The sequence below is a fragment of the Trachemys scripta genome, unplaced genomic scaffold (genome assembly GCF_013100865.1).
Source record: "Trachemys scripta elegans isolate TJP31775 unplaced genomic scaffold, CAS_Tse_1.0 scaffold_26, whole genome shotgun sequence".
Taxonomy (NCBI): Eukaryota; Metazoa; Chordata; order Testudines; family Emydidae; genus Trachemys; species Trachemys scripta.
In genome coordinates this window covers 3,378,814-3,445,094 of record NW_023260511.1, presented here as the reverse complement: position 1 = coordinate 3,445,094, position 66,281 = coordinate 3,378,814, and the positions used below count along the sequence as shown (strand labels likewise).

The following is a 66,281-nucleotide window of genomic DNA, read 5'->3' as shown; positions in this document are numbered from 1 at the left end:
CCGGACCCCAGCCGCCGGAGCAGAGCAGCTGGAGCCCGGGAAGGGAAGTGCCTGGCCGGCGGCTTGGGGTCCGGAGACACGGGGGCTGCCCGAAGCCGGTAGCGCTGGCTCGGGCAGCTTGGCTCTTAAACAGAGCCAAAGAGTCAGGGGAGGATCAGAGCAGCTGGAGCCCGGGAGGGGAAGTGCCCGGCCGGGGGCGCAGGGTCCGGGGGCATAGGGGCTGCCCAAAGCCCGAGCGCTACCGGCTTCACGGGTTTGCCGGGCAGCCTCCAGACCCTGCGCCCCCGGCTGGGTTCTTCCCCTCCCGGGCTCCAGCTGTGCTGGGGAAGCGCCGGCCGGGGGCGCAGGGTCTGGCGGCTGCCCAGCAAACCGTGAAGCCGGTAGCGCTTGGGCAGCCCTTTTCGTGTGGCTGGGAGGGAGGAGGGGGAGTTAGGGCGGGGACTTGGGGGGAATGGGCGGAGTAGGGGCGGGACCGGGGGTGGGAAAGGGGCGGGGCCAGGGCCCGTGGAGTGTCCTCTTTTTTTATTTTTTAAATATGGTAACCCTAGACATGTCAGAAAAAACTATTGTTGATGAACAACAGACGAGGTCTCAGATCAGCCCCTAAACAGAGCCCACAAATTGCCCCCTGCTACCATCATTGCAGGGAATGAGGGGAGGGAGCGTCACATCAGAACATTTGTCACATAGAGAGAGGCCTGCACTGCTGCAGCCTGTCACCCAGCCTCAGACCTCCTATTTCTGCACCAAGCAATCCCTTTGTGGTGCTGATTTGCAAAAGTGTGTAACTCTAGGGTTAGTGGTTGGCAGGAGATTAGCTGGGGAAGGACTGTGGAACTGTGTGGCTTTGGTTTTACTGTCCACCCCTAGAGATGTGGGGTCAGGTCCTGTCTCAACTCCTAGTGGAGCAATGTGGGTGGTGTCAGAGGGTACCTCACAAAGCCCGTGCAGAGCATTGTAGGGTTCAGAGGCTCTGTTCACTTGAGGCCCAGGTCTAGACAAGGAGAGGGGGAAACAGGACAGGACTGAGGAGCTGAGGGCTGGGATAGCAGGGAAGCTGTGGGTGGGGACTGAGGGATGCCAACAGAGCTGGGGCTGGGGGAGGAAGCCCAGGGCTGGGATAGCAGGGGGCTGCAGGCAGCGGAGGTGTTTGTCCAATGTGGACCCCCTGCACAGCTCTGTTCCAGGTCCCTACCAGGGACCTGGAATGTGTGGTATGTGTGAGGTTACCCTGTGCAGAGTCCTAGGCAGCACTGAGCAAGACGGAGCAGCTGACTCTTGTTGGGCCAGATCTGGCTTTCAGGGGGCACTTTGCAGCCTTCTATGCAATTCTATGGCTTGCAGGTGCTTAATGCCATGACTAGCTGCAGGTCAGGATTGAGGGTCACTGGCAGAGCTGCATGTGTGGGAGTCTAAGGCTGGGATTTTGGGGGGCTGCAGGTGGGCACAAAGGGATCCAGCCAAGCTGGGTGCAGGCAGGGAGCCCAGCATTGGGGAGCAGGGATTTTGCAAGTCTGAACTGAGCTGTCTCCACAGAACTGCATGGAGCAAGTTTGCCCAGCACCTAACTAAGGGCCAGTATACACTAGAAACATTAAATTGGCGCTGCTGCACTGATGCTGCTGTAGTGCGTCTGGTGAAGTTGCTTTTTGCTGATGGGAGAGAGCTCTGCGTAATTACGCCACTTCCTTGCACGGTGGTGGCTATGTCAGCAGGAGAGCATCTCCTGTCAACGCAGTGCTGTGCACGCTGGCACTTATATCAGTGTAACTTGCGTCACTCAGCAGGGCGGCTTTTAGACACCCCTGAGTGATGTCAATTATATCATCATAAGCCCTAGTGTAGACCTGCCCTGTGTCCCACCATTCCCTAGAGTCACTTTCTGTCATTAAGGATGGTACTGAAACCTGAGCTGCTAACTTTGCAGTGTTTGTTTATTTCCCGGGGATGGGGAGATGATCATGAACTCCATACAGCACATGTGGTGATTTTCCTATCCCATGACAGTGTGAAAGCCCAGACACATGTTTACTAGAGATTATCCAAGTATCTGATTGGAAGAAGAAATGGTCACTCACCCTGCTCTGTAACTGTGGTTCTTCGAGACGTGTCCCTATGGGTGCTCCACTCCATGCCCTTCGTCCCCTCAGCTTCAGAGTTCTCTGCTGGGAGCTTTGCGGCAGAGAAGAACTGAGGGTGGTTCGCCTGTGCAGTGCTATATAATAGGGGTGGCCAAACTTACTGAGCCTCCGAGCTACATATGACAATCTTCAGAAGTTTGAAAGCCGGGGCATGCTGCTGGGGCTTGGACTTTCTGCCCTGTGGGTGGCACCTGCCGGGGCTCAGGGCTTCGGCCCCCTGCTGAAGCCCCAAACCCCGGCAAGCATTCCCCATGGTGCTGAAGCCCCAAGACACCCCTCCCTGCTGGGCAGAAGACCCCACACCATGACCCTCCTGCAAGGCCCCGAGCGCCCCCACCAAGTCTGGTAGGTGGAGAATTGGGGGCGGGGGGGGGATCCGCAAGTTGCATTTTAACTGTAAAAGAGCCACATGCAGATTGTGATTCGCACTTTGGCCACCCTCGCTATATACAATGGCACAGGCCATGGGGCTTACATGCCTGGGCTGAATGGACACTGCCACGAGAAATGTCTGATCAAAGGCGCAAGGGGCAATAGTGCACCTAGATTAGAGCACCCGCAGGGACAGTAACTGAAGAACCACTACTTCTGCTGAGACCCTGGAATGGGGGAGAGAAAAAGAGTTAGACACAGAAGTTTTGTGCCCCATAACAACCTGGGTTACTCACAGACACCCCACAGCCACACTTCCAGCCCGAGCAGCCAGCAGCTTTGATAGGAGCGGGGGTGGCGGTTAGTGATTTACACCAATATGCAGGAGCCCTGGGATTTGCAAAGCATCTAACCCTGATGGAAGACGTGGGTCTGGATCCCGATACAGCTCTGACCTTCACAACCCTTCCTTCTCAGAGGAATTCCTTTTCTGCGTCTGACAAAGTGGGTATTCACCCACAAAAGCTTATGCTCCAACACATCTGTTAGTCTTAAAGGTACCACAGGACTCTCTGTTGCTTTTTACAGATCCAGACTAACACGGCTACCCCTCCTTTTCTGTGTTACTAACAGCCCTTTGGAGCATCAAAGCTACGCACTCCAGGTGTAAATAGGGGATGGACGTGCAGATAATTGGAGCTCAGATTTGGGATCTGGCCTTAGCAAGAAAGCATGGAAATGGGAGCCTGAATATGGTCTTTTGCTCATCTCCACGTTCTGGGACCTGGCCCAGAAGAGCCTGCACTGCAGCAGTCATCTATAGAAAACGGCTGGTCCCCTTATCTTGCATCAGAACAATGTGATTAGTATTGGATTGTCACAGGCAAGGTGACACCTGTCTCTCTATCCAGACATGAGAGCAGGTAACCCCGTGTCTGCTGCAGAGAGCTCACAGTGCTGCGGTGGGACTGGGGTGACTCTAATGTGACTCTGATTCTGGCCCAAACTGTTCGCTCAGCCCTGCCCTGCGGTGTTGGTGCTTCTGGATCTGCTCGGCACCGTGTGTGGCTGGGAGCTGCTGCCCAGGGGCTCTAATGGGAAGCTGGATGAACTTACCAAGCCTCTGACGCTGCACCTGGCACTCTGGGGAGAGAAAGGAAGGAGACCATCGTGGGTTCAGCGTGTGTCATTTTGAGCAGGGTGACACGGGGTTATTCCAAACTTTGGATACGTCTACACTGCAGCTGACAGTGAGTTTCGCAGTCTGGGCAGGCTCAAGCCAGTGCGCTAATAGTAGCAGGGTCGTGGGGGTAGCACATGCAATGGTTTGGACTAGCTGTTCAAATACAAACCTTCTCACATCCCCTGGGTAAGTACACAGATGGCTACCCTGAGCCACACTGCTGTTGTTAGCAGGCTAATTCAAACAGAGCTAGCGTGTGTCTGGCTCCCCGAGCTGGGAACCTTCCTCCCAGCTGCAGTATAGACGTACCCAATGAGCCAAGGGTCTCAGAACCAACAGCACAGGTCAGAAGAAACTGTTGGTAAATAAACAACAGACAAAGTCCCAAATCAACCCCTAAACAAAACCCACAAATTGCCCCCAGCTACCATCATTGAAGGGAATGAGGGGAGGGAGCATCACACCAGAGCATGTATCATGTAGACAGAGGCCTGCACTGCTGCAGCCTGTCACCCAGCCTCAGACCTTCTATTTCTGTGCTGTGCAATCCCTTTGTGGTGCTGATCTGCACAAGTGTGTAACTCTAGGGTTAGTGGATGGCTGGGGAAGGGTCCGTGGGGCTGTGTGAGACTGGATTTACTGCCCACCCCTACAGATGTAGTCAGATCCTGTCTCGGCTCCTAGTGGAACGAGGTGAGCGGTGGTTCCCATCAGAGTGCACTTCACAGAGATCATAGAAGAGTTTGGAGGCTCTGTTCATTCGAGGTCCAGGCTTAGACTAGGAGGGAGGAAAACAGGACTGAGGAGCTGAGGGCTGGGATAGCAGGGAAGTTGTGGGTGGGGATTGAGGGATGCCATCAGAGCTGGGGCTGGCAGAGGAAGCCCAGGGCTGGTATAGCAGGGGGCTGTAGGCAGTGGTGGTATTTGTCTTATGGGAACCCCCTGCACAGCTCAGTTTCAGGACCTCTACCAGTGACCTGCCATGTATGGCGTGTGGGCAAAAGACACCATTCAGAGGCCTGTGTAGCACTGAGTAAGACGGTGCAGCTGACGCTTGGTGGGTCAGATCTGGCTTTAAGGGGACCCCTCGCTATCTTGGGGTTTCTTGCAATTGCCTGGCTTGGAGGTGCCTAATGCCATCAGGATTGATGGTCACCTGCAAAGTCAGGATTGAGGGTCACCGGCCGAGCTGTGGGACTGGAAAGTTGAGGGCTGAGACAGCAGGGCACTGCTGGTGGTGATTGAGGGGCCCTGGCAAAGCTGAGTGTGTGGGAGATCAGGGCTTCATAGCAGGGGCCTGAAGGTTGGGATTGAGGGGCAGGGCTGTGTGCACATGGGAAGCCCAGTATTGATATAACAGGATTTTGAAGATAGAAATTGAGATATATGCACAGAATTGCATGAAGGAAGTTTTCCCAGACTCTCGGTAAGTCCCACTGGTCCATATGCACTACATTCACTCCATCATTTAGGATGATACTGAAATGTGACCTACAAACACTGGGCAGCGGGAGATGATCATGAAGGTGACTGAAGACCATACATTGCAATTCCTTTCTCGAGTAGATTTGCAAAAGTGTGTAACTCTAGGGTCAGTGGTTGAAAGGAGATTAGCTGGGGAAGGGCTCTGTGGGGTTGGGTGGCCCTGGAGTTACTGTCCATCTCTAGATATGTGGGTCAGGTTCTCTCTCAACTTCTAGTGGAACAATGTGGGTGACGGGACCCATCAGAGTGCACCTTACAGAGCCCATACAAAGTGTAGTTGGGTTCGGAGGCTCTGTTGTTTCCAGGCCGAGACCTAGATTGGGAAGGGGGAAAACAGGACTGAGGAGTTGAGGGCTGGAATAGGCGGGAGTCAGTGGGTGGGATCTCTGTTCATTGGAGGCTCAGAGCTAGAGTATAAGGGCGAAGGTGCAGGGGGGAAAAGCAGTGTACAGGATTGAGGAGCTCAGGACATGGCGGGGAGGTAGGTGGTGGGGAATGAGGGGCACCTGCAGAGCTGTGCGCATGTGGGGAGCTCAGAGTTGGGATGGCAGAGATTTTGCAGGTCAGAATTGAGATATCTCCACAGACCTGCGTGGAGGAAGTTTGCCCAGCCCCTCACTAAGGGCTTGTCTACACAGCCCCATAGTTTGGCCTATGTTGGTGTGATTTGCAGGTTATACTAAAGTGATGCTTTGGGACTGATCTGTGTGGTTGCTACTGGTGTGCACTAAATGACACCTAGTTCATACTAACAAAGTCCTCTTCAAATAGTACTACTGTATATACATGCAAACGAGGGACCTTTTAGTTCACACCCACAGCATCCACATGGGGTGGTTACAGAGCAGCACTTTGGTGCGCATTCCTATTCACACCCTTGTACTGGGAACTGTTGGGCAGTGGAGACCTAGCCAGAATCCTGCTGGTCCATAGGCATTAAATTCACTCTCAGTTGTTAGGGATGGTACTGAAATGTGAGCTGCCAACTCTGCAGTTCACATTTCTATCCTGGGCAGGGGGAGATGATCATGATGGTGACTAAAGTCCACACATTGTATGTGGTGATATTCCTAATGATCAGAGTGGGAAAGCACAGACACGGGTTTACCAGGGGTTGACCCAAGTACCTGATTCCAGCTCCTTGTTCTTTCTCTCCTCAGACACTGAAATGGGGAGGAGAAAAGTGTTAGACAGAGAGACAGGAGCTCTGTGATGCTGTGTGCCCCATAATGACTGGGGTTAGTTACAGACACCCCACACCCACAATTCTAGCCCCAGGATTCTGCCCTGCAGCAGTCATCTATAGAGAGCGGGTGGCTCCTTCTCCTGCATCAGAACAATGTGATTGGCATTGGATTGTCAAAGACAAGGTGACACCTGTCTGTCTATCCAGACATGAGAGCAGGTAACCCTGTGTCTGCTGCACAGAGCTCACAGTGCTGCTGTGGGACTGGGGTGACTAATGTGATTCTGATTTTGGCCCGAACTGTTCACTCAGCCCTGCCCTGACCTGTCGGTGCTTCTGGATCTGCTCAGCACCATGTGTGGCTGGGAGCTGCTGCCTAGGGGCTCTACTGGGGAGGTGGGTGAACTTACCAATCTTCTCATTCTGCACCTTGAGTTCTGGGGAGGGAAGAAAAGGAGAACATCATGAGTTCAGTGTGGATCATTCAATGAACAGTGACATAGGGTTATTCCAATGTCTAATGCATCTTCACTGCAGCTGGAGTGAGCTTCCCAGATTGGGCAGGCAGACAAATACCAAATGTGCCAAGGTTCTCAGAACTGATAGGACATGTAAGACAAAACTGTTGTTAATGAACAGTCAAGGTCCCAGATCAGTCCCTAAACACAGCCCACAAATTGCCCCAAAGGCCAACACCCCCACACTTGCTGATGGTTCTGTAGAGAATGAGGTAAGGGAGTGTTACACCTAGAATATGTATCACACAGCCTGTTACCTGGCCTCAGACCGCCTATTTCTGTGCCGAGCAATCCCTTTGTGGTGCTGATTTGCAAAAATGTGTGACTCTAGGATCAGTGGCTGGCAGGAGCGTAGCTGAGGAAGGGCTCCATGGAGCTGTGTGGCACTGAAGTTACTGTCCACCTCTAACGACGTGGGTTCAGGTCCTGTCTTGAATTCTAGTGGAACAATGTGGGTGTTGGGGTCCATCGCAGTGCACCTCACAGAGGCCGTACAGAGCGTAGTAGGGAGGAAGTTTGCCCAGACCGTCAGTAAGTCCCACTGGTCTATATGTACAACATTCACTCCATCATTCCGGATGAAACGTGAGCTACAGACACTGCAGTGTTTGAATATTTTCAGGGCAGGGGGAGATGATCGTGAAGGTGAGTGAAGACTGTACATTTTATGTGGTGATTGTCCTATCTAATTATAGTGTGAAAGCACAAACACACGTTTACTAGGGATTATCCAAGTACCTGATTCCAGTCGCCTTTTCTTTTCCTTCTCATTCTCTGAAATGGGAAAGAGAAAAGAGTTAGACACAGAGACGTGCTGCGTGATGCTGTGTGCCCCATAATGACTGAGGATAGTTACGGACACCCACAGACATACTCCCAGCCCCAGGGCAGGAGACAACAGTGTTGATAGTGGTTAGTGATGCACACCTGGAATTTGCAAAGCATCTAACTTTGATGGAAGACGTGGGTCTGGATCCTGATACAGCTCTGATATTCCCAACCCTTCCGTCTAAGGGGAATTCCTGTTCTGTGTTACTAAGAGGTCTTTGGGGCATCAAAGCTACTCACTCCAGGTGTAACTAGGGGATGGATGTGCAGATGATTGGGGCTCACATTTGGGATCTAGCCTTGGCAACAAAGCAAGGAAACATGAACCACGTTCTGGGAACTGGTCCAGAAGCGCTGCACTCAAACAGTCATCTATAGACAGCAGCTAGCCACTCCCACTGCATCAGAACAATTGTCACAATCCAATGGACCCCTCCCCTTAGGGAGTCTGGGTAATAGCAATCCCTGATCGCTGAACGCAATATTGTTGCTGTAACCTCCTAAACCAGGCAAAAAAAACATCCATAACAAAAGCCAGGAAGGGCTGTAATAAGACAACTAATGATGTAAAGAATTTATCCTTTGTGCCTCAGTTTCCCCAATAGATGCATTTGCAATGTCCTTTTCACCTCCCTTTTGCTTTGTTAACAGGGCAAGGCAGTAATAGCGAGAGCCCAGGGACACCCCGAACAGGAGTGGTGGGAACGCTCTTGCTGCTTCAGGCCTGCAGAATTCATTGGTGTAATACAATGTATATATGGTGGCACATATCTATGGGAATCCTCGGGTGTCCTCCTTTGTTAATTTTACCACTGTCCAAAATTGGCCCTGATGGAAGAAACGATCAATTATCCACTGGGGCGGGGGGAGGTGGGGGGGAGGCAATTGTGGCATGTCATCCTGGAAATGTAACACCATGTATTACTTGGGTATCTTCCCCAGGACAGCCCCCTGCCGAGAACCCCAGGTCCCCTGGCCCTGCGTATCCCTCCCCAATTGGATCCCAAACCCTGACACACTTTCAGATCCCCACCTTCCTCCCCAATTGTACAAGGGGGGCACCCTCCAACTTCCCCTCCTTACACAGATGTCCGCCCCAGAAAAAAAGCGGACCCTAGTAAGTTCCCTGTGGGATGGGGCTAATTCAGCAGTCAGTATTTGGAATATTCAGTAAGGGGTCATGAGAGACGAGTGGTTAGGACAATTGGAAAAGGCCATGGGACTGGTCACAAGGGCAGATCTCACCCACCCGACAGTGGCCACTGCCGCCCTCAAACATACTGCCAAATTGGCCCTCCACACGCGGGATACCTTGCAGGGATTGATTGAGACCGAAATTGAGACCAGGGACTAACTAGCATGGGATTCTGTGTGCTCCCAGCTCCAATAATATTTGACCCAACAAATCCATAGCATCCAGGAGGATGTGCTCCATGGAGCCCGAATCATTCCCCATGAAATCCATTTCCACTCAGGGATTCCCCGGGACCAATGGCCTTTTCGCCATTTCTGGAGGCTCACTAATTGGAAGTGCACAGGCATAGCCTGCTCCTTCATGGCCTTCAGTGCCATGAAAGGAGTGTGGGCCCCTACTATAAAAAGCCAACGAGGCCTTTGGGAAGGCTGCCTCTGGGATTGGGTGGTCCATCATGACGTGTGGAAGGTGGTGGCTCCCCCAAATGACAGAGCTAAGACTGCGTCCCCAGACTATCAGCACATATGGATTGCAGAAGGCAACACCTGGCAACTCTGGCCTATGGAGCCCCCTCAAATGGTGTGTAAAGAGAGGGCAGTGCCAGGCCGCTTTTATGAGGTAGCTCAACACATCTGTTGGGAAGGGGAGGCATCGGGATATGCCACCACCACAACACATCTGTTTACAAATACCTCAGCGTGTGTTTGGAGAGCCACCAACCCCAGAGTGCCTTTCAATTTGCTGTTAAGGTCACAAACACAAAAAATTTTGGTGCATTGGCCTGCTGTTCTGCAATAAACTGTTAATGTTCCTAACTATATTGTGTTTAATTTTTCATGGATAACACCCAATGTGTTTCTTCCGTTGGCACACACCCAAGAGCAGCTTTCAGTATTCCAGACAGAAGCCTCCTCCTTCATGGTGTTACAACACACGTTTAACCAGGAAAAAGCTGCATTTGCCACTGCCATTTGAGTGGGGCATCTATGCCAACGGGGGGATGTGTTATGCTATGTAACTAATGAAGCCAGAAGTCATTATTGGCTAGTGTATGCAATTGTTGCTGTTCTAATAATTTTATGTATACTATATTGCTGTTTATGTAGAAGGCCAATAGTAACCCTCACCACCATACCAGGGGGAAGATGGAAACCTAAATGGTGACCCCTCCCAACAAAATGTTGATTTGGGGTCAAGGGGGGGAATGTCACAATCCAATGGACCTCTCCCCTTAGGGAGTCCCCTGGGAAGGCAGATCAGCACTGTATATTGTTAACACTGTTGCAAGCATCACAAAGCATTTTGGGGAAGGTCAAAGGTGTGTGAGTGGAGAGTGGAAGTTTCCTTACAGAGTCCGAGAGGCCGAGGGGGGGAGGGAAAGAAGAAGAACTGGTTAACTCAACACTGTAGCTAGCAAGCTCAGTCTGAAGATAAGAAGCTAACTCCCACCCAAGGCCAGTTGCTACCTGCCAAGTCAGAGAGGGGGAAGTCCAACCCCCCCGACCAGCTGTGAGAAGAGAATGAAACACAGAGTTGCAGAGATAACGAGAACAGTGAGAGCAACAGCAAAGGCCAACAGAAAGGAAAACAGTCTCCGGAGCCAAGATGTTTTGGGAAACAGGGAAGGCCCCAGCAAGTCTGTTTGGGCTGGTACAAAGAGCACCAGGCAAAGAGGGCCCTGGATGACGACACCCCAAAGGAACCCAGGATTTAAAACCCTCCCGAGAGCTGGAGCAATTTGGAGATTACAGCAGATTCCCTGGACTACCTGGGCCCAGGGCAAGAACTCCCATCCACTCCTCCTCCTCTTCTTCTTACGTTACACCCAGGCCTGGCCAGTTTTGGGTAGTGCATGAGTGAGTATGAAAGTGGGTTAGGGCTTGGGGGCTCTAATGTTTTCTTTCTTCCCCTGAGTGACATGGGAGCATTCCCAGCACTCTCTGCTGTATTTTATTATTTTGTTAATAAAGCTTTAAAACTTAGACCCTTGGTGTGCTTTGTCATCTCCTCCCTGAAAAGATCCTGTGACCCAGCCTGATCAACTCTGGCCCAGGCAGATTGGTAACGAAAATCTGTCACACAATGTGATGTCATTGCATGGTCAAAGGCAAGGTGACACCTGTCTGTCTGTCCAGGCATAAGAGCAGGTAACCCTGTATCTGCTGCAGAGAGCTCACAGTGCTGCCGTGCGACTGGGGTAACTAATGTGACTCTAATTTCAACTCAAAATGTTCACTCAGCCCTGCCCTGTGGTGTCAGTGCTTCTTGATTTGCTCAGCACCATGTGTAGCTGGGAACCGCAGCCCAGGGGCTCTACTGGGGACATGGATGAACTTACCAATTGTCCTATGCAGCTTGCTGCACTCTGTGGAGAGAAGAAAAGAAGATCACCTTGGATTCAGCATGGGGCTGTTCAAATTTTGGGTACATCTACTCTGCAGCTGAGAAGGTGCTTCCCACTTTGGGCAGGCAGACACATGCAAGATCTGCTTGAGCTAATGCGCTAAAAGTAGCAGGGCAGCACGTGCAGGAGTTTGGGCCAGTCAGTAAGGAACAAACTTGTTCGGACCTCCTGGCGCATAGTCAGGTGAATACCCTTAGCTCCTTCCCATATTGCTCCCAGATACACTGCTAGAATGGGCATGCTAAATCAACAGCAGGGCCCTAGAGTTTCACACTCTAATTTCCACAGACTTCCAAAACGCATCACTTCTGATCAGGGGTCTCAGTTCATGAGCTGGTTCTGGTCTGAGGCCCTATGCCTGATGGGGATCCACACATGTCTTTTCTCTGCTTATCCTCCCAATTCCGGTGGCCAAAAGGAAAGGACCAACCATATTCTCAAACAGTAGCTGTGATGTTATGTCAGCCACCACCAGGATGATTGGTCCTCGCCTCTCCCTTCTGCAGAGTTTCCACATGACAACATAGACCATTAATCCATGGATCAAAAAAGATTCTTTTGTACTTAGTATGGGTAACACCCCCGACTCCATCCACAATTTCCTATGTCTTCTCCCAGCCCAGCCACCTTAGTCCTAGTACAGCGGATTAAGTGTTCATGAGTGAGGAAACATCTTGAATAGGAAAGACAAGAACACAAACATTATGCGGACCATCAACAGCAAGGCCCCACCTACTCAGTGGGGCAAAAAGTATGGCTCTCGATGGAGCATCCCCACACAGACAGACCCACTCGCAAGCTAGACTTTCAGTTCCTTGGCTCCTTTAGGATATAGAAACAGGTTTCAAATCTCACTTTTGAAACCCTACATGGAAAACCTCTTTGACAGGCTTTGGTACCTTATCTGAGAGGGATATGGCCCCCAGCACACCTGAGCAGTGGCAGAAAATATACCCAACCCTGAACTAATATGAGCATTCCATTAAAATCACCTCAAAAAGCCTGGTCCAATGTTGCCTGGGGTTCTCACTTGGCAAGGAACTTATGCCAGGAAGATGTCTTGAAGCCTGGTCCACAGGGCTCTTCTTAGCCAGTAAATTGCAACCCTCCACCCACAAACCTGCTGACAGCTACCAGAACTACAATCTCAAATTTGATAGAGGACTCCAGTCCAGGGATCTGATTAGTGCACATTAGCCACATGCGGCTCTTCAGAATTTAATATGTGACTCCTTGTATAGGCACCAACTCTGGGGCTGGAGCTACAGGCGCCAACTTTCCAAGTCAGGATGTGCCAGGGGGTGCTCACTGCTCAACCCCTGGCTCTGCCACAGGCTCTGCCCCCACTGCACCCCTTCCTGCCCCTTCCCCTGAGCCTGCCATGCCCTCGCTCCTCCCCCCCCCAGAGCCTCCTGCACACCACAAAACAACTGATCAGGAGGTGTGGGGAGAGAGGAGGAGGCGCAGATTGGCGGGGCTGTCAGTGGGTGGAAAGTGCTGGGAGCAGGGAGTTGGGAGGGAGCTGATGGAGGGCTGCTGATGTATTACTGTGGCTCTTTGGCAATGTACATTGGTAAATTCTGGCTCCTTCTCAGACTCAAGTTGGCCACCCCTGGATTACTGGAACAGGGTGGGTCCTGACTGGTTCTCTGGTCTATTTAAACCAATCAAGGGACCAGTAATTTGTCCTTGCAAATGGGATTTTCACTGCTGAGCGCTGCTTCCATTGTGCTACCTGATCCTACTCCCTGACTCTGATCTCCTGGTAACCTGACCCTGCCTGTCTCCTCACACCTGACTCCTGTTCCAACCACTAGGCCTGACCGCCCACATCCTGTTCATGACACTCGAGCAGAGCTAGCATGTGTCTGGCTGCCTGAACTGGGAAGGTTGCTTCCAGCTGCAGTATAGACGTACCCAATGAGCCAAGGGTCTCAGATCTGACAGCACATCAGACAAAACTGTTGTTAATGAACAAAAGAGATGGTTCCAAATCAGTAGTAAAACAGAGCTCACAAATTGTCCCTTAGGGCAGTGCCCCCAGCTGATGGCAGCACCCACAGCTGATGACATTGCAGGGAATGAGGTAAGGGAGCGTTACATCAGAACATGTATTGGGTAGAGTGGAGGCCTGCTGCAACCTGTCACCCAGCTACAAACCTCCTATTTCTGTGCTGTGCAATCCCTTTGTGGTGTTGATTTGCAAAAGTGTGTAATTCTAGGATCAGTGGTTGGAAGGAGCTTAGCTGGGGAAGGGCTCTGTGGGGCTGGGTGGCCCTGGAGTTACTGTCCATCCCTAGATACGTGGGGTCAGGTCCTGTCTTGAATGCTAGAGGAACAATGTGGGTGGTAGCTGCAATTAGAGTGCACCTCAGAGAGCCCACAGAAAACGCAGTAGGGTTTGGAGGCTTTGTACATTCAAGGCTAGACTGGGAGAGAGAAAAACAGGACTGAGGAGCTGAGGGCTGGGATAGCAGGGAAGCCCTGGGTGGGATCTCTGTTTATTTGAGGCCCAGACCTAGAGTATAAGATGAAGGTGCAGGGGGGAAAAGGATTGTACAGGATTGACGAGCTCAGGGTATGGCAGGGAGGTAGGTGGTGGGGAATGAGGGGCACCAGCAGAGCTGTATGCATGTGGGGAGCTCAGAGTTGGGATGGCAGAGATTTTGCAAGTCAGAATTGAGATATCTCCACATACCTGCATGGAGGAAGTTTGCCCAGCCCCTCACTAAGGGCTTGTCTACACAGCCCCATAGTTTGGCCTATGTTGGTGTGATTTGCAGGTTGCACCAAAGTGAGCTTTGGGACTGCCCCGTGTGGATGCTGCTGGTGGGCACTAAACGACACCTAGTTCATACTAACAAAGTCCTCTTCAAATAGGAGTATATACATGCAAACTAGGGACCTTTTAGTTCACACCCACAGCATCCACATGGGATGGTTACAGAGCAGCACTTTGGTGCACATTCCTATTCACACCCTTGTACTGGAAACTGTTGGGCAGTGGAGACCTAGCCAGAATCCTGCTGGTCCATAGGCATTAAATTCACTCTCAGTTGTTAGGGATGGTACTGAAATGTGAGCTGCCATCTCTGCAGTTCACATTTCTATCCTGGGCAGGGGGAGATGATCATGATGGTGACTAAAGTCCACACATTGTATGAGGTGATATTCCTAATTATCAGAGTGGGAAAGCACAGATACACGTTTACCAGGGGTTGACCCAAGTACCTGATTCCAGCTCCTTGTTCTTTCTCTCCTCAGACACTGAAATGGGGAGGAGAAAAGTGTTAGACAGAGAGACAGGAGCTCTGTGATGCTGTGTGCCCCATAATGACTAGGGTTAGTTACAGACACCCCACACCCACAATTCTAGCCCCAGGATTCTGCCCTGCAGCAGTCATCTATAGAGAGCGGATGGCTCCTTCTCCTGCATCAGAACAATGTGATTGGCATTGGATTGTCAAAGACAAGGTGACACCTGTCTGTCTATCCAGACATGAGAGCAGGTGACCCTGTGTCTGCTGCACAGAGCTCACAGTGCTGCCGTGGGACTGGGGTGACTCTAATGTGATTCTGATTTTGGCCCGAACTGTTCACTCAGCTCTGTCCTGCCCTGTCGGTGCTTTTGGATCTGCTCAGCACCATGTGTGGCTATGAGCCTTTCTCCAGTGGCTCTAATGGGGAGGTGGATGAACTTACCAATCATCTCACACAGCTTGCCGCACTCTGCGGAGAGAAAAGAAGGAGACCATCATGGGTTCAGTGAGTGTTGTTTTGAGCAGGGTGAAACTCTTGGTACATCTACACTGCAGCTGGCAGTGACCTTCCAGTCGGGGCAGGCAGACACACACTAGCTCTGCTCGAGCTAGTGCTCTGAAAGTAGCAGGGTCGCGGGGGTAGTACAGGCAATGGTTTGGGCTTGCTGCTCAAATACAAACCTTCTTGCACCCCCTGGGTATGTACACAGGTGGCTCCCCTGAACACAGCCCCTGTCATCCCAGCCACACTGCTGTTGTTAGCGCGCTAATTCAAACAGAGCTAGTGTGTGTCTGGCTCCCCGAACTGGGAACCTTGCTCCCGGCTGCAGTGTAGACATACCGAATGAGCCAAGGGTCTCAGAACCAACTGCACATGTCAGAAAAAACTGTTGTTAATGAATAACAGACAAAGTCCCAGATCAACCCCTAAACAAAGCCCACAAATTGCCCCCAGCTACTGCAATTGCAGGGAATGAGGAGAGGGAGCATCAGTCGCGTAGAGAGAGACCTGCACTGCTGCAGCCTGTCACCCGGCCTCAGACCTCCTGTTTCTGTGCCGTGCCCAATCCCTTTGTGGTGCTGATCTGCAAAAGTGTGTAACTCTACAGTTAGTGGTTGGCTGGGAAAGGGCTCCGTGGGTCCGTGTGGCACTGGATTTACTGTCCACCCTAGAGTCGTGGAGTCAGGTCCTGTTGTGGTTCCTAGTGGAACAAGGTGGGTGGTGGGGCCCATCAGAGTGACCTCACAGAGACCATATAGAGCATAGTAGGGTTTGGAGGTTCATTCGAGGCTCAGGCCTAGACGAGGAGGGGGTAAAACATGGCTGAGGAGCTGAGGGCTGGGATAGCAGGGAAACTGGGTGAGGACTGAGGGATGCCATCAGAGCTGGGGCTGGGGAAGGAAGCCCAGGGCTGGGATAGCAGGGGGCTGCAGGCAGTGGTGGTGTTTGTCTCATGGGGACTCAGCTCAGTTTCAGGGCCCCTACCAGTGACTTGCCAAGTACACCTCTACCCCGATATAACACCATCCTCAGGAGCCAAAAAATCTTACCGTGTTATAGGTGAAATCGCGTTATATCAAACTTGCTTTGATCCACCACAGCGTGCAGCCCTGCCCCCCTGGAGCGCTGCTTTACCGAGTTATATCCAAATTCATGTTATATCGGGTCACGCTATATCGGGGTAGAGGTGTATAGCGTGTAGGAAGAAGACTGGGTAGCACTGAGCAAGATGGAGCAGCTGACACCTGGTGGGTGAGATCTGGCTTTGAGGGGACCCATCGCTATCTTGGGGTTCCCTACAATTGCCCGGCTTGGAGGTGCCTAATGCCATCAGGATTGATGATCCCCTGCAAAGTCAGGATTGAGGGTCACCGGCAGAGCTGTGGGACTGGAGAGTTGAGGGCTGAGACAGCAGGGCACTGCTGGTGGTGATTGAGGGGCCCTGGCAAAGCTGAGTGTGTGGGAGACTGGGGCTGTATAGCAGGGGGCTGAAGGCTGGGATTGAGGGGCAGGGCTGTGTGCACGTGGGAAGACCAGTATTGATATAGCAGTGATTTTGCAGATGGAAATTGCTATATATCCACAGAATTGCATGGAGGAAGTTTGCCCAGACCCTCAGTAAGTCTCCCTGGTCCATATCCACGACATTCACTCCATCATTTAGGATGATACTGAAATGTGAGCTATAAACACTGCAGTGTTTGAATATTTTCACGGCAGGGGGAGATGATCATGAAGGTGACTGAAGTCCAAACATTGTGTGTAGTGATTTTCCTATCTCGTTATAGTGTGAAAGCACAAACACACGTTTACTAGGGATTATCCAAGTACCTGATTCCAGTCGCCTGTTCTTTTCCTTCTCAGTCTCTGAAATGGAAAAGAGAAAAGAGTTAGACACAGAGATGCGCTGCATGATTCTGTGTGCCCCAAAATGACTCGGGATAGTTATGGACACCCACAGACATACTCCCAGCCCCAGGGCAGGAGGCAGCAGCATTGATAGCAGTGGGGCTGGTGGTTAGTGATACACACCTGGAATTTGCAAAGCATCTAACTTTGATGGAAGACATGGGTCTGGATCCCAATACAGCTCTGATATTCCCAACCCTTCAGTCTAAGGGGAATTCCTGTTCTGTGTTACTAACAGGTGTTTGGGGCATCAAAGCTACACACTCCAGGTATAACTAGGGCATGGCCATGCAGATGATCAGGCTCACATCTGGGATCTGGCCTTGGCAACAATGCATTGAAATAATGAGCCACGTTCTGGGAACTGGCCCAGAAGAGCCTGCACTCAGCGCTAGCCCCTCCTACTGCATAAGAACAATTTGATTGGCATTGGATTGTCAAAGGTAAGGTGACACCTGTATGTCTATCCAGGCATGACAGCAGGTAACCCTATATCTGCTGCAGAGACAAAGTGCTGCAGTGGGACTGGGGTGACTAATGTGACTCTAATTTCAGCTCAAAATGTGCCCTCAGCCCTGCCTTGCAGGATCAGTGCTTCTTGATCTCTCAGCATCATGTGTGGCTGGGAATCACTGCCCAGGGGCTCTACTGGGGACATGGATGAACTTACCAATCGTCCTACACAGGTTGCCACATTCTGGGGAGAGAAGAAAAGAAGATCATCTTGGATTCAGCATGGGGCTGTTCCAAATTTTGGGTACCTCTACTCTGTAGCTGGGAGGGTGCTTCCGAGTTTGGGCAGGCAGACATGTGCTAGATCTGCTTGATTCAGTGTGCTAAAAGTAGCAGGGTAGCATGTGCAGGAGCTTGGGCTAGTCACTAAAGAACAAACTTATTCCGACCTCCTGGTGCATAGTCAAGTGTATACTCTTAGCTGCTGCCTATGCTGCTCCCAGAAACACTGCTACTATGGGCATACTAAATCCATAGCAGGGCCCTTGAGTATCAAACTCTCATCTGCACGGCCTTCCAGAATGCATCAACTCTGATCAGGGGTCTCAGTTCATGAGCTGGTTCTGGTGTGAGGCCCTATGCCTGATGGGGGTCCACACATGTCTTTTCTCTGCTTATCCTCCCAATTTCAGCAGCCAAAAGGAAAGGACCAACCAGATCCTTGAACAGTATCTGTGATATTATGTCAGCCACGACGAGGATGATTGGTCTTCGCCTCTCCCTTACACAGAGTTTGCATATAACAACAGAGACCATTCATCCATGGATCAAAGACCTTTTTGTATCAACTATGGGTACTACCTCCAATTCCATCTGCAATTACCTATGTCCTCTCCCAACCCAGCCACCCCGGACCTAGTACAGCAGGTTCATCAGGACCATGAGTGAGGAAAAACATTGAAGAGGCAAAAGCAGACTATAAACGGTATGCGGACCATCATTGACAGCAAGGGCCCACCTACTCAGTGGGACAATAAGTATGGCTCTCCACAGAGCATCTCCGTACAGACAGACTCTCTTGCAAGATGGACTTTAAGTTCCTTGGCTCCTTTAGGATCCAGAAACAAGTTAACTCAGGAATATGGCATGAGCACATCTGAGAGCCTGCAGAAAATATACCCACCCCTGAACTAGTATGAGCATTCCATAAGAATCATCCCAAAAAAACTTGTTCAGCATTACCCATAGGACACCACTTGGCAAGGGACTGATGCCAGGAAGATGTCTTGAGGCCTGGTCCACAGGGCTTTTCTCAGCCAGTAAATTCCAACCCACCTCCCACTGACCTGCTGACAGCTACTAGGACTACAATCTCAATTTTCTATTTAAACCAAGCACAGGACCAAGAAGTTGTCCATGAAAATGGGATTTTCACTGCTGAGCTCTGCTTCCCTTGTGCTACCTTCTCCTACTTCCTTACTCCGATCCCCTGGGAACCTGATGCTGCTGCCTCCTCACACCTGACTCCTGTTCCGACCACTAGGCCTGACGGCCCACATTCTTGTCATGAAACTCAAACAGAGATCGCATGAGTCAATTACCCAAGCTAGGAAGCTCACTCCCAGCTGCAGTGTAGCTGTACCCAATGAGCCAAGGGTCTCAGAACTCACAGGACACATAAGTCAAAACTGTTGTTAATGAACAGACAAGTTACCAGATTAGTCCCTAAACAGAGCCCACAAATTGTTCCTGGGGGCAGCACCCTGAGCTACTGGCATTGCAGGGAATGAGGGGAGGGAGCGTCACATCAGAACATGTATCAAGTAGAGAGAGGCCTGTATTGCTGCAACCTGTCACCCGGATACAAACCTCCTATTTCTGTGCCGGGCAATGCCTTTGTGGTGCTGATTTGCAAAAGTGTGTAACTCTAGGGTCAGTGGTTGGAAGGAGCTTAGCTGGGGAAGGGTTCATGGGGCTGTGTGGCACTGGAATTACCGCCCACTTCTAGAGCCATAGGTCAGGTTCTCTCTCAGCTTCTAGTGGAACAATGTGGGTGGTGGGGCCCATCAGAGAGCACCTCATAGAGCCCACACAGAGCACAGCAGGGTTTGGGGTCTCTGTTCATTGGAGGCCCAGGCCAAGAGTATAAGGGTGAAGGTGCAGGGGTGGAAAGGAGTGTACAGGACTGAGGAGCTCATGGCATGGCAGGGAGGTAGATGGTGGGGAATGAGGGGCACCAGCAGAGCTGTGTGCATGTGGGGAGCTCAGAGTTGGGATGGTAGAGATTTTGCAGGTCAAAGTTTGCCCAGCATCTCACTAAGGGCTTGTCTACACAGCCCCATAGTGTGGACTATGTGGTTGTGTCATAAATATACAGCTAAGGGTAGCATAAAATCCCTCCTTTATCTGTAAGGGGTTAAGAAGCTCAAATAACCTGGTTGGCACCTGACCAAAAGGACCAATAAGAGAAGATACTTTCAAATCTGTGTGGGGAGGTTTTGGTTGTGTTCTCTCAGGACAGAGAGAGGGACCAGGCAGGAAAAAAACCTAAAACCCTACCTGAAATAAGCATCTAAGATTACAAACATTGTAAGTAAAGCAAGAAAATGCATCAGATTAACTTTTGTTTTAGCTTGTGAATTTTTCCTATGCTAAGAGGAAGGTTTATTCCTGTTTTTCCTCTAGGAGCGAAGGACCTGCCGCTGAACTGCCGCCGCCGCCGATCATGGCTTTTTTTTTCCAATTGCCGCCGCCGGTCAGTTTTTTTTTTTTTGCTTAGGGCGGCAGAAATGCTGGAGCCGGCCCTGCCACCAACTGATGGCACTGTAGGGATGAGGTAAGGGAACATTACACCAGAATATGTATCACACAGCCTGTCACCTGGCCTCAGACCTCCTATTTCTATGCCAGGTAATCCCTTTGTGGTGCTGATTTGCAAAAATGTGTGACTCTAGGGTCAGTGGTTGGCAGGAGCTTAGCTGGGGAAGGGCTCCGTGGGGCTGTGTGGCACTGGTTATACTGCCCACCTCTAGACCAAGGGGTCAGGACCTCTCCTGGGCTTCATGGGAACACTGTGGGTTGTGGGTCCTATCAGAATGTACCTCATTGAGAACGTACAGAGTGTAGAAGGATTTGGAGTCTGTTTATTTGAGGCCCAAGCCTAGAGTACGAGGGTGGCTGGAGGGTGAGGAAGAGAACAGGACTGTTCAGCTCTGGGGAGTTCAGGGCTAGGATACCAGGGGGGTAGTTGGTAGGGACTGAGGGACACCAGCTGTGCCAGGGGAGCCCAGGGCTTGAATAGTGGAGCTTACAGTTGGGGACTGAGGGGCACCAGCAGAGCTGTGTGCATGTAGTGAGCTCAGAATTGGGATAGCAGATATTTTGCAGGTTAGAACTGAGATGTATCCCCTAAGGTCGCCAACTGTGGTTGGATGTATTCCTGAAGGTTTCATTATATGACATAATCTTTAATTAAAGATTAATCTTGAATTCCTGGAGACTCCAGGCCAATCCTGGAGGGTTGGCAACCCTAGTATCCACAGACCTCTGTGGAGGAAATTTGCTCAGCCCCTGGCTCAGGGCTTGTCTACACAGCCCCATAGTTCAGCCTACAGGGTTGTGATTTGCAGCATGCACCAAAGTGCTGCTCTGTAACTGTCCTGTGTGGATGCTGCTGGTGTGCAGTGAACAATACCTAGTTTGCACTAATACAGACCTCTTCAGATAGGACGATATTAATGTGAACTAGGAACCTTTTAATTCACACCCAGAGCATCCACATAGGTTGTCACAGTGCAGCACTTTGGTGTGCATTGCTATTTACATCCCCATAATCTGAACATTTTTGGGCCGTGTGGAGATAGCCTAAGTCCCACCATCCCAGATGCAATAAATTCACTCTCCGTTGTTAATTATGATATTGAAATGTGAGCTGCAAACACCGCAGTGTTTGTTTATTTCCATGGTGGGGGCGGGGAGGGGGGATGATCAGGAAGGTAACTCAAGTCCATACAACGTGTATGGGGATTTCTCTCTTTAGTTACCATGTGAAAGCACAGACACACATTTATTAGAGGATTAGCCAAGTACCTGATTCAAAGGCCTCCTTCTGAGCTTCTGAAATAGGGAGGAGAAAAGAGTTAGACACAGAGACTGGAGCTCTGTGATGCTCTGTGCCCCAAAATGACTGGGGTTAGTTGCAGACACCCCACAGTCACACTCCCATCCCCAGTGCAGGAACGAGTAGCTTAGATAGGATTGGGGCTGGTAGTTCGTGATACGCACCAACACACAGGAGCCCTGGGATTTACAAAGCATCTAACCTTGACAGAAGAGTTGGGTCTGGATCCCGATACAGCTCTGACATTCTCAACCCTTCTGTCTATGGGGAATTCCTTTTCTGTGTTACTAACAGCCCTATAGAGCATCAAAGCTACACACTCCGGGTGTAACTAGGAGATGGACATGCCTATGGCTGCTTGGAGCTCAAATCTGGGATCTGTCCTTGGCAACAAAGCATGGAAACGTGAGTCTGAATCTGGCTTCTTACTCATGTGTTGGTGAGTATCTGAGTGTCTGCTGCTGGGACAGTTGGTCAGTTTGACCGTGTGCTTGATTGCTTGCTTGTTTGTTTGAAAAGTGTGAATTGGGAGTGCTTTGTTCCAGCTGGGCCTTGAGTGGGCCTGACTGGTATATAAGGGCAGTCAGCAGCGAACCAGCTGAGCGGCGAACAGCAGAGGCTAACAGCGGGAGTTTGCCTGGGAGTTCGCCTAGGGAGAGCGCACTGAGGCTTTCATCTGCAGGTTTCTCCGAGTAGTTCCTGCAACAGCTGAGGAAGCTCTTAAGAGGACAGTGATATGGAAGGTGAGCGATCAGCTGTTGTAACCTGCACAGGTTGTGCCATGTTTGTCTTTCTTCCACAGGACAGAAGCGACTTTGTCTGTACAAAGTGCAAGCTGGTCTCCATACTGGAGGAGAAGGTTCGAGGGCTGGAGAAACAAGTATCGACTCTGCGTTGCATAAGGGAAAATGAAGATTTCCTGGACAGACGTCAGGAGATGCTTCTACGGCCACAATGTTCTGAAGATTCAGAGCAGGCGCAGCAGGGACAGAAGGATTGTGAGGAGGTTTGGCAGCATGTGACCTCCAGAAGAAGAAAGAGGAGCGTCCATGCACCAGCAATGGAGATACAGGTGAGCAATCGTTTCCATGTTCTCTCTACAGGTGCTAATGCGGAGAGTGGACTAGATGGCCCATCTGAGGGAAGGGAGCAGAAGGAGACTCCACCGATTGGAAGGCAAAAGATGCACTGTCCTAGGGATGGGGGTTCCACGACCACCACTCCCAAGAGGAGGAGGAGGGTGGTGGTGGTCGGGGACTCCCTCCTCAGGGGGACTGAGTCATCTATCTGCCGCCCTGACCGGGAAAACCGAGAGGTCTGCTGCTTGCCAGGAGCTAGGATACACGATGTGACGGAGAGACTGCCGAGACTCATCAAGCCCTCGGATCGCTACCCCTTCCTGCTTCTCCACGTGGGCACCAATGATACTGCCAAGAATGACCTTGAGCGGATCACTGCAGACTACGTGGCTCTGGGAAGAAGGATAAAGGAGTTTGAGGCGCAAGTGGTGTTCTCGTCCATCCTCCCTGTGCAAGGAAAAGGCCGGGGTAGAGACCGTCGAATCGTGGAAGTCAACGAATGGCTACGCAGGTGGTGTCGGAGAGAAGGCTTTGGATTCTTCGACCATGGGATGGTGTTCCAAGAAGAAGGAGTGCTAGGCAGAGACGGGCTCCACCTAACGAAGAGAGGGAAGAGCATCTTCGCCAGCAGGCTGGCTAACCTAGTGAGGAGGGCTTTAAACTAGGTTCACCGGGGGAAGGAGACCAAAGCCCTGAGGTAAGTGGGGAAATGGGATCCTGGGAGGAAGCACAAGCAGGAGAGCGCAAGAGGGGAGGACTCCTGTCTCATGCTGAGAAAGAGGGACGATCATTGAGTTATCTTAAGTGCCTATACACAAATGCAAGAAGCCTGGGAAACAAGCAGGGAGAACTGGAAGTCCTGGCACAGTCAGGGAACTATGATGTGATTGGAATAACAGAGACTTGGTGGGATAACTCACATGACTGGAGTACTGTCATGGATGGATATAAACTGTTCAGGAAGGACAGGCAGGGCAGAAAAGGTGGGGGAGTTGCGTTGTATGTAAGAGAGGAGTATGACTGCTCAGAGCTCCGGTATGATACTGCAGAAAAACCTGAGAGTCTCTGGATAAAGTTGAGAAGTGGGAGCAACAAGGGTGATGTCGTGGTTGGAGTCTGCTATAGACCACCAGACCAGGGGGATGAGGTGGACGAGGCTTTCTTCTGGCAACTAGCAGAAATTGCTAGATCACAGGCCCTGGTTCTCATGGGAGACTTTAATCACCCTGATATCTGCTGGGAGAGCAATACAGCGGTGCACAGGCAATCCAGGAAATTTTTGGAAAGTGTAGGGGACAATTTCCTGGTGCAAGTGCTGGAGGAACCAACTAGGGGCAAAGCTTTTCTTGACCTGCTGCTCACAAACAGGGAAGAACTAGTAGGGGAAGCAAAAGTGGATGGGAACCTGGGAGGCAGTGACCATGAGATGGTCGAGTTCAGGATCCTGACACAAGGAAGAAAGGAGAGCAGCAGAATACGGACCCTGGACTTCAGAAAAGCAGACTTTGACTCCCTCAGGGAACAGATGGGCAGGATCCCCTGGGAGAATAACATGAAGGGCAAAGGGGTCCAGGAGAGCTGGCTGTATTTTAAAGAATCCTTATTGAGGTTGCAGGAACAAACCATCCCGATGTGTAGAAAGAATAGTAAATATGGCAGGCGACCAGCTTGGCTAAACAGTGAAATCCTTGCTGATCTTAAATGCAAAAAAGAGGCTTATAAGAAGTGGAAGATTGGACAAATGACCAGGGAGGAGTATAAAAATATTGCTCAGGCGTGCAGGAGTGAAATCAGGAAGGCCAAATCACACTTGGAGTTGCAGTTAGCAAGAGATGTTAAGAGTAACAAGAAGGGTTTCTTCAGGTATGTTAGCAACAAGAAGAAAATCAAGGAAAGTGTGGGCCCCTTACTGAATGAGGGAGGCAACCTAGTGACCGAGGATGTGGAAAAAGCTAATGTACTCAATGATTTTTTTGCCTCTGTCTTCACGCACAAGGTCAGCTCCCAGATTGCTGCACTGGGCAGTACAGCATGGGGAGAAGGTGACCAGCCCTCTGTGGAGAAAGAAGTGGTTCGGGACTATTTAGAAAAACTGGACGTGCACAAGTCCATGGGGCCGGATGCGCTGCATCCGAGGGTGCTAAAGGAGTTGGCGGGTGAGATTGCAGAGCCATTAGCCATTATTTTTGAAAACTCATGGCGATCGGGGGAGGTCCCAGATGACTGGAAAAAGGCTAATGTAGTGCCCATCTTTAAAAAAGGGAAGAAGGAGGATCCGGGGAACTACAGGCCAGTCAGCCTCACCTCAGTCCCTGGAAAAATCATGGAGCAGGTCCTCAAGGAATCAATTATGAAACATTTAGAGGAGAGGAAAGTGATCAGGAACAGTCAGCATGGATTCACGAAGGGGAAGTCGTGCCTGACTAACCTAATTGCCTTCTATGATGAGATAACTGGCTCTGTGGATGAGGGGAAAGCAGTGGATGTGTTATTTCTTGACTTTAGCAAAGCTTTTGATACGGTCTCCCACAGTATTCTTGCCACCAAGTTAAAGAAGTATGGGCTGGATGAATGGACTGTAAGGTGGATAGAAAGCTGGCTAGATCGTCGGGCTCAACGGGTAGTGATCAATGGCTCCATGTCTAGTTGGCAGCCGGTTTCAAGTGGAGTGCCCCAAGGGTCGGTCCTGGGGCCGGTTTTGTTTAATATCTTTATTAATGATCTGGAGGATGGTGTGGACTGCACTCTCAGCAAGTTTGCAGATGACACTAAACTAGGAGGCGTGGTAGATACACTAGAGGGTAGGGATCGGATACAGAGGGACCTAGACAAATTAGAGGATTGGGCAGAAAAAAACCTGATGAGGTTCAACAAGGACAAGTGCAGAGTCCTGCACTTAGGACGGAAGAATCCCATGCACTGCTACAGACTAGGGACCGAATGGCTAGGTAGCAGTTCTGCAGAAAAGGACCTAGGGGTCACAGTGGACGAGAAGCTGGATATGAGTCAACAGTGTGCTCTTGTTGCCAAGAAGGCTAACGGCATTTTGGGCTGTATAAGTAGGGGCATTGCCAGCAGATCGAGGAACGTGATCGTTCCCCTTTATTCGACATTGATGAGGCCTCATCTGGAATACTGTGTCCAGTTTTGGGCCCCACACTACAAGAAGGATGTGGAAAAATTGGAAAGAGTCCAGCGGAGGGCAACAAAAATGATTAGGGGTCTGGAGCACATGACTTATGAGGAGAGGCTGAGAGAACTGGGATTGTTTAGTCTCCAGAAGAGAAGAATGAGGGGGGATTTGATAGCAGCCTTCAACTACCTGAAGGGGGGTTCCAAAGAGGATGGAGCTCGGCTGTTCTCAGTGGTGGCAGATGACAGAACAAGGAGCAATGGTCTCAAGTTGCAGTGGGGGAGGTCCAGGTTGGATATCAGGAAAAACTATTTCACTAGGAGGGTGGTGAAACACTGGAATGCGTTACCTAGGGAGGTGGTGGAGTCTCCTTCCTTGGAGGTTTTTAAGGCCCGGCTTGACAAAGCCTTGGCTGGGATGATTTAGCTGGGAATTGGTCCTGCTTTGAGCAGGGGGTTGGACTAGATGACCTCTTGAGGTCCCTTCCAACTCTGATATTCTATGATTCTATGATTCATCTCCACCTTCTGGGAAATGGCCCAAAAGAGCCTGTCCTGCTGCAGTCAGCAATAGAAAGTGGCTGGCCCCCTTCTGCTGCATCAAAGCAATGTGATTGCCATTGGTTTGTCCAAGCCAAGGTGACACCTGTCTGTCTATCCACACTTGAGAGCAGGTAACCCTATGTATGCTGCAGAGAGCTCACAGCGCTGCCGTGGGACTGGGGTAACTAATGTGACTCAAATTTTGGCCTGAACCGTTCACTCAGCCCTGCTCTGCAGTGTCGGTGCTTCTGTGTCTGCTCAGCACCAAGCGTGGCTGGGAGCCTCTGCCCCTGGGCTCTAAGGGGAGGTGGATGAACTTACCAAGCTTCTCACGCAGCTCCTGACATGCTGGGGAGAGAAGAAAAGGAGAGCATGATGGATTCAGCGAGCATTGTTCCAAGCACAGTGGCATGGGGCTATTGCAGACTCTGGTTACATCTACACTGCAGCTGGAAGTGAGCTTCCCAGTCTGGGCAGGCAGATGCGTGCTAGCTCTGCTCGAGCTAGTGTGCCAAAAGCAGCAGGATAGCCGGGGTTAGGACATGCAGCGGCTTGGGCCAGCTGCTCAAGTACAAACCCACTCAGAACCTCGGATTACGTACTTGGACGGCTACCCTGAGCTGCTGCCCGTGGTACCCCAGCCACACTGCTGTTGTTAGCGCACTTGCTGAAGCAGAGCTAGCATGAACCTGGGTATCTGCACTGGGATGGTTGCTCCCAGTTGTAGTGGAGATGTACTCAATGAGTAGGGCCCTACCAAATTCACGGTCCATTTTGGTCAATTTCATGGTCATAGGATTTTTAAAAATGTAAATGTCATGATTTCAGCCATTTTAATCTGAAATTTCACAGTGTTGTAATTGAAGGGGTCGTGACTCAAAAGGGAGTTATGGGGGGTCACAAGGTTATTGTAGGGGGGTTGTGGTACTGCTACCCTTACTTCTGTGCTCCTGCTGGCAGCGGTGCTGCCTTCAGAGCTGGGCAGTTGGCCACTGCCAGCAGCAGCGCAGAAGTAATGATGGCATGGTACGGTGTTGCCACCCTGACTTCTGCGCTGCTGCCTGCAAAGCTGGGCCCTCAGTCAGCAGCTGCCACTCTCCGGCCGCTCAGCTCCATAGGCAGCAGCGCAGAAGTAAGAGTGGCAATACTGTGCCCCCCCTAAAATAACCTTGCCACCTCGCCTGCAACTCACTTTTGGGACAGAACCCCTAATTTGAGAAATACTGGTCTCCTCCATGAAATCTATATAGTACAGGGTAAAAGCACACATAAGACAAGATTTCATGGGGGAGACCAGTTCTCATGGTCCATGACACGTTTTTCATGGCCAAGAATTTGGTAGGGCCCTACTAATAAGCCAAGGGTCTCAGAATTGACAGGAAACATCAGACAAAACTTTTATTAATGAACAACAGACAAGGTCTCAGACCATCCCCTAAACAGAGCCCCAAATTTCTCCTGGGGGCAACATCCCCCACTGATGGCACTGGCAGAAATGAGGGGAGGGAGCGTCACAGCTGAACATGTATGAAGTAGGGAGAGGCCTGCACTGCTGCAGCCTGTCACCTGGCCTCAGACCTCCCATTTCTGTGCCGCGCAATCCCTTTGTGGTGCTGATCTGCATAAGTGTGTAACTCTAGGGTCAGTGGCTGGCAGGAGCTTAGCTGGGGAAAGGTCCATGGGGCTGTGTGGCACTGGATTTATTGTCCACACCTAGAACCATGGGGTCAGGTCCCACCCTAGCCCTTGTGAGAATAATGTGGGTGGTGGGGCCGATCAGAGTGCACCTCACACAGCCCATACAGAACATAGTAGGATTTGGATTCTCTCTTCACTGGGGGCCCAGGCGTATACTAAGAGGAAGGAAAACTGGACAGGACTAAGGAGATGAGGGCTGGAATAGCAGGAAAACTGTGGGTGGGGACTGAGGGATGCAAACAGAGCTGGAGCTGGGGGAGGAAGCCCAGGACTAGGATTGCAGGAGGCTACAGTCAGTGATGGTCTTTGTTGCCTGTGGACCCCCTGCACAGTTCAATTCCTAGGCCCCTACCAGTGACTTTGCATGTATCATGTGTGAGTGGGCGGAGGTGTGAGACTGGACAGCACATTGTGAATGGACCAGTCAAGTTTATGGCCCATTAACTAACACAATGGGCCATAGAAGAAGCTTATTCCCACCTGGTGGGCCTTCTTGAGGACATTTCAGCCAGAATATGGGAAATGGCTCCTGCTATGACTCATCAAAGCATGAAACACATGTGACTTACTCATGTGATCTGGACTCCATTTTGTGCCTGTACCTTTTCACCAACTAAAACTGAGAATTGTCCCTCCACATGGGAGAAGGTATTAAAAAAACCCATAAGCATCTCCAATTGGCCTTTTCCCTGCCCTGATCTCTGGACGATGGATATACACTAAAAAGAGCATTCCAACCAATGGACCGAGGACCTTCCAATCTTTTGGAAGTCACCAGAGATTTTTATAAGCCATCAGTTTATTCCACTGCTGATACAAACCTGATCCAAGAATTTTGCAATGAGTATATGTATTTGTTTTTCTTAAGCATTATAACTCTCTCCTTTCTTTTCTCCTCTAAATAAATCTTTGATATCAGATAGTAAAGGACTGGCAACAGCGAGATCATTGAGTAAGATCTGAGTTGTATATTGACATGGCTATGTGGCTGATCTCTTGTGATTAGAAGAACACTTTATGTAATGACATTGGTTTTAAATAACCACTCATTATTAAGTCTAGTGTGTGGGTTGTGAAAGAAGGGCTTGGATAACTAGGGAGACTGCATTTCTGACTTCTTGTTAACTGGTGTGATGAGACAGAAGTTTACTTTTGTTACTGGTTTGGTATATCTTATGGAAGAATAAGCACCAGTTTGGGGTGAGTCTGCACCATTTCTCAGCAGTTTCTCCTGAATCTGGTAGCTCAGCTGTGACCCACTGAGGCATGGTGAAACACCCCCATAATCTGAACCATTGGGCAGCGTAGACCTAGCCTGAGTCCCATCATTCCATATGCTTTAAATTCATTCTTCGTTGTTAAGGCTGAAATGTGAGCTGCTAACTCTGCAATGTTTGGCTATTTCCAGGGCAGGGGGAGATGATCATGAAGGTGACTACACTCCATACAGTGCGTGTGGTGATTTTTCTATCTTATTATACCATGGAAGCACACATGGTATAATAAGTTAGATTATTATACCATGTGTGCTCCCACACACACATTTACTATGGGTTTAGCCAAGTACCTGCTTCCAAGGTCTTCTTCTCAGTCTCTGAAATGGGAATAGAAAAGAGTCAGACCCAGAGACACACACTGTGCGGTGCTGTACACTCCCTAATGACTGGGGTGAGTCACAGACATCCCATGACCACACTCCCAGCCCCAGTGCAGGAGCCAGCAGTTTTGACAGGAGTGGAGCTGGTGGTTAGTGATATGCACCAACATGCTGGAGATCTGGGGAGTTTTTCACTCCTTAGCCCTTGTCTACACACACTCTTGAACCAGTTTAACTAATTAGGTATCTAAACACACCTTGAGTTAAACTGGTGCAGGGCTGTGTGTAGAGCAGGCCTTGGGCTGGTGAAGCAGGGCCAGTAGAACCATGGGGTGGGGTTAATTACTCCACAGCGACCCCTCTGGCTAGTTACAGAACAGCACTGATTGCTAGGGGAGTCCCATCCAGCCCTCCCCAGCTGGAGCAATGGTGGGCCACAAGGGGGTATGGCAGAGGGCAAAGGAGATGAAAGAGGGGGATCCTTAGGGCTTTTCCAGGTTGTCCTTGTTGTGATAATCCCAGTCACTGTGCTGGCATGTTTTATCCTTTCTCTCCACCTTTCATCTGTATTTCCCTGCATGTGTGTGCTGTGCCCAGCAGAATGGGTCAGCACCACTCAGCACCATCACGGTGCAAACCAATATTGTTCTTAAATATAGAAAAGTTCACAGTGAAATAAATTAGACGTGTGGACTTCTAAAAAAAGAGTGTTGCTGTGTCTATTGCCACATCTTGAGAGAGGGAATGTCACAGATTCATAGAGTTGAAGACCAGACAAGGCCATTAGACATCTACAGCTGTATATCGCAGGTCAGAGAATCTCACCCAGTTCCCCTTGCACTGAGCCCAATAACTTGGGTTTGGCTACAGCAGTTTCCAGAAAGATGCCCAGTCCAGATGTGATGCCATCAAGAGATGGAGAATTCACCACTGCCCTGGGAGGTTGCTCCAGTGGTTAATGACCCTCCCTGCGTCCTGTGCATTCAACAGTCACAGGGAAGAAATCATCTCACAAAGCATCACTAATCTTGCAGTGTCATTTCCTTTATACAGAATACAGCCACTGAGCAACTGCCCAGAGTAAGGGTGTCACAATCTCCCTGCCACAAGGGACTCTCACAAGCACTGACCGTTGGGTTTCCATTGCAAAAGACACATTTGCCAACCTGTTATCATCAGTGCGCATGAAAATGTGGGGAGGCAGAGACCTCCTGGCTCTATCCCCTTCATTGCCCTGATAAAACAAAGCAGTCACAGAGCTCACACATCTCAACAGACAGTGCAAGAACTAGAGCAGGAGACCTACCAAAGTTTAACAGAGCCTTCTGTTCAGATTGTTTCTTCTGAGAGGCCTTTTGCTTCGCTGTGAGACAGAGAATCAGACATCGCAGTGAGACAGGGAAGGAAGTGAACACACGGAGCAATACGCTAATACAGCTGAGGCCGGGCATCCCAGTGTGTTTGTTAGTTTGGTTTATTTCCTAAAACCAACACAAGGTAAATATCTGAACAATAAGACACTCACATGCCCCAGCCCAGTGCCCTCTAGGGCCAGGCTCTAAACATGGAAATAACACATTCCCATTACCTGTGTATCCAAGATATGCACAAGCGCCAGCAGCAATGAGAACCAGAGTGAACAATACCCAGAATGCAGCCAGCCAGGGAGAAACATGGGGGAAGACGTCACCTGGCAAACAGAGAGCGCAGTGTGTGAGGAGCAAGGTCCCATCCTGGAGCTAGAGAATGGGGTTTGCTATTTGGTTTGACAGCTGAGTTGAGGCTCAGAGAGCCCCAGAAATAAACGGGAATGTCCCTCTCCATACTCAAATGACAGCTGCAAATGGAGCCAGTGAAACTGGAGAAGCCAGCGCAGCATCAGTTCCAAGAATCAGGACTCTGCTCTGACCAAATCCCTCCCACTGTTACAAGCCAACAGCCAGCAGGTCTGCATCCAGCCTGCCCAGCCCTGCCCGCACCAGCTGGCTGTTCGTATGGTTACTGTCACACAGCTCCCAGTGCTCAGTCACCACGTCCAGTCCAGTTAAGTTCTGAGAACAATTGTTTTCCAAGCTGGCTTCAGTATGTTATGAGTTCATGGATTCACAGAATGTTAAGGCCCGAAGGGGCCATTATGACCATACAGGCTCCTCCTGTATAACTCAGGCCAGAGACGCTCTCCCACGGATCTCTGCATCCAGCCCAGAACTTCTGTTTCTGCAAGAGCAGATCTTAGAGAAAGATGCCCAGTGTGGATTGAAAGATTCCAAGGGTTGGAAAATCCACCACGTTCTGAGGTCAGCTGTTCGATTGGTTAATTCCCCACACTGTTAAAATCTGTACCTTATCTAGTCTCTAGTCTTAATTTGTCTAGCTTCATTTTCCAAGTTAAGTCCAATTCCCAAGTGACCCAGATCCCTCATTCCTGCGGTGACCCCTTCTGCATGGGGGGACTCACCTGAGAGGTAAATGGCAGATTGTCTCTCAGGCTCCAGCAGGCCATTCCTCACTATGCAGCTGATGTCTCCATTCTCTTCCCCTTCTGTGACAGTGACGTGACTCACAACACTATACAGGTTGTCCCTGTCCTGAGTCACATTGGTCACAATCTCCATCGCCAGGTTCTGCCAGTTCTTTCCAACCCACTGGAGTTCAGGTTTGGGGAACCAGCCTGAAGATCTACAGGCCAGCCCGATCCCCTGACCCCGGGGGCCCAGAACATCGATGAACACTGGAGCCACAGCTGCAGGGAGAGACAGAGAGAGTGTGTGTATCAGGAAATCGTGTCTTTGGTTGCACCACGTGATTCCTCGGCTACCACTGGATATAGGGGGCTGTGACTGGAAAGATCAATTCCCATATGTGCAAAGTCGCCCTGGGATCCCTCAACATGATGATTGGAGAAATTAAATAACACTGTCTCTGTGACAGGGGGCTAGAAAGGGTTACACAACTAGCAGGCTAATTGACCCAGATTCAACCTTTAGAAACGTATTAGTAGATAATAATTGTGTTTTTGTGTGTTTACATATATATTGTTAGAGGTTGACAATGTAACCCGCCTGTCTATCACTGTATTCTGTTAATTCAGAGATCAAAAGGAGATGTTAAAATTTAGATGAACTATAAATGTACTAATATTATTGTCTTCATTTCTCTCTGAAACACGTAGTAAACTACCTGTAAATGGCAGAAGACAGGCAGTTACCTTATGTTAATCCATGAAGCTAATTACTGGTGGTGCTTAGAAAACAGGAGGTTACTTCAAAGCCACTATTGTTCACCCAAGGACTGCATGCTGTCAAGAGGCTTTAAAGGAACTCCCACCTATACTATAAAAGGAACTATAAAGGAACTATAAAAGGAACACTTGGACCCTGATCCTGTTCTCACAGATCTGCTTAAGCTTCATCAGGGGACGTTTGAATCTCAAGACTGAGGTCTCCAGTCCCATCTGGATCGCCCTGTTAATGGACATTGGACTGTAACTTATGAACTAATTCTGAAGGAACTCTTTGCAACTCTAAAGCTCACCATCTCCACTATGAAACTGACCCAAAAATGTTATCCAAGTCTCTATGTATAATGATCTTTTAACCTGTACTCTCTTTTCTTTTTTATACATTTTAGTTTAGTTAATAAGAATTGACTGTAAGCGTGTATTTAGGTAAGATCTGAAATATTCATTAATATGGTGGGTAATGTGTCTGATCCTTTGGGATTGGTAGAACTTTTTATATGATGAACAAGATTTTCAGTCATCCTCATATTTGACTTGGCTGTCTGGGTGGGAGTTCAAGCCTGGATTATTTTAAGGGAACTCTGTTTTTGGCTTCTTGGTAACCAGTAAGGGGTTGTGGAAGCTGTTTTGTTGCTGGCTTGGTGAATCTAAGTATTAGAATAACCGCCAGTTTTGGAGATTCTCTTGCATTTCCATAAAGCACTTGGCCCTGCAGGCTCACAGACAAATGTGCAGGGTGAAATTGCTACAAAGAGATCACTGCACCTGCTGCTGAAATGCAACCACTTCTGGGGTGGAGCCCAGCAGCTGTCAGGATCACTGCACTTCAGTACAGAGCAGGAAGTGAGGAATTGGGACCCCACCTACATCACTGCTCCTACTCCTCCTGTGCCATCCTTCTACATACTGTCCCCTCTCGTGTCCTTCTCTCACACTGGGAATGGTGCCCAAGGCCAAGCCACTCCTCATATTTGGATTTCCCTCTCCCTGTGCTGCACACAACCACTCTCCCCTCATTTAAATCTCTCCCTAAAAGCATACGTCTCCTGTGGAGACTTTGCACTAGGAGCCACCAAAGATGGGAGATTATTTAAAATAACCTCAATGCTCTGTATTATCACAGGCAGGCCCCTCACCTGGGGCTTGATGTTTCTGAACTGTATTGTCTGGGGCTAGGTTACTCAGTGAGGTAAATGGGCAGAGATTGTCTCTTTCACTGCCCTTGTGCAGAACTGAATGCAGGGTCAGTGCCCAGGGAATAACAAACAATATCCCAGACCTTGGACACTGCAGGGGGAGTTTCAGGGAGGCCAAATGTACTTATGACCTCACCTGGGATTTGGGCAGAACATGGGGGTAAAGGTCCCACACCCTCAAACAGCACCACAATGAGCATGGTGACTGAGGACTGTAGCTTTACATCTCATTGAAAAGAGGTTGTTTAATGCAGCACTGACCTTGCTAGTACCACAATGGGGTCGCTGCTGCTGAGTGTGAAGGGAGAGCGCCCTCTACTGAGTCCTGCACACAGCTCCCTGCAGCACAGGACCCTATTGCCATCTGGGCTCAGTCTGGGGGCACCCCTCCCCCAGGGTACAGGAGGCTCTGGCTGCCCAGACACAGTGCCCCTTAGTGCCGCATCTCACCTGCGACCCTTAGCTCAGTGGTGGCTTCCTGGCTCCATTCTGGGTTCCTCACAAAGCAATGGTATGTCCCAGCATCTGCCCCTTGGAGCCCTTTCAGCTTCAGGGAGACGTTCCCACTGCTAAACTCCTGCGGGAACAGCTCCGTCCGGGTCTGGTAACTCTCCCCTGGCAGGTCCTGGGAACCCGCATCCAAGTACTTGTGAACCGTGATAAATATTGTTCCAATTTTCCTCCACAGCACTTCCATGTTGGGCAGCCGGGCCGGGGGTGAGAGCTGGCAGGGTAACACCACATCCTGGCCAACTACCCCCACCACGGGGTGCTGGGAGCCAGCCAGGGAAAACTTCTCTGCAATAGAAAACCCCAAGAGCAGAGTGAGTGAGCAGAAAGAAGAGAGGGTGTCGCTGAGCCAGGGCCCAGCTGGTACAGACACACACTGAGTGTGAGGAGAGGGTGTCACTGAACTAAACAAAATTCCCTGTTGGGAATTGCTCGTAGCAGAAGGTTCCTGAGACTGAGCCATGTGTAGCTCAATTGCGTTACTCTCAGTGTGGACACAGGGCAGTGCAGCCAGACCACAGCTGGCACAAGCTAGTGCTCCAATGCTGTCCTACAATCCCCTGGAAACCCCTCCAAAGGTGCCTGTCTTGCAACCTACCTACACTCTGTTGGCAAGGGATGGCCCCAACTGGAAGCCACCTGCCAGTTCATAGTGCACTGCACGGACCCATGGCATTAAGTTACAAGCTGGGAGCAACTTCTCTGATGAACCAGTTTCAGATCCACATAGCCCACAATGGCTGCTGAGTGGTCACCTCAGAGGGCTTCTGCCTGGCCTGAGGGTATCGGGTCTTTGATGGACCTTTGGGCTGCTGCACGTCCCTTCCATGGATTCAATAGTAGGGTTACCATATTTGAACATTGAAAAAAGAGGACACTCTACGGGGCCCCGGCCCCACCCCAACTCTGCCCCTTACCCCCCCCCCAGCCCCGCCCCAACTCCGCCCCTTCCCTGCCCCCATTCCAATCCCTTCCCCAAAGTCCCCGCCCCAACTCCGCCCCCTCCCCTGAGCGCCCTGCATTCCCCCTCCTCCCTCCCAGCCACGCGAAACAGCTGCACCAATTCTAGAGTCAATCACTCCACTAGTGTAGACTCCCATTACTTTAATGAAGCTGCTCAGTTAACACCAGTGGAGGATCTGCCCCGGGGCTCAGTTTTCGGAAGCGGTCAGGACACGCAGCTCACACTGTTCTATTTCCCAGCTCCCCAGATGCCTTGGAGCACCCAGTTCTCCTCCCTGCCTGGTAAAATCCCGGACATTTTGAGCTATTTAAAAATTCCTCCCAGACGTAATTCTTTATATGTAGTGAGTCCTTTCCTTTCACCAGTTCTTCAGTTTTCTTTCTTTCTGCAGATCACATTTTTCTCAGCAGTGGCTGATTGCTCTTTAAGAAGGCATGAAAGTCTTTACAAGAAGTTTGTCTGAAGTTGTACTGTACAAGTAGAATTCCTTTCAACGACTCAGCATTCAAGTTGGTCCTTTCCTTTGTCCACTGGCTTTGCATCAGTGAAAAAATTCGCTCTACATTTGCATTGTGAGAAGGAATAGCAAAGAAGAACTGTGCAATCTTTAACAGTTCCGAATGACACTCAATGTTTTTGGATTTTTCAAAATATTTGGTCCACTTCTGGTGTGCTAGCAAATTACTGAACTCTTCATCACTGTTGCAACTTTCCGTAAACTTCTTCAGGTTGCTGAACTGATCAAAACACTTCACGTCATCAATTTGCATCCCCTTATTGGTCAGGTACTTGATACAAGGTTCCACATCACTCCAATTCGTTGACTCACTCAGGGTAATCCACCTGAAACAAGAGAAGTCTTCCAGGGGTCTAAGCCACATCTCCAAATATTCTATATGCTGTACATATTATTTACTTCAGCACAGAATTTGTCACACTCTTCATCAATTCCTTCCATGCACTTTTGTGCCAGTAGTCCCTTAACTTGCAGGGACATAAAGTTGTGAGTCTTGCATTCAAGAAGGATAGTGTGAACTGAGTTCAAACTTTTCAGCACTTCCACGACAGAATTGCTTTCCCTTTCGATTTCTTGGATGTAAGTTTGGAATACACTCATGAGTGAATGCATGTGCCAGAGGTAAATCTCACTTAATTCATACTCAAAAAATGTTTTAAGCACTATGGGTGGTTTGTCCTGTGACAGAAAGAATGACTTCAAGGCCGGAAACATCTGTATCAGCCTTGTAATGCCTGGAAATAATGACAGCCATCATGTATTCAACATCAACAAACTCACAGTACTCCTTCAGCTGCTCAGTTCGGACAGTGTAGATATGAAAGTACTGGTAAATTTTAAAAATAATGTTCTCAATGTCAACGTTCATTCTTTCTGCTGCATGGTGAACACAGTTGTTCAAAATGTGTGCTGGGCAACCCACACTAATTAATGTTCTCTTCTGCAACAACTTCTTTAAGTTTGCAAACACATTCTTTCCATCTTCATCACACTGGAGTCCTCCAAACATTGTATTGCAGTTGTCACCTGTAAATGCAATGCACTTCTCAAACAAACCATTTTTTTCAAGCGTTTCTTTTACGTAATGAGCAATCGTGTCAGCAGTCTCATTAGGTGTGTTCTGGACCTCAATCAATTTTGACTGCAAAACGCCATTCTTCCAGTTGAAATACTGAATAATTACTGGAAATATTTTCACTGAACCGTGATTGCTTCCATCTGTAGCAACTCCACAGTAAGCTATGTCATTTTCTTTAAATGCTTTCAGAACAACATCAACAGAATGTGGTGCAAGCACAGAGATAACAATTATTTATCTTGGTTCTAGCACTTGAAAATTTCCGTGCCACTTCAGAATCAGGGAATGTCTTCTTCAACAAGACAGATGTGCAATCCATTGACTTAAAGCTATTATGATGCTTCACAGTATGAAATGCAAACGCACCCTCTGCTGCAGTAACAGCATCCTCTGATTTGCTGCCTGGTTTTACAAAATAATCTGTCAATTTTGTTCATAGAATCATAGAATCATAGAATATCAGGGTTGGAAGGGCCCTCAGGAGGTCATCTAGTCCAACCCCCTGTTCAAAGCCAGGGCTTTGTCAAGCCAGGCCTTAAAAACCTCCAAAGAAGGAGACTCCACCACCTCCCTAGGTAATGCATTCCAGTGCTTCACCACCCTCCTAGTGAAAAAGTTTTTCCTAATATCCAACCTAGACCTCCCTCACTGCAACTTGAGACCATTGCTCCTTGTTCTGTCATCTGCAGCTATCAAATCCCCCCTCATTCTTCTTCTTCTAGTCTCCAGAAGAGAAGAATGAGGGGGGATTTGATAGCAGCCTTCAACTACCTGAAGGGGGGTTCCAAAGAGGATGGAGCTCGGCTGTTCTCAGTGGTGGCAGATGACAGAACAAGGAGCAATGGTCTCAAGTTGCAGTGGGGGAGGTCCAGGTTGGATATCAGGAAAAACTATTTCACTAGGAGGGTGGCGAAACACTGGAATGCGTTACCTAGGGAGGTCTCCTTCCTTGGAGGTTTTTAAGGCCCGGCTTGACAAAGCCCTGGCTGGGATGATTTAGCTGGGAATTGGTCCTGCTTTGAGCAGGGGGTTGGACTAGATGACCTCTTGAGGTCCCTTCCAACCCTGATATTCTATGATTCTATGATTCTTCTCTTCTGGAGACTAAACAATCCCAGTTCCCTCAGCCTCTCCTCATAAGTCATGTGCTCCAGACCCCGAATCATTTTTGTTGCCCTCCGCTGGACTCTTTCCAATTTTTCCACATCCTTCTTGTAGTGTGGGGCCCAAAACTGGACACAGTATTCCAGATGAGGCCTCACCAATGTCAAATAAAGGGGAACGATCACGTTCCTCGATCTGCTGGCAATGCCCCTACTTATACAGCCCAAAATGCCGTTAGCCTTCTTGGCAACAAGAGCACACTGTTGACTCATATCCAGCTTCTCGTCCACTGTGACTCCTAGGTCCTTTTCTGCAGAACTGCTGCCTAGCCATTCGGTCCCTAGGCTGTAGCAGTGCATGGGATTCTTCCATCCTAAGTGCAGGACTCTGCACTTGTCCTTGTTGAACCTCATCAGGTTTTTTTTGGCCCAATCCTCTAATTCGTCTAGGTCCCTCTGTATCCGATCCCTACCCTCTAGTGTATCTACCACGCCTCCCAGTTTAGTGTCATCTGCAAACTTGCTGAGAGTGCAGTCCACGCCATCCTCCAGATCATTAATAAAGATATTAAACAAAACCGGCCCCAGGACTGACCCTTGGGGCACTCTGCTTGAAACCGGCTGCCAACTAGACATGGAGCCATTGATCACTACCTGTTGAGCCCGACAATCTAGCCAGCTTTCTATCCACCTTACAGTCCATTCATCCAGCCCATACTTCTTTAACTTGCCGGCAAGAATACTGTGGGAGACCGTATCAAAAGCTTTGCTAAAGTCAAGGAATAACACATCCACTGCTTTCCCCTCATCCACAGAGCCAGTTATCTCATCATAAAAGGCAATTAGGTTAGTCAGGCATGAGCTCTCTCCTTGAACTGCTTTTTTGAGCTTGTCTGAGTCCACATGAGTTTGTAAATCATTAGCACCTTTATTTTTCACAGAGATGTAAGTACCAGGTCTACATACCATGCACTCAGCTTCCCATTCGTCTCTACCACTTTGAAAACACGGGAATTTTGTCTTTAGTTCTGCAGTGAATTTACACTTTCATTTTGGCATTGTGTTTGCTCCTAGGATCAGGGGCAGCCAGGTTCTCCACGTGCTGCGCCCGCCACAAGCCAAGCTCAGTGTCTCCCATTGGCTGGGAAAATCTCCAATGGGAGCTGTCAGAGCCAGCACCTGCAAGCCCTGGTCCCACAGCTCTGATTGGGCAGGTATTTTGCAGCGATCCACCACACTGCTGTGTCTCATCACAAATGGGGAGCTGAGCGCCATACAGCACGCCCCAGCCCCGGGAGCTCCGATCCACTTGCTCCGGGAGCTCTGATCCACTTGCCGGCCGGGCACTTCCCCTCCCGGGCTCCGGGGGCACAGGGTCCGGAGGTATGGGGGCTGCCTGGCAAACCGTGAAGCCGGTAGTGCTTGGGCAGCTCGGCTCTTCAGCTGCACAGAGCTGAGCTGTCTCCCAGCAGCAACAGCCACTGCCGCTGGGGGGAATCCGCCTGCAGCTCGCAGCCTGCCGGAGCCCGCTCTAAGGTAAGCCCGGGACTGGGGCAGGGATGCTGGCAAAGCTGGGAGTATTTTTCCCGGACATGTTCGGCTTTTTGGAAATTCCCCCCGGACGGGGGTTTGAGCACCAAAAAGTCGGACATGTCCGGGAAAAACCAGACGTATGGTAACCCTATTCAATACCCAAAACAGAAACTGGCTCAGATGGGGATTCACTGTTCTGGTGATCGGTGTCTGGAGGAAATTAAATATTTGAAGGTGATTTATGACTCTAGAATAGCTGTGCCTCAAGGGTCTCCATGGTCCTTTGTCCCACCATGGAGCATGTAGAGGAATGACGACTGAGCTACAGCACCTGACACTCACTGTGTGGCTATAGGCGGGGAGGGATAAAGAGCAGATTTTCAAAGCCAACAAGGAGATTTTCATACCAGTGTTGCCAGCTCTTGGGCTACTAAGTGTTTTTCATAAAGCCCCAGCTCCTGAAGGCATGTGATTCTGTGAGAATCTGTTTTCATTTTTAAAAAAGCAGTTTCTAGCTCTAATAGTTGCAGAGAAAAGCTTGAAAATATGACCTGAATGTGACCAAAGACTCAAAAAACAAGGGAAATAAGAAGACCCCCAAAAGTGGTTTTGTTTTGTATTGTTTTTTAAATCTTATGATTTTTGTTGCCAATCTCCTGATTGTTGAGGCCTGGTTCATGGTGTTTGAAGGCTTGGGGTTGGTGACACTGCAGCTCCCCTTCATCCCAATGGGAACTGGACACTCCCATCCCTTAGGCAGCTGGGAAGATCTAAGCCTTGCAGGTCATGAGAATCCAGGTCCCCAGTGGGGCAGGTCTAGCAGCACGGTGCCTTCGGGTCCTGTGGCAGGACAGGAAGTGATCAGTGTCGGGGGCTCTGGGAGCCTCTCTCAGGGGCAGCAGGAGCTGGGCGACTTGCTGCAAGATCCGACAATCCTGCCACCCAGAACTAGGACACACCCTGGTCACCCTAATGTCATCCCCGCCCCACAGCCTCCTGGCCCTGACCCCTTTTACTGTGCAGAACTGAGAAGGTCGCAGGGGGTGGGGGTTTAATTGGGCCTCAGATCCCCCTACCCCAGCCCAGCAGGGGGCAGCGTACATGGGGGACAGGGAGGGAAATAATTGGGATTCAAACATTTTTACCAGAGAGAGAACACGGCGTCAGGAGGAGGATCCCCAGGCTGCACACACAGAGCTGCCACCATGTCGCCATGGGGACACCCCGGGCAGGAACCTGTAAGGAGAGAGCAGGGATGGTTAACACTCCCCAGGCTGCGTGAGGGGCTGGCAGTGCAGAGAACATGCCCCATCCATTGTCTGACCTGACCCACTCTGCTCCCAGGCAGGGAATCTCCCCATTGACAGGCAAGGATTTCACCCCTCCCAGGTTGCTCTGCCACCTGCCCAGGCCTGGCACTAGGAATTTCCACCCCCAAGCAGTGCCGTGTATCCACCCCCATTTCTTCCCCAATCAGTTCTCTAACCATCCATTGGTGCAGGTGCTCCCCAATACCAGTGCAGGGTGAGCCTGCAGCAGAGCAGGGCCACTTCCGAGGTAATCCCAGTGGTACCCACATGGCTGTCAAATGCCTGCTCCCCAACCCCTGATATCAACAGGAGACCATCACATCAGTAGATTTTATAGCAAGATACACGGGGGGACAGAAGGGGCCATCTCAGCTTTGCTCAGAGCTCAGACTTCCTGCCCTCAATTCTCTGGCCTATGTACACAGTGACAGACTGGATGTACGGAATGGGCTCTTCTGGCCTTAACATCTGTGAATCTATTTCTGTTTCACTTCCAGCTCCCTCCAAGCCCATCCATCGTGCATGTGGTGTTTTGAAAACTGAATGTCACTGTAAATGCTGTGAGGGTTTTCCTGGTTCTGCTTGCAGGCAGTGGGCTTTATTGGGAAGTGTGTGATCTGGGTCCAGCAGCAGGCAGATGTACAGAGAGCAGCCTAGAGCAAAGTGGGGTGACCTAGGCCTCTCTGCCTTAGGGAGCAGCCTGCTTTGTCTCTCTCTGTTTTGGGTCCTTGAATGTTATCGTTCTGGATTCTAAGCAATAAGCCGTGTTACGCGGCAACCTTCCAGCCAGAGGATTTATGTTTATATCGCAATCTGTGTGTGCCAGAAGCATAACAACAGACACCTTCCCCCCAAAGAAACCTCCTTTCTGAGCCCATCCAAGGTCACTTGGGAATGATATAAATTGCTAGAGGGCAGGATTAATGTTGAGACGCTGTAGGCCTGTGCCCAAGGGCCCAGCAGACTTTTGTCTTGCAATTAAAAAAACAAAACAAAAACATATGTTTCCTGGTTTCATGTGTGAGGAGAAAAGCTCAGAATCATGCCCTGGGTTTAATGATCCCATCAACACCTGTCTGAGTTTGCAGAGAGCCGGGAGCCAGAGCTCCAGGCGGGGAACTGCTCCATGCAGCTCAGCAGGTTTACTGCCAGTTTTGCTGCTCTGTGGGCCCTGCCAACCCCACCCAGCAGGGACTGTGTGTGCGAGAGGGGGAAAGAGTCCTGGGGACCCAGCCCCTCGTCCCTGCCAAGTACCACTGTAATCATCTTGGGGCTCATTAAACAACAAACTAGCGAATGAGAAAGGAATAAAATGTTTATTAAAAACAAACTAGAGAGTGTCTGTGGTGAACTGCTGGGCACAACAACACTGTGTTCTTCACCCAGCTACCAGGCATGGTTCAAAATTCCTGTGTTCATAATACAGGTCTGTCGCATCTTACGCTGGGGTTACGTTCCGCAGTCAGCGCGTAAAGCGAAAGTCGCATATAGTCAAAATTACATTGAGTGTAATGGCAGGCGGAATCGCCCGCACTACAGGTTCAGTATTAAAATTGATATTTTTCTCTTTTTTTTTCGCCGACCGCGTAAAGCTGAAATTGCGCATGTTAAATGCGCGTAAGATGCGACAGACCTGCACGAACCTATATGAGGGAATGTCTCTAAATTAGTCTTGCACAAACATATCTCTACATCTTCCCTCCTAAAAAAAACCCATTAATTCATATATACCCATATGTAAACAACTAACAACTATGTAATAACACATACATTAAATTCTCCACCTGTCTAGTAACTTTCCATAATCCCAACCTGTTAACCATCTAGAGATAAGAGGTTACCAGCACATCACTCTGGAGTGAGTCTTTACCACTCACTTTCCTCAAATATCCCTTCTCCAGGCAGGTTAGCACGACTCTGAGTCTTTCAGGATGTTTAATCTCCCTCTATGATTTTCTCAGAATCAGCCCTTCATTATGATCTGAGTTGTTCTCTTCTTGCTTCCCAGTTTCTCCTTTGTCCATTGAAGATAACTTATCAGTCAATTGGGAAATGCCAGAGTCCACATGTACTGTCAATATTTTGGAGCTTTCTGGGATTACTCTTAGCTCCTTTCTATTATGCCAAAATGTGTCCCCTTGGTTGCTGTGGTTGGGGAGGGATAGCTCAGTGGTTTGAGCACTGGCCGCCTAAACCCGGGATTGTGAGTTCAATCCTTGATGGGGCCATTTAGGGATCTGGGGCAAAAATCTGCCTGGGGATTGATCCTGCTTTGAGCAGGGGATTGGATTAGCTGACCTCCAGAGGTCCTTTCCAATCCTGATATTCTATGATGCAGCTCTTCTTTAATGGCAATCCTTTGGCCCAATGCATTAGAGATGTGATTCCTAAGGTTAAGAGATGGGAGATCATGGGCCCTTTTCTCAAAATAATATTTCTGCTTCCACTTCTGATTTTCTTTTATCTTTTGTATGGTTTAATTATTATGAGATTTTAGCAAGTTATCAGTGATTGGTAAATTAGATCCGATCCTTCTTCCCATTAACAGCTGAGCTGGAGAAGAGCCATTCTCCAGAGCTGTACTTTAGTAAACCAATAAAGCTTTATGAAAATCATCCCCACCATTGAAAATCATTTTCATAAGGTTCCTTATCATCCACATAGACCTTTCCACATGTCCATTCAATTGGGGGTAATTTGGATTTGATGTTTTGAGGTGAAAATCCCAATCTATGGCAAATTGCTCAAAATCTGCATTGGAAAACTGCAGCCCGTTATCAGCTAAAGACTTCATCAGGAATTTCATGTCTGCAAAAGATTCCCTTCCTGCCGGCTATCACTGATTTAGTGTGCAAATTTCTGGATACAGAGAATAATAATTTGTGACTATTAAATAATCCTTCAATTGCCAGGGAAATAAGTCAGTGCCGACCTTCTCCTAAGGCTTTTGTGGAACTGGGTAAGGTCTCAGTGGCTCTGCCTCTTGGCATTGCTTCTATTTCAAGCATTTTAATGTTTTGATTGATCCACGGTCAATATAACACTTCTTGTGCTCACTGTTTGCACTTCACAATTCCTAAATGACCCTCGTGGATCTTCTGTAGCATTTCTTTCTGGAGGCTCATTGGTATTACAGCCTTCTTGCCTTTGAATATCACCCCATCTATCACAGTAAGTCCATGTCTGCAGCTCCAATAGTCTCTCATTCTTGAACAGCAAATGCTTATGTCTCCAGGACACCCTTTAATTATCTCTTCTTTAAGGATCACCAATAATTAATCTCTCTCCATTTCCTCTCTTATTAGTTGCAGTTTCCTGTTGAGTACCGGAATTGACTTTACAGTCAGATATACATAGGCTTGCAACTCTATTTCTAAAGGCTTCTCTGGTTTTGTAGTGGTAGTCAGGGCTCTGGAAAGTGCATCTGCAGGTAACATATATTTAGCAGGTGTGTAGATCACAACCAAGTCATACTTTGACAGCTTTATCATCATTCTTTGAATCCTTAAGATACAGACATTTAATGGTTTGCCAAATAATGCCATAGAGTCTCGTGGTCCATTTCAACATCTGCTGTCTGGTCATAAATACATTGATTGAATCTCTCACAGGCAAACAATATTCCTAAAAGCTCTTTCTCAATCTGTGCATATCTAGTTTCTGCCCCAGTCAGTGATTTGGATGTGTATGCCACTGGTTGCCAACAATCCTCATGCTACTGTAAACTAACTGCACCTAACCCAGACTGTGAAGCATCTGTTGACATTTTAATAGGTCTGCCTGAGGCATAGAACTGCCACACTGGTTCTTGTATGAATTTGTTGACGTCACTAGGCATCACCCAAGGTAATTCGGGAGGGTGGAAAATCACAAGCTGCACTAGGCCTAAGTGAACCAAACTCCTTCCATGTTTAAACTCTAATCGACCTCAAAAGCCAAGTGCAATTGGAATATGTAAGCAACCAGTTATCTGTGTGCAACCCCCTGCTCACACTGGTATCAAGCGGTAATAATGAGGCCTGCATGTTTCTGGCTGAAGGGAAAAAGGACACGATAACGGTTTAAAGAAGTTACTAACAAGCTAAGCTTATAGCTGCCAAGAATGACTTAACTGCTTAAATGTAATTGCTATTTGCTTAGTAACTATTACCAGGGATGGGAGGGGTATAGGAAGGAATGGGGGGAGAAAGGGAGGGCTAGAGGGGGAAGAGGGGGATGAGGCTTAACTGCAAAATGTATAAAAGAAGAAAAGCTGTTTCTGTTGGTGTGCTTGATTTGAGACGTGCCAGTCTCCTTGCACCGCTTTGAGATCTCAAATAAACTTTGTTTGCTTCTCCAACTGGTGTGTTTATTGACGCGAAGCACACCGGGCAACGAACCTGATGTTGCTGTCCTCGGGCACTCTGTGCTGGCAACAAGTTGTTGTTTCAAACTTTCCCTTGATTCTGCCTGTTCTGCATCCCAGTACCATTTTTTTTTTCTAGGAGTTGCCGCAAAGCCACTGCTTTTGTAGGTAGATTAGTTGTGAATTTTCCAAGATAATTAACCATTCCCAGGAACCATTGAACATCTTTCTTTGATTGTGGACATTGCATCATTTCAAAGGCTGAAACATTCCTCTCATCAAGTTTTACATCTTCATTGGAAATAGTATCTCCAACAAAAGTCAGTTTTGTAACCCCCTAAAACATATTTCTCCCTATTTAGTTTCCAGTTTGCAGCTCTAGTGGCATCTAAACCTTCCTAAAGTTGGGCCCCAGATGATGATGTCATCTATTGAGCTGTTGACACTGTTAATATGGTCATAGATCATATTATGGCTTTGTGGTACACTTCTGGTGCTAATGCTGAAGGGTAAGCATAAGAATCTGTGTCTTCCAGATGGGGTATTAAATGTGATAGTGTTGAGCTTTCTTCAGTGAATTTTAGCTGCCAAAATCCTAAGGATGCATCCAATTTACTGAAATATTGTGCATTCACAAACTGAGCCATAAGTTCTTCTCTGGTGGGCAGTTAGAAATGTTCTCTTTGTATAGCCTTACTGAGATCTCTCTGACCTAAGCATATGCATAACTGGCCATTATTTTTCTCCACAATCACCCATTCTGTTGGCTCCTCAATTTTCGTATTACTTGCATTACTTCCATCCTTGTGAGTTCAGCCTTGGGTTTGTCACAAAGTGCAAACTGTACCTTTCTATATGGATGGATAACTGAAGGGACCTGCTTGTTTATCTGACTTGTATGTTCACCCTGCAAGCAACCCAACCCTTGGAACAGACCATGATATTCCCAAACAATTGCCTCATAACCGGGTTCAGTTTGATCTCATAGTCAGAGCACCCATTTTATTAGACTGAGTTTTTCACAGGCAGCCAGACCTAAAATTGGTGTCACTTCCTTTGGCACCACAATGAATGGGAGCCTGTATGTGGTGTTTTTATAGTTGATGCTAGCAATGCACCTCTCCTTCACTGGTATAAATTTTTCCAGAAAACCAGTTACTTTTATTCTTGCTGGTCCCAGTTTTGGTCTCATTTTCAGTCTCATAATCTTGTTCAGACAGAATATTGATCTGAGCTCCTGTGTCCAGCTTGAATGGAATAACTGTTTCATTCACTTTCATAGGCAGTATCCAGCCCCTCTCATCAGATTTGCTTGATCCCAGCACATCTCCTCAACCAGCTTGTCTTCAACTGGATATACTTGATTTTTCTGTATTTGGGATTTGCAGCATTTTTCTACATTCTTTTGTACGTAGTACATGGATAACCCCTTCTGGTGAATTCAGCTCTTTGGCTTGTGCTTTCATAGTTTTTGCTGCCCTGCAGATCAGGAGAGCTTTTTCTAAATGTAAGGGGACTGTTGTCTCCTTACTAAAACTCAGTAGGGGGCGGGGGGCAGGGGTTGGTTGCTAGTTCCCAGTACCAAGGGGAAGAGTCGATGGGAAATTAGGACCCCGAGACTGACAGTCCCCCAGGAACAATGGGGAGAGGCCAATGCTCAAGGTCAGCCTGATTGACAGGGCGGGCAGGCTAATCAGGGAGTCAGGAGACCAGGGGGTCCAGTCCTCCATGTGAGCTGGAATTGCCTGGGTCAGACAGAGTGGGGCTGAGCTAAGGAGAAATCAGGGGCCCAAGCTGAGAGGGAACAGAGCTGGGCAGATCCAAAGGGGCCAGAAAAGCAGCCCAGGGAGAGCAGATCCTGTGCTGGGAGCAGAGCTGCAGCCACAGAGCCAGAGGGTCCAGAGAAGGAGCCCAGGTGGCTGGAGGCAGAGCAGCAGCATCAGTGCTGAGGCAGAGTGGAGCCAGAGCTAGAACAGTGGAGCTGGGGCTGGAGCTGGAGCAGTCTGGAGCCAGGTGTGGTGAGCAACTGGGACCAGCCAAGGGGGGACCCTGGGCAAAGGGCCCAGTGCAGAAAGACACCCCCAGCCAATGGTCTTTGCAGGCCAGACTGGGAGGGGGATCTTAACCCGACGGGGGACTGACACTGGGAAGAAGGGTCCCACCACCCAAAGCCCGGACGTGTGTGGCCACCATTAGAGCAAGTGTCGAACCTGCAGCATCCCTGCAGCACAGCCAGGGCCAGAGAAGGAGGAACAGACCGTGAACTGCCCTGACATTCCAGAGACACTGTTTGTAATGTTCCCTGCCACAAAGCGGGGTGATGTGTTTTCCTTTAACCTTTCCCAGCCTAGTCGGGTTTATGAGGACTCTGCCAGACAGGAAAGTGGAAGGGGAGTCCCCAAGGGCAGGGGGGTCTCTGAGTAAAAGAAGTAGGAGTGAGGACTCAGATCCTTTCGCTAGCTCACTTCACAGGGGTAGGACAGAAGCCAGGAAAGTTCCCCACAATAGCAGGGCATTCCCCCGCTTACATAAAATTAAATCTCCTTCACAGAGCAGTTTCTCTCTCTTAATGCATTGACTTTCATGCCACAAATGAGTCTATCTCTGACCAGAGAGTCTGTCAACTCACCAGAGTCACAGGTTTTACTGAATCTCTTTAATCTTGTGACATATTTTTCTCTTGTATCATCAGTGTTTTGCATGCATGTAAACAATTGGTGACTCTAAAAGGTCTCATTTCCCTTTCAGCATGCAGTGTTCCTCAAATCAAGTCAGTATTTGACTTAACTTCATGCTTTCACCTTCTTAAAACTTAAAGGTGTTATGAATATCCAATGCTCCCTCCCCAAAAACATGCAAAAGCACTGATGATTTCATGTTGTCATTTTCTCCTCTGCCTCTGTGACTGCTAAATACAGTTCAAATCTCTGCTGGAATTTCTTCCAGTTCTCTGCAATATTGTCTGACAATCGCAAAGTAGATGCAGGTTGCAACACATCCATTTTTGGCTTTCTTCCCTTCTTAAGCTAGTCAGGCTACTATTGTACTCATACAACATATATAAAAGCTTTTGTTTCTTCTCTGTTTGCTGCTCCACCTTCTCCCCTTGCCTCTGCTTTCAGTTTCAAACACAGGAGTTAACCTCAAAATGACTTCTGAAGTCTCTTTGTGACTCAGCACTTCTGACACCATGGAGTGATCTTGGGGTTCATTAAACAACAACCCAGTGAATGAGAAAGGAATAAATCTTTTATTAAAAACAAACTAGAGAGCATCTGTGGTGCACAGTTTTGCTATGTTCTGGACCCCTGCTTCCAGGGGCTGGCTCAAAATTCCTCTATTCATATTGCCACCCCTTATGAGGGAGCCTCTCGAAATTATACTCTTGCAAAAATATATCACTACAACCAACACCCCCTGCTGAGGGAAGTAGTGTGCAAAAGGGGAGAAATTCTTGTTAATGCCCCAAGCTTTCTGGGGGCAGAGGGGGCCCATGTGCTGACCTGTATCTCTAGGAGTGGAAGGTGGGACCCAGCCACTGCCACTCCAGTGGATAGGGGGCAGGTCTATGGGGGCCCCATGTCTGGGAGAGCCTAGGGCCCGGCATTGCCTGAATCCAGCCCCACCCTCTGCAGAACTCCCAGCCCCTGCTGGCCAGGAAGGAGAGATTGGAGTCTGGAGCCCAGCCAAGCTCTCTCTATTATCATTGCATCTCCAGCCCAGCCCCAGAGCAAAGGGTGAGCGTAGGTTTTCTGCGCCATATTATTACCTATTTGCCCTTGTGCAAGGTGGGTCTCTGAGAGAGTCACAGAACCGGAGCACACCAGGCACTGGGGATTCTGGGAGGCTGGCAACACTGGGGATTTTTTTTTCTGACAAAAAAATTGTTTTCATTCAAAAGTTTTCCTGAAATCAATATTCTGACACAATGATTAAAAAATGGTTTAAAAGAATGGAAATTCAATTAAAATCAAATGCAATCATAATGATTTTTTTTAAGTTCAGTTCTTAGTCTTTTTCTCCATCAATTCCAAACATTTGATTCCAGTCTAAGGGAATCAAAATGAACATTTTTTGCTGTGAATCATTTTATTTAACATTTTTGAATGAAATTGAGTTTTTTGGTGAAAATGTTCATATATTTTTGAAGCCATTTTTCATTAAAAATGTTATTGATGAAAATTCTTCAACAACTGTAATCACCAGCTTCTTCACAGGGCTCTTGTTCAGCCTAATAACAGAGGGTAAAATACTGAAAAAGTACCGAAGTCCCATTGACTTTCAATAGGAGTTAAGGGCCAGATCCACAAAGGGACATAGACAGATTAAGGGGTAGCTACTCTGAGAGCACCTACCAGTTCAGGCTGTGCCCTAAAGACAGCTGGGGGGTGGGTGAGAGAGACAGAGACTGTGGGCATGTGGCCAGAGTATCCTAGAGTCTGACGTTTAAGCCCTCACCTGGGATTTGGAAGAACCAGGTTTCATTCCCCATTTCTGATTTGGGGCAGGGATTTGACCCCAGGTCTTTCCAATCCCAGGTGAGTCTCCTAGTAACAAGTGCTCAATAGGCCCCAGCCCATGGCCAAGGTAAGCTCCAAGGAGGGATTTCGAGGAGGGGAAGGTGGTGGCTCTGTGAATATTGGCTGGGAGCACTTCCCATGCATGGTGGGCAGCGTGGAAGAAGCACAGAGGTGCTCGAGGGGACATTCAAGACATTCAAGGCTGCCATTGTTGGCAGAGTGTGAGTTGATGGCTTGATGCACTACTAGGTCTGACAGTTAATACGTTATCTAACACCACACATCCCTCCAGCACAAACCAGGCCTGTGTGTTCAACATCCTATGCTGGATTAACACATGTTCCAACACAACGTAATGTCCCATGGAGACAAGGCTTGAAAGGGTCTGAGCCCAGCTAGGCTCAGCTAAACCTGATTGCCAGACTGAGGCTCTTTGGGGCAGGGACAGTCTCTCATGGTCTGTATGTGCAGTAGCTAGCACAATGGGGCCCTGATCTCAGTCAGGGTCTATGTATTACCTTGCATAATGGGGGCCAAACCTTGGCCGGGGTCTGTGCAGCATCTGGCACAATGGGGGCAAGGTCTCAGCTGGGGCCTCTAGGTGCTACTGTAATACGTGTAATAACAACCAGGGAGGCACCTTCCATTTAGAACTCTGAGCCAAATAACCCCCCCCCCCCACCACACACACACACACACACACACACACATGCTTCTGGCCTGGCACCCCTTCCATTAGGAGCATTGGCAGGGCAGGGCTGTGCGGCCCTTTGGAAGAGGCACCAAATCACCCGTTCGCCCATCACACCCTCCTGGGAAAGGCCACAAGGAACCCCAAATGGTCACACCTTTCAGTGAGGAGATAACGGGCTGAGCAGTGAATCACACCCACCATCGGGGTTTGCCCAGCACTGATGGGAGGTGGGAACAGGCCATGGCAGGGGGGAAGGTACTCCAGGGGGCAGGAGTATGAGCAGCCCTGAGAGCGAAGGATCAGGGTAATAATGAGGAGGGACCTACCTTAAGGATTCAGCGTGTTCCAGGAGATGCCATGCAGTTAGCCTGGGGTCCCAGCCTCACGCAGAGCACCCAAGGAACTGAATGGATGTTCTGAGGTAGACAAGGAAATGGATTGCAAAGCTGTTTGTGAACTCTGACCGGGAGATTGGAAAGTGAAAGCACCAGGGCGCTTGTCACACATTAACCTGAGTATTGCAGCAGAGGTATTATCTGGCCAGGATCCAGAACAAGTGTTCGGTTACCTGAGCAGACATGGTGAGCAGTGAGGAGTTCATACAGCGATGAGCCACCTCTGCATTGCTTGGCAGAGGCGGCCCTAGACTAGCTGCCAGCAACTGGCAGCCTATGTGAACCATGCAATTATCACCCCCAAACCCCAAGGGCAGATCTAGGCTGAGGTTTTTGGTAAACTGGGAAACATTTTGCTGCTTTTTTCCTTTTAATGTTCTTTAAGTGTTTTTTTTAAACAGAGGCTTAATTATTCTATTTGTCCGTCCATTTGTCTGTCCAACCAATGTTTCTGAGATCAGATAAAATAGAGACACAAATTTTTCAGAATAGATTTGTACATGACAGCTAGATGATATTTCAATCTGATTTCAAATAAAAATGCATTAAAATGTTAATTATAATTTTTATTATTACAAATCCAAAATCATCCATTATGCTGCCCTGCTTTAATTGCCATTACCACCACATCCAATATAGAAAGAAATAAGAAAATTCTTCAATGAACTTTAACCTGTATTTACAAAACACTCCAAATAAAACACACTCTGTGCTCTTAAAACATGACTTTACTTGCTTTAAGTTTTGAAAATTCAGTCACTAGTTCTTTTAGATCCAGTTTTCTTTGTTGCTTTTTACAGATCTGGACTAACACAGCTACCCCTCTGATACTTAAAAGAATGCGTAGAGCTATAAAAACGTTTGGAAAACTGTCTGAGAGTTTATTTTCACAAACAAAGTTCATTACTTCTTCAGTAGTGGAATGTTTCTAGAACCACTGGAGATGCCCATGCACTGTTAGAGGGGCGGATTACACCCATCTGTAGCATGTCCTGGATCTCCCGTTCTATAGCAGTTTTGGCTTGAAGAGACACCTGGTACGGTTGGGCTCTAATTGGGCAAGCATTACCTGTGTCAATGGAGTGGTATGCCCATTCGGTCCATCTTGGGGTGGCTGAGAACATCGGCGCAAAGCTAGTGCACAGCTCCTTGATCTGCTGTCGCTGCATAAGTCCAAGGGTCGTGGAGAGGTTCACCTCTTCCACGCCACCCTCACTTTTTCCTTCGTAGTAGACACCTGCAGGCCACTCAGCGTCATCTCATTCGTGGGCTGTAAACTGACAAACCTTTAATTCTCTGGAATAAAAGGGCTTTAGAGAATTAACATGGTATACCTTAGGCTTTAGGTTTGAGGTGGGGGATGCTATGAGATAGTTAACAGCTCCCAGGTGCTCTTGGACCATGAATGGCCCTTCCCATGACGCTTCCATCTGATGGGCTTGGAGTGCCTTCAAGACCATGACCTGGTCCCCTACTTTGAAGCAACGCTTTTTGGCATGTTTATCATACCAAGCTTTTTGCTCTTTCTGAGAATCTTTTAGGTTTTCTCTAGCAAGGGCTAAAGAGATTCGTAGGGTTGTTTACAAAGTTCAGAATGTTAGTTCCTGGAGAAGCCATAAACCGCTCCCACTGCTGCTTCACCAATTGTACTGGCCCCTTAACCTTGCGGCCATACACAAATTCAAATGGTGAAAACCCTAAACTGGGATGTGGTACAGCCCTGTAAGCAAAAAGCAACTGCTGCAACACTAGGTCCCAATCATTGGAGTGCTCATTTATGAATTTACATATCATGGTCCCCAAAGTTCCATTAAACTTCTCCACCAGGCCATTTGTTTGATGGTGGTAAGGGGTGACAACCAAGTGGTTCACCCCGTGAGCTTCCCAACAGCTTTTCATGGTCCCTGCCAGGAAATTAGTTCCCGAATCCATAAAGATGTCGGAGGGCCAACCTATCCTGGCAAAAATGTCTGTTAATGCCTGGCACACACTTTTAGCCCTGGTGTTGCTTAGAGCTACTGCTTCCAGCCATCGGGTGGCAAAATCCATGAAAGTCAGTATGTACTGCTTACCTCTGGGTGTCCTTTTTGTAAAAGGACCCAGAATATTCACAGCTACTTGCTGAAAGGAAACATCAATGATGGGGAGTGGCTGGAGAGGGTCTTTGACCTGGTCTTGGAGTTTTCCCACTCTTTGGCACATCTCACAAGACCGGACATAAGTAGAAACATTCTTGCCCATTCCCTCCCAGTGGAAGGACTTCCCTAAACGATCTTTGGTCGTGTTTGCCCCAGCCTGGCCACTGGGATGATCGTGGGCTAAGCTCAAGAGCTTTACCCGATACTTAGTTGGAATTACCAACTGTCTTTGAGGATGCCAGTCTTCCTGGTGCCCTCCAGAAAGAGTTTTCTTGTATAAAAGTCCTCTTTCTACAACAAACCGGGATCAATTAGAAGAGCTGAGAGGCGGTGGTTTGCTCTGTGCCACCGCCCAAGCTCCCTGGAGGCTTTCATCTGCTTCCTGTTTGGCCTGGAACTGTTCCCTTGATGCTGGAGACATCAGTTCCTCACTGGATTGTGGACTTGGGCTTGATCCCTCTGGAAGCGACGTAGGTGATGGGGCTGTTTTCATTGACTGTGAACCACTCTCTGCTGGTGCCCTAGGTTGTATTTCAGGCTCTGGCTGAGCCTCTTGTGCAGATTTAGCTGCGGCTGCCAGTGCAGGCTTGGTGGTGCCCTCTGGTGTTGGAGTTGCAGACAGGGTTGCAAGTGCTGAATTCAGTGCTGGCAATGGTTCTGGTGCTGGTTGCTCACCAGTTCCAGTTCTGGGACTGGCTCTGGCTGGGTCTCTGTGACTGGATCCGCTACTGCTGCCGCAGATGTTGGCATGGGGTCCGGTTCCACCACCTACTCAGTGTCCCATCTCTCTGCTTGGGGACCGAGACAGTCCCCTGACTAAAGGCACAGCTGGGCCATGGTGAAAGGTCACTGTGTGACTGGGGGGCCTGGGATGTTGGATGAGCCTGAACCTTTTGCCTCCACCCTTGTCTCCAGCCCCTGGTGAGAAGGACCCAGCTCACCCAGGGAGAAATTCACCCTCTGGGCTTAAGGGGACATAGATGGTGTCTGGACCTTGTGCGGGACTCTCTGCACAGGGGTGAATTTCACCCCCAGAGAACAGCAATCGTGGGACTGCACTGGCTTCCCCACCTGCTTTATCTCCACCTACCCCGTCCTCCACACCCAGCTCCAGCCACTTCTGCAGGCTCTGCCCTGACTGGCCCCATTCCCCATTCTCAGCTCCTGAGGAGTCTTCTGTCCCTGCTGAGAGATGGGCACCAGGTCCCTTCCCCCTATCCTTGTCCCTTCTTCATCCCTGCTCATTCACCTGTCCCTGCTGGGAGGCAGGTACCAGGGAGGCAGGTAACAGGTCACTGCCAGATGGGGAAGAACACAAGGCAGTTGAGAAAGAGCATCAAGAAGTGACCTATGAGCAGATGGGGAGCTGGAACCAATGTGATTAAGTAAATGGGAGAACCAGGGGAAAAGGCCAAAAAAAATGTGGAAAGAAAAAAAAGTCTTGAGTGCAGAAGCTTCCTACAGCAACAGATGCAACGGAAGCGGTTTTTGCCAATGCAGGTAATCCATCTCTCAACGCGGCAATAGCTAGGTCGATTGAAGAATTATTCTGTTGACCTAGCCATTCCTACACTGGGGGTGCATTCGGCATAGGTACAGTGCTCCAGGATGACATTGTGGGTACAAGCAGTGGAAATGAGGTTTCTCCACAGGGTGGCTGGTCTTACTCTCCGAGATAGGGTGATAAGCTTGGCTATTCAGGAGAGCCTTGGAGTAGACCTGCTACTCCTCTGGAGTGAGAGCAGCCAGTTGAGGTGGTTCGGGCACCTGATAAGGATGCCCCCTGGGAGGCTTCTGTTTGAACTCTACCAAGCACATTCTACTGGGCAGTGGCCCCCAGGCCAACCCAGGACATGCTGAAGGAATTATATCTCCTGGCTGGCCTTGGAACACCGGGCAATGACCCAGGAGGAGCTGGAACCTGTTGCAGAGGAAAAGGAGCTCTGATCCTCCCTATTCTCCATGCTGCCGCCATGACCTTCACCAGGAAAAGTGGCATAAAGGAAAAAGAAGAAGAAAAATACTCTCTGAAAGATAATCAATCTTTATTTGTCTTCTACCCACAGAGATTTCTGCTGGAATTAATACACAGTGTCAATTGGATCATTTTCAGACTACAAGTCACAGTCAGGAATCATCAACATTTTCATGCAAGTCAGCAAGTTAAGAAAGCATGGCAGAGTGCTGTATAGAAAGACACATTACTGGTGCTCATTGTCAAAATGGTGCCTGAAAGACTCCCTGATTCAAATAATCCCTTGTTGTGCCCCTCTAATAGCCCTGGTATCTGACTGCTCAAAATCAGCCACTAGGCGATCCACCTCCTTGCTCCACCCTGAGGGAAACGTTTCATCCTTAGCCTCACAAATATTATGGAGTACACAGCAGGCTACTATGACCATGGGAATATTTTCCTCATTTATATCTAACTTGCCATAATGGCCATCCCAGCACACTTTTAATCTGCCCAACACACATTCCATGGTCATTTTGCACCTCCTCAGCTTATTGTTGAAGCGCTCCTTGCTGCTGTCCAGGTTTCTAGTATAAGGTTTCATGGGCCATGGGAGTAAGGGTATGCTGGGTCTCCCAGGATCACTATGGGCATTTCAACATCATCCATTGAAATCTTCTGGTCTGGAAAGAAAGTCCTTGCTTGCAGCTTTCTGTACAAGCCAGTGTTCCTGTTCCTGAAGCTATGTGCATCATGCACCTTCCCTGACCACCCCGCGTTGATGTCAGTGAAACTCCCATAGTGATCAAAAATTACCTGCAATACCATAGAAAACTACGCCTTTCTATTGATGTACTCTGTCACAAGATGGTCCAGGGCCAAAACTGGGATATCTATTGCCCCGCCGCAGTTAGCGAATCCCATTGCCGCAAAGACATCCACTATTTCATGCATATTTCCAAAAGTCACAGTCCTTTGTAGCAGAATGTGATTAATGGCCCTGGATACTTGCGTTAACAGAGCCCTGACAGTGGACTTTCCAACTCCAGACTTATTCATGACTGACCAGTAGCAGTCTGGAGTTGCCATTTACACACGGCGATTGCCACGTGCTTCTTCACTGAGAAGTCAGCTCTCATTTTGGTGTCCTTGTGCCACAGTGCTGGGGCGAGCTCCGCACATAAGAATGGCCATACTGGGTCAGACCAAAGGTCCATCCAGAGAGTCCTGTGGCACCTTTAAGACTAACAGAGGTATTGGAGCATAAGCTTTCATGGGAGAATGCCCACTTCCTGTGGCACCTTTAAGACTAACAGATGTATTGGAGCATAAGCTTTCGTGGGTGAATGCCCACTTTCACCCACGAAAGCTTATGCTCCAATACATCTGTTAGTCTTAAAGGTGCCACAGGACTCTCTGTTGCTTTTTTACAGATCCAGACTAACATGGCTACCCCTCTGATGTGTGAAGAAAAACTTCCTTTTATTTGTTTTAAGCCTGCTGCCCATTAATTTTATTCAGTGGCCCCTAGTTCTTATATATAAAGTAAATAACTTTTCCTTATTGCACACAGATCCAGGAAGGTGACTGCATATTTGAAAGTTCTGCAGCCACTGCTTGTCATCCCAGACCTGCATAATGATGCAATCCCGCCTCTCAGTGCCTGTTTCCTGAGCCCAAAAGTGACTGTCTGCCATGTGCAGTTGCTTCATGAATGCCAAAGGTAATCATAGAATATCAGGGTTGGAAGGTGCGATGCAGTAGGGAGCAGGGCAGACTGACCTGGGAATCTCGTCTAGTTTTACTGGGACTGTCTGCATTGGGGATGATTTTACTTGAGGGTTACCTGAGTTTGTAATCTGAGCCAGGAAGGGGGTGGTGCCAGGTGACACCTTGGCCCAGGAAACTGGACAAAGGGAGGGGAGGAGAGACTGCTAGAGGGGGTTTTGCTTTCAGTTTTGGGCTGGGTGGTGAAATGCAGGGAACCCCAAAGCTGGGGTCTAAGCTCCCTACCCCCCCCCCAAGGACTTGACTGAGGGGTCCTGGTTGTACCTACACGCTGTGCTTGGGAATCTAATAAACCTTCTGTTTTACTGGCTGGCTGAGAGTCACGGTGAATCGCAGGAAGAGGGGTGCAGGGCCCTGGTCCCCTCCCCATGACAGAAGGGACTTCAGGAGGTCATCTAGTCCAACCCCCTGCTCAAAGCAGGACCAATCCCCAGACAGATTTTTGCCCCAGATTCCTAAACGGCTCCCTCAAGGACTGAACTCATAACCCTGGGTTTAGCAGGCCAATGCTCAAACCACTGAGCTATCCCTCCCCCTTAAGCTAGTATTGTTTCTTTCCATGGCACATGGCAGGTCAGGCACCTCTGATTCCTGTTCAGATTGGTCATTCATGACATACTGCATGACATCCATGATGTGTTCATAGCAGTGACCTCAACAGTGGAGAGCAGTGCAGGATCTATCCTTTCAAACAGAGATGGCAGGCGCCCAGTAAACAGGGGCCATTGAACATAGTTGGAAACTCATGGAATGATGGGACAGAAAAAAAAACAAACTGCATCATGGGACAATGAGCCTGCACCTATGATGCACTGTGATCCAGTTCATCTTCCCACAAGTCCTAGCTGCAGAAGTGGGCGAGTTGCACAGTGGGATAGCTACCCACAGTGCACTGCTCTCACTGTCAATGCTAGAGCTCCCACTGTGGACATGCTCCGTCAACAGAAGAAGCGTTGTTTGAACATGCACTAACTATGTAACTATAGCGCCTTTTAATTGTCGGCGTAATGTGTGTCGACAAAACTCTGTAGTGTAGACAAGACCTTAATAACTCCACCTCCACAAGAGGTGTAGCACTTAGACCAATGTAGTTAGGTTGACACTGCGCTGCTTACATCAACTGTTGCTGCCTTTTAGAAGCTGTCTCACAATGCTTCACACTGACATTGGTGCAAGTGCTCCTGGTGAGGACGTGCACCACTGACACAAGGAGCATAGTGTGGATATGCAAAAGTGATTTAATTACTGTAGTAGCTGTAGGTTGACATAACGTAGGTAGACTTAATTTTGTAGTTGACACTTGCTCACATGCCTGATTATTTCTAGGTTTAAAAAAAGTAGGAAGAAATTACATTTCAAGCCCCCTTTATACATCACAAAGCAGAAAAGAAGTGCCACATGCCACTTACATGAACTCATATCACACAGGGTCAACTAGGAAAAAAATGTTCTTTGTTGAACTTATCTGGACTGGACACGGAGACTGAGACTTGGGAACTGTGTGACAGTGACTGTAGTGAGGTGGCTGCCCCACTCCTGAAGAACAAGGGTTAAAATCAGCCAAGCTAGGCTGATTGGTGAAGTTTGATTGGCTGATAAGAGTGCTGAGGGCCAGGAGCTGGAGGAGTCTCACTCTAGTGCTGGAGTGGGAGGAGCTAGCTGCCTGAGAGCAAGGTACCTGAAGCAGAGCAGTTCTGGGGAAGGGCAATAGGAGCTGGGGAGCTCCAGCCAGGTAAATCCCCAGGCTGCAGGCCTTGGTGGAGGCCTACAAAGGTACTGGGGCTACAGAGGTGCAGCCCGGGAATAGGCAGAGGCAGCTAGTCCAACCCCCATGCCAATGATGAGTGGCCATTACAGACTGCAGTCTGCCCCAGTGAATGGCGGCTTGATGATGACTGGCAGCAGCCAGTGAGGCAAGGTGGGTTTAGAGGATTTGGGGTTCCCCTGGGAGTAAGGGGGTACTGCTGGGGGCAGAACCCTGGGGTAAGGGGCACCAGGGTCTGGGAGAGACACGGTGCCTGAGGCAGGCGAGACACTGGCTAGCAGAGGGCGCTCCATAACTGGAGTTGAGTTAATTCCCAAGACAACCAGCAGAAGGTGCTGTGGTGGTGAGTCTCACCTCACTACAGTGACCATCCCAACAGCCAAGCAGGCAGGGCTGGGCAGTCTGGGCACAGAGTCTCTGGCTCTTGGCTTGTAGCAGCGCAAGAGATTTGGGCAGAGTAGAGTCCTGGTTATTGGAACTGATGCTGCGCTGACTTCTCTGGTTCCAGTGGCTCCCATGTGTGGCTGTGATTTGAGTGTGGAGGGAACATTCCATTCATTCCTCTGAATTTCTGGGGATCATTGAGCCAGGACTCTGCTGTCAAACCAACTGGCAAACCCCATTCTCCAGCTCCAGGATGGGAGCATGCTACTCACACACTGCGCTCTCTGTTTGCCAGGTGACATCTTCCCCTGTGTTTCTCCCTGGCTGGCTGCAATCTGGGTATTGTTCACACTGATTCTCATTGCTGCTGGAGCTGGAGCTTGTGCATGTCTTGGATATGCAGGTAATGGGAATGTATTATTTCCATGTTTAGAGACCAGCCCTAGAGGGCGGGGTGGATGGGGCAGGGGTCCCAGGGTGGGGAGGGGGGACGTCAAGAACTTTAGGTAGGGTTAGCATGCATCCGCATACATTACGCAATGTATGTAATATATAATTTTGTTATTATTTATATAGTTGTGGAAAGTAAATAATACATGGAAGAAATGAAAGGTGTTTTTTTACGTGTTTTTTTGTTTTGTTTTTTTAAGTCATCCCTGTCAGGGCCCCTCCGAAAATGTTCGAATTGGGCCCCACACTTCCTAAAGCCGGCCCTGGGGGCATGGGAGCATTTTATTGTTCAGATATTTACCTTTGTTGGTTTTAGGAAATAAACCAAACTAACAAATACACTGGAGTCCCTGGCCCCACCTCTATTAGCATATTGCTCCGTGTTTCCCCTTCCTTCCCAGTCTCACTGCAATGTCTGTTTCTCTGTCTCAAAGAAATGCTCTAAAAAGGTGGCTCTGTTCATTCGTGGTAGGTCTCCTGTTCTATCTCTTGCTGTCTCTCTTGGGATGTGTGAGCTCTGTGACACTTGGTATTATCTATGGGCTCAGTGCAATGAAAGGGATGGAACCAGGAGGTCTCTGTCCAGTGAATCCTCACCTCTCCCACGTTCTCTCACACCCTGATGATAACAGGTTGACAAATGTATATTTTGCAGCAGAAACCCAACTGTTAGTGCTTTCCTGCATGTGGCTGCAGCAGGAAGATGGGCTTGCAATGACAAATCTGGGTCACATTCTGTCCCACTAATCTTGGGGAATTGCTCAGTGTCTCTTTCTCCTTAAAAGAAAGGACACTACAAGGTCAATCACGCTCTGTGAGATGATTCCATCCTTTTGATTGTCGAATGCACAGGACACAGGGAGGGTGATTTACCACTGGCACAAGGTCCCCAGGTTGTGGTGAGTTGATGGCATCAGATCCAGACTGGGCACCTTTCTGGAAGGTGCTGTAGCAAAACCCGAGTTAGTGGTCTCAGTTCAGGGAGAACTGGGTATGATTCTCTGGCCTGTGATCCACAGCAGGTCGGACTAAATCTGATGCTCCCTTCTGGTCTGAACCTCTATGAATCTGTGACATTCACTCTCTTGAGCTGTGCTAATAGACACAGAAGCACCAGGTTTTAAATTCCACATGTCTAATTTATTCCACTGTGAAATTTTCAATAATTAGTAACAATATTGGTTTGCATTGTGATGGTGCTGAGTGGTGCTGACCCGTTCTGCTGGGCACTGTGCACAAATGCAGGCAAATACAGATGAAAGGAAGAGAGAATGGATACAACATGCCAGCACCGTGACTGGGGTTCTCACGGCAATCACAGCCTGGAAGAGACCTAAGGATCCCCCTCTTTCATCTCCTTTGCCCTCTGCCATGCCCCCTTGTGGCCACCATTCCTCCAGCTGGGGAGGGCTGGATGAAACTCCCCTAGCAATCAGTGCTGTGCTGTAACTAGCCAGAGGGGTCGCTGTGGAGTAACTGACCCCACCCCATGGTTCTACTAGCCCTGCAGCACCAGCCCAAGGCCTGCACTACACACAGCCCTGCACCAGTGTAACTCAAGGTGTGTTTTGAAACCTAATTAGTTAAACTGATGAAAGTGTGTCTGTATACGAGGGCTAAGGAGTGAAAGACTCCCCCAGGTTTTCTGTGCATTGGTGCATATCACTAACCGCCAGCCCTGCTCTGGTCAAACCTGCCGGCTCCAGCTGTGGGGTAGGAAGTGTGGCTCTGGGATCTCTGTGACTAACCCCAGTCATTAGGGAGTGTACAGCACTACACTGTGTGTCTGTGTCTAAATGTTTTCTCTTTCCCATTCTAGAGACTGAGAGGAATGTTTTGGAATCAGGTACTTGGCTAAACCCCAACTAAACGTGTGTTTGAGCTTTCACACTGTGACAAGATAGAAAAATCACCACACACACTGTATGGACCTCAGGCACCTTAATGATCATGCCCCCTGCCCTGGGAAGAAACAAACACTGCAGCGTTTGCAGCTCAGATTTCAGTATTATCCTTTACAATGTGACAGATTTGAGAGGGGTAGCCATATTAGTCTGTATCAGCTAAAACAACAAGGAGTCTTGTGGCACCTTAGAGACTAACAAATTTATTGGACATAAGCTTTCGTGGGCTAAAACCCACTTCATCAGGTTCAACAGGAAGCAGAATATATAGTATAGCACATGAAAAGATGGGAGTTGCCTTACCAAGTGGGGTCTGTGCTAACGAGTCAATTCAATTAAGGTGGAAGTGGCCTATTCTCAACAGTTGACAAGAAAGGGTGAATACCAAGGGAGGGGAAATTATTTTTGTAGCGCTAACAAGGCCAATGCAATCAAGGTGGCCCATTTCCAACAGTTGACAAGAAGGTGTGAGTACCATCAGAGGGGAAATTACTGTGTAGTGACCTATTCACTCCCAGTCTTTATTCAGGCCTAATTTAATGGTGTGCAGTTTGCAAATTAATTCCAGTTTTGCAGTTTCTTGTTGGCGTCTGTTTTTGAAGGTTTTGTTGTTGTTGTTGAAGAATGGCCACTTTTAAGTCTGTTATTGAGTGTCCAGGGTGATTGAAGTTCTCTCCTATTGGTTTTTGAATGACTCGGGAACAGGTGGACACGGGGCTGTGTCTGGAGGAGCCACACAGACTGAATTTGGCCGGCTATCTTCCCTTCTCACTGCAGTGGGATTTGGACACTCCAAGGACACAGAGCAGGGAAGCCCATTCCACACACCCCGCCCCATGTCACACAGCACAGGCCCAATGTCTCTGCTCTGCTGAGTGGGTCATGGAATCTTTATGGCAGGGAGCAGCTCGATGAGCTGCGCTCTCCCCTTCCCCCCGTATCTCCCAGGTGGAATCCCAGGATGGTGGGGTCTCTGATTGACCTGTGGCTAATGGGGTTGTTTTGGTCTTTCTCCCCAGTTCCCGTCACCCTGGATCCAAGTTGCAAACACCCAGAACTCACTGTGTCTGCAGATGGCAGAACTGTCTGGCACAACCCCCCATCCCTAGGGCTAGCTGCCCCCTCTGGGGCTCTGATCACTGTGGGGAGGGAGGGGTTTGTGTCCAGGAGGGATCATGGAGGGGAGGACGGGGTTTTCAGGTGGTAATTGGAGTTGGGGGACAGCCCGGACTGGGAGCTGGGGGTGCTGAGTGAGACAGGAGAGGCTGGAGAGATCCCCTGAGGGGGGTGCTGGGCTCTGGGGAGATCTGAGGGGCAGTATCACCCCAGGGAGGCTGACACTGTGATCCAGAACTGGGGTATGATGCTGACATAATGGGGTGTATCTGGATCTAGAACGGGGACATCTCTCATTTTATAGTGTCTGTGCCTTATGCTGGAGATTCCTGTGGAAGGTTCTGAGAGATAGTTCCTGTTCCTCAGCCCTGGTCACGCTGTGGGAAGGGACAAGGGGAAACCCCTCAGCATCTGCCATCCCCAGCAACTGGGATTTCCACCAGGAATTAAGGATTATTGTGGCTGCTAGATGGGGAGATCTGTGATGCGGTTTACTCCCCACACCGACCCTGCAAGAGCTGAACCTGGCCAAGTGGCCCAATCAGCCAATTAAGTTGTGAAGGAGGGAAATTTAGGTTCTGTGGAGGGAGCTAATTAGGAGGAAATCCACCATGGGGGCACAGGTGGGGCTTCCATAAAGCCAGAAAGGGAGAAGGTAGGGAAGAAGCAGCGCAGTAGGAAGGAGCCCAGGGGCGATAGCATTAAGGTTAGTGTAGACACAGACCTTAACTACTCACTGTAGGGCTCTGGTCTGGAACCCAGAGTAGAGGGCAGGCCTGGGTTCCCCTACCTACCACTGCAGAGTGACAGCATGGGACAGTGAATAGAATGACTGAGTCACTGCGAGAGTCCCATACTCAGGGCAGCAGGTGTGAGGACTACCTGATGCTGCTGGTGGAGAGCGACTTTGAGAGAGACTCCCCCGGAAATGGAAATCACAGAGTGACCTGGCTGGAGGGCCAAATTACAAAATGGCTGTGCTGCAACTCCGTGAGTGGGAGGAGAGCAGCAATGGTAGAAAGCAGGTGATGAATGAGATGGAGCTAATCCCCAGAATTGCCAGAAGGGGGCACCACCTTGCGGTGAGTAAAACACCCTGTGACAAAATCCCACACCCCCAGTTATGGCGAAGGGGCAGGAAACAACACTGGACCATCTGCTACATGAGAAACATGGACACCATCCTGCTCCCACAGATGGGGATGTGAAAGGAAACAGCACATCTGAGATCAAAAATATCCAAAACCACTTCCCCATCCTGAAGAGAAGAGGGATAAAACAAAGCAGGAGCCCTGGCAAACAGAAGGGAGAAAAGAAATGCTAAATCCCCAAGGTCTGGAGAGAAAAATGCTCAGAACTTGACTCCCAAGTGGTCTCTGAAACTGACCAGGGCTGCCCAGAGGATTCAGGGGGCCCCCGCCGCCAAGGACCCGGCACTTCGGCGGCGGGTCCCGGAGCGGAAGGACCCCCCACCACGGGTCTTCAGGGCACTTCGGCGGTGGGTCCCGGAGCGGAAGGACCCCCCACCGGCGAACTGCCGCCGAAGATCCAGAGCGGAAGAAGCAAGAGTTTTCCGGGGCCCCCGGAGCGAGTGAAGGACCCCGCTCCAGGGGCCCCAAAAAACTCTCGTGGGGGGCCCCTGTGGGGTCCGGGGCCTGGGGCAAATTGCCCCATTTGCACCCCCCCTCTGGGCGGCCCTGAAGCTGACTCTCTCATTTCATGGATACCAGGGCCAGGAAATACGACAGGGAAATCAGACACAAACACTGACACCTGGGAAAGAACCTCACCCCACAGGGAACGCGGGGAAATGGCGACATGTCAGATGTTTCCTCCCCCTGAACTCAAAGGAAAACCACAGTGATTTGTGGTAACGCTTTGACCCAACTTCCAATTAAATCCGAATGTGCTAATTGGATGGAACTGCTTTAACTTGACTAACAAATATAGGAAATTCAATACACACCGGTCAGGGGATGCAAAGTGGAAGGATCTCACAATAGCACTGACTTACTCCCATTGCAGATACATACACACGCACGCTGCTCCTGCCAGCCTCAGGCTGTGCAAGTGGGTAACAATATCAAGCCCTCTGTGTATCAGACTAGTTTGTGATAGCCTCACACTGAGAAGCACTCCACCACCCTAACCTCCCCAGGGCTCTGGCTAGTCTCACGGAATAGCAGGAAGGATGGATGATGCTGCAGAAGCTTCTCATGGAACAAAGACGTGGGGAAGTTCAGATGCTGTTGGAAATTGTAGTGAGGGGGCTGGGGTGCTGGACGGGAACAGGCTGCCAGTGCAGTGTTGCCAAGTCTCATGGTATTTGCTGTTTCCCTTAAAGCCCCAGCTCCTGGAGTCCTGGGAGTGTGGGAGAATATCAGCTTTGGTTTAAAACAAATAAAAAGTCAGTTTCTAGCCTATGGCTGTGGTGTGGAGCCGTAAAGTGTGACCCCAATTTCTGTGCTGTGTCTGGCTTTACTGTTGGGTGTGCTGCATTTAAACCCTATGCCCTGGCTCTTGGTTTATTGCAGGTTGTGATGGGACCCAGCAGTGAATGGGGGAGGGAGGCAAGAAGCCCTAGCAGCACCATCGACAAATGCTGGGTTCATGCTAGGTAAAAGGCGTGAGTGTGATGAGCGGGCTGGGACAAGTAGTGCTCTCCTCATCAGAGCCTAGTGGGGACAAGGCCACCTCGGTGCCATGGGCATTTCACGTCCCTGTAGCTGGTGGAAATGAACCCCAGGAAGGTGTTACTGTGTGAAAACACCTTTCTCCTGGTGTAAGCTGCGCCCAAATGAACCATTTCCACCACGGCAGCAGCCAGCAATCGAATTCCCGGCACAGGCGGGACACTGGTTGCCATGGGTGGGGAAGCAGGTGGGTCTTAAAGGAACAAATTGAGAATCACTGGGTGTGATGGGATTGGTGCTGCCCTGTAATAACCTTGGAACTTCGCTCTGTTTGTCTGACTGTTGTGCAGAGGTCACTCTATGAACACAAGGGGTTAAATTGAGCAGGGGTTGGCTGCCACTCCCACACACCTCCTGGCAAACACTGCAAGGGATAAGAGACTCTGCAGAGCCATCCACGGCCTGCTGAGCCACCAGTCTCAGGGATACAGAAGACCTCGCGCTGCACTGAGAGACACCCCGAAGGACAGGGAGGGGACAGGCAGAGACATGGGGACCAGATGGCCCCACCGCCAGTGGTGAGGGCATAGGGTAGGACAGGCTGCCTAGGTCTAGGGATGAGGTAGATGTGCAGGGAGCCCCTTTACCGTGTGAAACCCTGTTCTCTGGCTGTGCCTGGCTCCTGCTGTTGAGATTAAATGAGACTTTGTGTAAGAAGGTGTTTGGGTCACTGCAGTCATGGCTGGTCACAGCTCCTGGTGGTAGAACCACAGGTTCTGAGTCCAGTCAGACCAGCTGGGGGTCAGCATGGCCAGTCCACAGGGGACTGTAGCCCAGGGCTGGTCTGAGAGAGGAGAAGGCCTGAGGGGTCCCCCAGAGAGGGCACAGAGGAGCAGCCAGCCCCGTAACCATGACATGAAGTTTGTGCAATAGCCCGGATAGGGCTGCCAAGAAAGGGGGATTTTCCTGGGAGAAGTTTCCTCAGGAATAATCCTCATGTGAGATGTTCCCCTTGGACTCTATTTCCATGGGGGCGGGAGGGGGGTGAAGGGATAATGATTTCCCAACACTTTGGTTACTGGTTTCTAGCTGTCGCAGGAAGAAGCAGTGGCAGCGTTTTGTGTTCCCCCATTTTATCA

The 66,281-nt window shown here is 49.3% G+C and overlaps 1 protein-coding gene and 1 long non-coding RNA gene across 2 annotated transcripts; both read right to left on the bottom strand.

Moving 5' to 3' along the window:
• Window positions 1-29,573: 29,573 nt before the first annotated feature.
• LOC117870344 lies at window positions 29,574-31,291 on the bottom strand. Its single transcript, XR_004643959.1, has 3 exons — window positions 31,193-31,291; window positions 30,911-30,967; window positions 29,574-29,601 (listed from the first exon to the last, which is right to left on the bottom strand). It is a non-coding gene; the product is annotated as an uncharacterized LOC117870344 (long non-coding RNA).
• Window positions 31,292-31,529: 238 nt separating this feature from the next.
• LOC117870318 (butyrophilin subfamily 3 member A2-like) lies at window positions 31,530-51,070 on the bottom strand. The gene is made up of 5 exons (XM_034757419.1): window positions 50,942-51,070; window positions 40,892-40,982; window positions 34,492-34,839; window positions 32,063-32,347; window positions 31,530-31,681 (listed from the first exon to the last, which is right to left on the bottom strand). Exons 2-5 carry the CDS (start codon window positions 40,959-40,961, stop codon window positions 31,530-31,532), a joined length of 855 nt encoding a protein of 284 aa, XP_034613310.1. The 5' UTR covers window positions 40,962-40,982; window positions 50,942-51,070.
• Between the last annotated feature and the right edge of the window lie 15,211 nt (window positions 51,071-66,281).

Excerpts from the sequence above, each read along its gene's own strand:
- LOC117870318 (XM_034757419.1), bottom strand. The coding sequence starts at position 40,961 with ATGGCGACATGGTGGCAGCTCTGTGTGTGCAGCCTGGGGATCCTCCTC. Across the intron at positions 34,840-40,891 it reads GACGCCGTGTTCTCTCTCTG|AGAAGTTTTCCCTGGCTGGC; the intron begins GTAAAAATGTTT and ends TTTCTATTGCAG. Across the intron at positions 31,682-32,062 it reads ATCTGCCATTTACCTCTCAG|CCAGCTTGGAAAACAATTGT; the intron begins GTGAGTCCCCCC and ends AACATACTGAAG.